Here is a 72,089-nt window from a genome sequence, read left to right as displayed (position 1 = left end):
GGTGAGGACCACTCGACCAGGTTGGCCTGAAACGAGAACTTAGTTATGACGGGCTTAGAATGAGTGATCGGAGGGGAAACAGGAACAGGCTTACTTCGGTGCGGGTCTTTCGAGGCGTGGGTGTGAGATGCCAGGTTCCTGAGAGAGGGTGTGCAGCGGTTCTGAAGGTAAATGCGAGGTGGGAATGGAAGAGAGCTGGAAGCTCGAAGGGTGGAGTGGAGGCAGTGGAATCGGCGGAGCGAGCAGGCAGGTATTCACTGGTGAGTTCTCGAATGAGGCGACAAAACCCCTAGGATCGAACAAACACAGAGACCAGGTGACTTCTAGTAGACACAGAAACGTTCTCAGAAAACTGTTCACAACAGGAGAGGCCAGAGTGACTACCGGTGTATGCAACCATCTAGCAGTCAATCTAGCGTAGACTGAAGATTCTGCTGCTCCTCCACCTGTGCCAAGCTCCACGGGCTCCTCACAAAGATCCTCGCTGAAATAAGATGCGACACTCACATACACACACAGGAACCCTGACACTGATGACTACTCTAGACCAACACAATAGCGGCAGATTGAAATAAACTATGACATAACAAAACGCTTTAAAGTGTCACACAACAATTTAAAAAAGAATTTAAAAATATGAACTACAATGCCTTCATCCTATTTACAAAAAACCTTTTAGGCCCAATATACTGAAACCACATGGGCCCCATATAGTGTTCCCATTTCTGTCCCATGCCCAGTTAGCCCACGTTAATGCTGAATTGGGCCCATACATTTAACCCAATTGAGCCAACAATATGAGTCCCATTTCGGTTAACCTTATGAGCCTCACGCAGTTGGCCCAGATAAAACCCATGCCCTCTTATCATTACCTATATAGCCCAAAGCTAAACGATTCAATGCAGTTTTATTGAAAAAAACGACAATAATAATCTTGCATGGGTCCCAGCCAAACCAGCCTGAATCCATACATGAGACCCACCCATGCATGCTGATGTGACTGTGAGAAAGATTATTAAAAGCCCAAGTACATAGAATGAAAGCACAATAGTTACTCTTTTTAAATCATACAAATGGTTTTATTGTGTCCAGACACTTTGTAACAACCTCTGCTAGCAACATAGATTCTTCAGTGAACCGATTTCATTCTGCCTCGTTGGCGCTCAAATGAACCAATGGCAGCTCAACAAATAGAATGGCGGCGGTATTTGAAAATGGTTTGGCCCACAACGCTGCGTTTGAAATCGGTCTGCACTAAAATCTGCTTATTGTGTGTAGCTGTGTGTGTTAGCAATATCAGAAAAAGTATCACCCTAAAGAAAAGCAAAAATAACAATAACAATTAAGCCTCTTTTGGGATACTGTCGTCCGATTTGTTACGAGCAACAATTTTTTTAACAAGCGATTTAAAATCTCTCCCTAAAATTTGGTACTAGGTAAAACAGAAGAAATGTACTTACAGATTCTTTCGTAGATCAGCCAACAGGCAGACTCCGCGCCAACGGACTGATGAAGAGAACAGGCTTGATTTTGAAACCCCATATCCATCCGCGGGTCATTTTACGTTTTCCAAGAAACACAAGATTAATTTTTGAGAGTGCTACATCGGTTTAACAAATGTAAAACCGATGTAGCAAAAGTTCTCAATGTAAATAAATACATTTCGTTGTCCTCCTTATTCAAATATGTTTTGGAACTATTTTCTTCAGTGGATGTGTAAAGTGCCTACGGTACTTCAATTCACCAACCTTTATTGGCAACGGTGCCTCAGAGCAAACAATGAACAAAAAGGTAATTGGAACCAAATGAATCATTAACAGAAATGTTATGTTTTTTTATTTTTATTTTTATTTATACTGATGACTTGGAAAATGTTTGCAAATATATGAAAAAACAGATGCTCAAAATTTTACTCTTGTCTCTCACTTGCTAATGAGTTTTGTTTATTTTCTAAACATTTTGTGATATTTTTCACAATGGTCTGATCTGAACTATTTGTCCAAATAAAAATTTAAATCTTGCTGCGAACAGGCTGCAGTAAACTCTATGGATGTCTAAACATCCAATTGATAAAAAAATAATAATAAAAATAAAATAAAAAGTTATTATTATTAAAAATAAAACAAGGACTAAAGCTCAACCATGACCACTCTGTGCTTAATTTTGAGTAAGCACCAGAATATGAGTTTACGTATATATTTCAAACAGATTATTTCAAAAAAATGTTTTAAGACATTCAGACTGCAATAATAAAATGAAAAAAAAGTTAGGGGTTCAAAGTGTAGCAAGAGCAATACTGAACTGGTTTTTGCTTTGACATACAGTGAAAAGTTTGAAAGTGACAGGGTAACCACATTGTCGATTAAAATGTTCTACAATTTTGTCCCATTTAGACCATGAAAAAAAGTACTAGGGGCTACATTTTCCTGCCCAGGTCCAACCCATGTATGGTTAGCCCATGCTCATGTCATGTTAGTTTAATGTGGACAGCCCACATTGGGCTTCTCATGTGGGGCCCATGATACTGAAACCACATGGGCCCCAAATAGTGTTGCCCATTTCTGTCCCATTTCCAGTTAGCCCACATTGTTGCTGAATAGGGCCCATACATTTAGCCCAAATGGGCCAGCCCATAGGGGTCCCATTTTAGTTAACCATATGTGTCCCATGAGGTTTGCCCAGATAAAACCCATGACCACTCATTACCCATATGGCCTACTACAAACCCAAGGGGGGCCCACTCATGCGTACTGGCTTGGAGACTGGACTGGACTGTTCTAGCATAAAATAATAACATGAAAAAATGTTAAGGGTTCAAAGTGTGGCTAGAGCAATACTGAACTGGTTTAAAAAAATAAAGCATTGTAGAATTATTTTTAATGTTTTAATATCCTGGTCCTCTGGAAGCCTAGTGTTTGTAAATGAGCCAGGCATAGATATCACACAGTGAACATGTTTTAGGTTCAAACATTAGGAAGACATGGATGTTCTGTTCTATCAGCAAAATATATCCTTGGGTGATCTCCAAGACGAGGTCACCTTCGTCCTGGAGACCTCGACAATGGTCAAGGTCACCAACCTTTACTATCGTCGAGGTTTCCTACAAGGAAAAAATTAAATTCTACAATTTACCTTACATCAACTCCATTAGAGGCCAGCTGAGTAACAATTGCCTTGGCAAAGACTATAAAGCTGACATCTCGCGTAATTCTTTCCAAGTTTTGAGAATCTTGCTCTTGCAGCTTTTGCTTTGACATACAGTCAAAATTTTGAAAGTGACAGGTTAACTACAGGGGTTGGACAATGAAACTGAAACACCTGGTTTTAGACCACAATAACTTATTAGCGTGGTGTAGGGCCTCCTTTTGAGGCCAATACAGCATCAATTCGTCTTGGACAAGTATGGGGCCAAGAGAATGCCATGATATGGCAGCCCACACCATCAATGATCCACCCCCATGCTTCACTCTGGCATACAACACTCTGGCTGGAATGCATCTTTGGGGCTTCTCCACACCGTAACTCTCCCGGATGTGGGGAAAACAGTAAAGGTAGACTCATCAGAGAACAATACATGTTTCACATTGTCCACAGCACAAGATTTTCGCTCCTTGCACCATTGAAACCGACGTTTGGCATTGATACGAGTGACCAAAAGTTTGGCTATAGCAGCCCGGCTGTGTATATTGACCATGTGGAGCTCCCGACGGACAGTTTTGGTGGAAACAGGAGAGTTGAGGTGCACATTTAATTCTACCGTGATTTGGGCACCGTGGTTTTATGTTTTTGGGATACAATCCGGGTTAGCACCCAAACATCTCTTTAAGACAGCTTCGTCTTGCATCCACAGTTAATCCTGTTAGATGTGGTTCGTCATTCTTGGTGGTATGCTGACATTACCCTGGATACTGTGGCTCTTGATAATCACAAAGACTTGCTGTCTTGGTGAACAATTTGCCCTCTTTTGAACTCCAGTATGTCCCAAATAATGTTATGTGCATTGCAATATTTTGAGCAAAACTGTGCTCTTACCTTGCTAATTGGACCTTCACACTCTGCTCTTACTGTTGCAATGTGCAATTCATGAAGATTGGCCACCAGGCTAGTCCAATTCAGGCATGAAACCTCCCACACTAAAATGAGAGGTGTTTCAGTTTCATTGTCCAACCCCTGTACATTGTTCTACAATTTTGTCTCATTTAGCCCACTTAAAAAAGGACTGGGGTCTACATATCCACACCAGGTCCAACCTGGACGTGGATATGGACTGACCACACTGAACCCACAGTGGGTTCAGTGTGGTCAGCCCACATGGTCTCCCCATGTTGGGCCCATGACATGAGCCCATGCTCATGTCATGTGGGTTCAGTGTGGTCAGCCCACATGGTCTCCCCATGTTGGGCCCATGATACTGAAACCACATGGGCCCCACATAGTTTTGCCCAGTTCTATCCCATTCCCAGTTAGCCCACTTAAAAAAGGACTGGGGCCTACATATCCACCCAGGTCTAACCCATATATGGTCAGCCCATGCTGATGTCATGTGGGTTCAATGTGGTCTGCCCACATGGGCTTCCCATGTTGGGCCCATGATACTGAAACCACATGGGCCCCATATACTGTTGCCCAGTACTATCCCATTCCCAGATAGCCCACTTAAAAAAGGACTGGGGCCTACATATCCACACCCAGGTCTAACCCATATATGGTCAGCGCATGCTGATGTCATGTGGGTTCAATGTGGTCTGCCCACATGGGTTTCCCATGCTGGGCCCATGATACTGAAACCACATGGGCCCCATATACTGTTGCCCAGTACTATCCCATTCCCAGATAGCCCACTTAAAAAAGGACTGGGGCCTACATATCCACACCCAGGTCTAACCCATATATGGTCAGCGCATGCTGATGTCATGTGGGTTCAATGTGGTCTGCCCACATGGGCTTCACATGTTGGGCCCATGATACTAGAACCACATGGGCCCCACATACTGTTGCCCAGTACTATCCCATTCCCAGATAGCCCACTTAAAAAAGACTGGGGCCATACACACCCAGGTCTAACCCATATATGGTCAGCGCATGATGTCATGTGGGTTCAATGTGGTCTGCCCACATGGGCTTCCCATGTTGGGCCCATGATACTGAAACCACATGGGCCCCATATACTGTTGCCCAGTACTATCCCATTCCCAGATAGCCCACTTAAAAAAGGACTGGGGCCTACATATCCACACCCAGGTCTAACCCATATATGGTCAGCCCATGCTGATGTCATGTGGGTTCAATGTGGTCTGCCCACATGGGCTTCCCATGTTGGGCCCATGATACTAGAACCACATGGGCCCCACATACTGTTGCCCAGTACTATCCCATTCCCAGATAGCCCACTTAAAAAAGGACTGGGGCCTACATATCCACACCCAGGTCTAACCCATATATGGTCAGCCCATGCTGATGTCATGTGGGTTCAATGTGGTCCCACATGGGCTTCCCATGTTGGGCCCATGATACTGAAACCACATGGGCCCCATATACTGTTGCCCAGTACTATCCCATTCCCAGATAGCCCACTTAAAAAAGGACTGGGGCCCACATATCCACACCCAGGTCTAACCCTATATGGTCAGCCCATGCTGATGTCATGTGGGTTCAATGTGGTCTGCCCACATGGGCTTCCCATGTTGGGCCCATGATACTGAAACCACATGGGCCCCATATACTGTTGCCCAGTACTATCCCATTCCCAGATAGCCCACTTAAAAAAGGACTGGGGCCTACATATCCACACCCAGGTCTAACCCATATATGGTCAGCGCATGCTGATGTCATGTGGGTTCAATGTGGTCTGCCCACATGGGTTTCCCATGCTGGGCCCATGATACTGAAACCACATGGGCCCCATATACTGTTGCCCAGTACTATCCCATTCCCAGATAGCCCACTTAAAAAAGGACTGGGGCCTACATATCCACACCCAGGTCTAACCCATATATGGTCAGCGCATGCTGATGTCATGTGGGTTCAATGTGGTCTGCCCACATGGGCTTCCCATGTTGGGCCCATGATACTAGAACCACATGGGCCCCACATACTGTTGCCCAGTACTATACCATTCCCAGATAGCCCACTTAAAAAAGGACTGGGGCCCACATATCCACACCCAGGTCTAACCCATATATGGTCAGCGCATGCTGATGTCATGTGGGTTCAATGTGGTCTGCCCACATGGGCTTCCCATGTTGGGCCCATGATACTGAAACCACATGGGCCCCATATACTGTTGCCCAGTACTATCCCATTCCCAGATAGCCCACTTAAAAAAGGACTGGGGCCTACATATCCACACCCAGGTCTAACCCATATATGGTCAGCCCATGCTGATGTCATGTGGGTTCAATGTGGTCAGCCCACATGGGCTTCCCATGTTGGGCCCATGATACTAGAACCACATGGGCCCCACATACTGTTGCCCAGTACTATCCCATTCCCAGATAGCCCACTTAAAAAAGGACTGGGGCCCACATATCCACACCCAGGTCTAACCCATATATGGTCAGCCCATGCTGATGTCATGTGGGTTCAATGTGGTCAGCCCACATGGGCTTCCCATGTTGGGCCCATGAAGATAGAACCACATGGGCCCCACATACTGTTGCCCAGTACTATCCCATTCCCACATAGCCCACTTAAAAAAGGACTGGGGCCCACATATCCACACCCAGGTCTAACCCATATATGGTCAGCCCATGCTGATGTCATGTGGGTTCAATGTGGTCAGCCCACATGGGCTTCCCATGTTGGGCCCATGAAACTAGAGCCACATGGGCCCCACATACTGTTGCCCAGTACTATCCCATTCCCAGATAGCCCACTTAAAAAAGGACTGGGGCCCACATATCCACACCCAGGTCTAACCCATATATGGTCAGCCCATGCTGATGTCATGTGGGTTCAATGTGGTCTGCCCACATGGGCTTCCCATGTTGGGCCCATGAAACTAGAACCACATGGGCCCCACATACTGTTGCCCAGTACTATCCCATTCCCAGATAGCCCACTTAAAAAAGGACTGGGGCCCACATATCCACACCCAGGTCTAACCCATATATGGTCAGCCCATGCTGATGTCATGTGGGTTCAATGTGGTCAGCCCACATGGGCTTCCCATGTTGGGCCCATGATACTAGAACCACATGGGCCCCACATACTGTTGCCCAGTACTATCCCATTCCCAGTTAGCCCACTTAAAAAAGGACTGGGGCCTCCATATCCACACCCAGGTCTAACCCATATAAGGTCAGCCCATGCTGATGTCATGTGGGTTCAATGTGGTCTGCCCACATGGGCTTCCCATGTTGGGCCCATAATACTGAAACCACATGGGCCCCATATAGTGTTGCCCGTTTCTGTCCCATTCCCAGATAGCCCACTTAAAAAGGACTGGGGCCTACATATCCACACCCAGGTCTAACCCATATATGGTCAGCCCATGCTGATGTCATGTGGGCTCCATGTGGTCTGCCCACATGGGCTTCCCATGTTGGGCCCATGATACTGAAACCACATGGGCCCCATATAGTGTTGCCTTTCTATCCCATTCCCAGATAGCCCACTTAAAAAAGGACTGGGGCCCACATATCCACACCCAGGTCTAACCCATATATGGTCAGCCCATGCTGATGTCATGTGGGTTCAATGTGGTCAGCCCACATGGGCTTCCCATGTTGGGCCCATGATACTGAAACCACATGGGCCCCATATAGTGTTGCCCAGTACTATCCCATTCCCAGATAGCCCACCTAGTTGCTGAATAGGGCCCATGCATTTAGCCCATATGGGCCAGCCCATATGGGTCTCATTTTAGGTTAACCATATGTGTCCCATGCAGTTCGCCCAGATAAAACCCATGCCCACTCATTACCCATGTAGCCCACATCAAACACAAGTGGGGCCCACTCATGCGTGCTGGCTGGGCTGGTTGTACTTCTCTGTTCCCTATGAAAGAGAAAAAGAAAATGAGAACATGAGAAATCCTCTCATGTTGTCAGAACGTTCTAGGTCATAAACAATTGATTTGCAAACTGCCGGAGATGTTAGTTCCCTTTTCTGATGAGATGATGAAATATTCTTCAACAACTTACTGCACATTGCTCATCTACTTCACTTTGCTGCGCGTCATCCACACAGACAAAAAAAAAAAGAAAACACAAAGAGTGGCAGTATCACAGCTCCAGTTTGCGGGCCGTGGGGATTTTGACTGCAACTGAAAGTGGCCTTGATGATTATTATCGAGTATGATTGCACTTCAAGGATCCTCTAGTTCCGAGCTGACAAGTATTCCCGAGCCGCTGATTAATGGACTATTACGCAGTGTGTTCGGCTCTCCAGCCACTAAGAGGAAGCATTAATGTTTCCGCAGGCGGCGCGGTAATGAGTGCAGTCCTCACATATGAACCCGTGGAAATCCCACAAAAAAAAAAAAAGAAAAAAAAACTTGCTCAGATGCTGCAGTTTAGAGCTCTGGTGGTTCCTCATCAGGATTTCTGCTTCGGCGCCTCGAGTTTAAAGAGGGCGACGCTAAATAAGGAGACTAAACCCCCGGCTCCCTCGTGGCGTGGGCCCCGGGGACAGTTTTGTTTATCGGGGATCTGGGAAGCATCGTAAATTCCTTTGTATCTTCTCTTTCATCTCCGTACCGCACCTTGATCCTCAGTACGTCATTAGCGCTGCAGCAGTAATGAGAGAACCGGGGTGAGGAATTGTAACCCTGCGGTCGCCCCGCTTTGGAAGAGCATGTGAGCGAAGGAGAGAGAGAGCACAAAAAATACTCATTAAAATTTAAAAAAAAAAAAAACCAGGGTAGATCCAAATACTTCTATTGTTTTAAAACTTGTTAAGGAAGCAGTCCTGACTTCTTTTTTTTTATTGTGCTACAAATTAAAACAAAGTCATGGTTATGATAATGGCTGCTACATAGTTATGAGTGAATATATTCTGTAGCGTCTAATGAGCAACCTCACTGTTGCTGCATTGCAAGGTGGATGGTTGAGTAGCAATAAAAACTGGGATATGTTGCGCCTGGTACCAGTCCACGTCATTTAACCCCTTGGTGCCTTCATATATTTACTGTCATTTTAAAAATGAAGTGTGTTTACTTTTGCTTTCGTCCAGCAGACGCTGAATGAAGTACAGCTTATTTGGATTTGAACACATGCAATCACTAAACGATGCAAGTTAGGTAAAATTAGGCAGTTATGCATAACAGCAATCAATTAAGTGTTCATATCTCAGGTATGGAGATTATTTTATTGATGTTGCTATTGGCAACAACATTTGAAACTGAATCATAAGTTCCCGTTACTCGTCCGGTCATCACAATATCACATTCAAGAGAATCTATTATTCTTCCTTTTAAACTAGTCAGGATAGATATAAGAGCTATGAAAATCATGTTCGTAACATTTTTTTTATTCTCATGTAATAAGATTTCACCTGCTTCATTCTGCCTGTATTGAGCTCATTCCAGCATTTTTAAAACAGATGCCAAAAGACATTCAATTCTTGCCAGAAAACAGCTGGATGCTTTTTTATTCATTTATTTGTATTTTAGTGCTTCAAATATTTCTAGAAGCAGGAAAGTCCCAAATTGAAACACAAAAAAGCGGAAAAAGTGAATTTTGCCTAATGGGTACCCTTTCACATTGCAAAATCACAGTTGAACATAGTTCACGTTTTGGTCACTGGACAGAAGTAAAGTACTTCCAATACAATTCTTGGTATGTGTCAGATATTCAACAACAGGCACCGTGGCTACATTAAGGTCAGGAACAAACTTTTTTTTTTCTTAAATTGGAGCAATGACTCAAAGCTCATCCGCTTTACCAAGCAGTACAGTAACACAATACATTTCATCAACATTAACTCAATCTTTGCTTTTTCCAGTATGCTAACACTAGCAGGTTACTTTCTGTTTTAACATGACTCACTGACATATTTCAGTTTGGCTATAGGTAACTGTGCGGACAAACTTACAGCAGTAGTTATTTTTCTGCTTTGTAAACATTGTGATATCTACTACATCCATGTAAATAGTCTGTGCTATTTCAAAGTGCAGCCACATGCCTCACGAACGGTAACAATAATAGGTAGTTGACTTTATCCAGGGAATCATACCAAACATTTAAAGATGCCTTCATCTGGATCAGGGCAACACTAATGATTATGAGGTAGAACCATCATGAGGTGGATGGACAGATAGACAATAGGGCCATCTGTCCATCCACCTCTTTTTATTCTTCCAGTTCTCGAGTGATGCTTTTTCTTTCTATTTTCTGTGAAACTGCAAGAAGTTTGTGGCACCCATCTGCCTCTAAAAGCCCCTTCAACATGTCACGAAGCAGCACAGTAGGGTCAGACTGGGCTTGTTAAGAACAGAGGAGAAAGCCTAGAAATATCTAATGCTTTATTAATAAAGCCAACACCTTTTTGTTGGTGTTTCTCACGGACTGAACAAGAGGACAGAAGTGAGATTTTCAGCATCTGCAATGTTTTAACCATCCCACTGCTCATTGATAGGCTGGACGGTGTGTGCGGTTGTTGAGGGAAACAGAGCTATGAAGCATGCGGAGATAGGTCGGGCAATGCTAATCTCCCCTGCAGCAGCTCTGCATGGCAACGGTGAAAACTGCTGCAAACAATAAAACATTCAGCCTCCCTCAGCTGGAGCGCCGTGAGCCCAGGTCGCTTACGTGAGCAAAAAGTAACCCCGCAGTGCAAAGTTTACAATCCATTCAAATGTTAACTGTTGCAACATTAACAGGACATGCATTTCTGTGGTGTTTTCTGTAGATAACAGTCGAATGAAACACCCGACCCGTCCGATACACATAGCTTGTCAACATGGCAGGAAAGTCTGACAGGGTAGCTCAGTCCGTCAGAACTCTTCACTCTCATAGTGTCTCACTCACAGCAGTTCAAAATCCTCCAGAATTTTGAAATGAAGTTGCATCACAATCAGTCATTTGCGACTATTCTGAATGGTTCCTAACAGAGCTATTCACTGCACTGTGTGGTGAGCATCAGAGAAATCCCTTTTGGCCACTTTTTTGAGCTTTACACCATGTTGTAATGTTATTCCTTCCTCAAAAATATATCTGGAGTGCTGCTCTGATTCTCTGGCAGAAATCCTTGAATCTCCCATGGCAACTATTCAGCCTCACAGAGCACCCCGTGACTCGCCCACACAGCTCCTTCAGACTAGCCAGCTGCAGTTAGCAAACACCTGGTGTAAGTGGAGCTCTTCATAGGAGCTACTTCTCAGGACAACAATGGTAAAAACTTTGCTAAAGTGTGGAAAAGACTCCTTGACTAAAGTTTTTGGAGAATGAAATGACAAATTTTCCAGCATTTATTAAAAGACAAAGTTCCAGGCATCTTACAAAGACAAGGTCATATTTGGTATATATGACCTTTTCATAGCAGCTGATTGCTTCATTGTGCTATAAAATGTTGCTAAATACCTGGAAAATAAATAATATTGCTCCTTTTACACAGAGACACATGAGACAAATGACACCCACACTCATGCCCAAGAGCAGATCACAAAGTCCAGATAACCTAGAATGTGTCCAGAGAAGATTCACCATATCATAGAGGGGAATATGCAAACTCCCCATCACATTAGGACAAGGATTTTCAATGACCCCACCAACACACCAGGAGAAAATCAACTCACTTGTCACCTTGGGAGGTGGTATGCACCCAGAGTGACATCCCCCACAACCACATAACTGACATTCAACATCACTAATAATGCAATGTCAGCCCAGAGACAACCACCCCAAGCCCAGCTGCATTGTCATCAGTCAACCAAATCATCAGAGACCACGCCTCTGAGGACCATCGCTCACAACACATGGTTTACATCATGTGAAAAAATTTAGCCAGCACAGCCGACATTCACCAGATGCAGTGTCGAACAGAGCAGAAAACCACAGAGGCTGCCCAACCTTCCAGTCAATGCCAACAACCCCGGCACACCTGGCCAAGAAACAACAGAAGCACCCATGCCAGCCAGGTAACAGCACCCGAGCCAACCCACTGCCCCACATCAAGCACAACCCATCAGCCACCACAAGATACCCTCCACTGCCCCCACACGTGACCACAAACACATGCCATTTATTCAAGTCAATAGTGCAACAGGTGGAATATCTCAACTCAGAGTTTTCCCCTGAAAATTGAATAAGCCCAGTGGAAGGGGTGCTAGGGCAGTCCAACACATGTTTTTGTGTTGGAAAATGTTAAAAAGACATGCCCAAAAATATGTCATAACTTGGAAATAACAGTGTGTGAGGTCAATGGACAGGTATAGGGACGGCACAAATGATGCTAACCCTGGTAGAGGGACAAGTAAAGCCTGATGGCCCGCCAGGCTTACAATGCACTGGGGGAAATCCTGCCACTTCGGTAGAGCAACTAGACCCACCACATTGGTTTTCTGGGCTCTGAGGACAGGGAACAATAACAAAAATATCTGTATTTGTATTGTTTTCAGTTTCCCAACAGTTGACTGAATTTGGCTTTGTGTTTATCCAAGCAATGCTGTTTGCTTTAGCCGTTTGGTGTTGCTGTAGCATGTTAAGGTGCCCTCAACCCCTCCCGACTGAGGTAAAGACAATTTTATTTAGCACATTTTCAGCCACAAGGTAATACAAAGTGTTGCCACCTTTCACAGATTCTAAACCTTTTTATTTCTGAACTCCAAAAATGGGGCTCAGTTCCTGCCTACTGAGTGGATTTTCCACGCCATCCTTTGTCTCCTCTGACATAAAAACAGTCTTTCACAGATGCAGGACTCAGAAAGTGTAAGAATGAGTAAAAATCCATCAAACTGTGATGCTCAACTGATCTGGGTTGATTACATCGTGGACTAGCTGTGATGCCTTTACTCACTTCCTGGTGTTTGAGATCTAATTTGCTTTTTTGCAAGTGCCATCATACTTTACTTAATAGGTGCCACATCATTTGATGCCTTATCATCATCCCAGTCAACATTAGGCCTCTTATTACTCCTGGCGGGGCCCAGCCCCACCCTTTAATTTTCTAAATTAACAATCCCTTATGCTAATTGAATGGGCTTTTAATAGCTCTCGGCAGACAGCGCCGCAGGCGACCGGATGGAGAAGACGGTTCTGTTCCCAACACCCCGGCCGATTCGCCCGGGGACGAGGGAAAACGAGAAAAAACACTCGTGGATTAGCACAGAAAAAAAAATAAATGCATCTTCACAAAGAAATAAGTGAAAGGGATGGTGAGACGAGACGTGGTGATCAATAACGAGTCCCCGCTCGTGATAATAATAAAAAAAAGGGCAGGGGAGGAATCGACACTTTCCAGTTAGTTTCCCAAGAAGAGCTCCCTGTTGGCCTTTAAAACAAGCTGCCTGAGTTGTTCTTGACATATTGTTAGCTATTATTCCTGATGCCTCCCGCGGGGCCGTCCTCTTCATAAACTCCCTCTACCCTCTTACCCCCGTCACCGGCATGCTTGTTCAACAGAAACACACAGAGCGGTGACTGGCGTCTCCTCGGAGGCCCGGCGTCTCACACACACACACACACACACACACATACACACACACACACACACACACACACACACACACACACACACACACACACACACACACACACACACACACACACACACACACACACAAAACACACACACACACACACACACTCATCGCTCAGTCTCATTCCCCACAAAGACTGCGGAGCGCCCGCCTCCCGGCCCAGACATGACATCTTCTAATTACCCACAAATCCTTCTGCGATCTTGTTTCGAGACTAATTGACTGTGCAAGTGTGGGTTTTGATTTGTGGTTTTAATTTGTTGATCATTTTTATAGATTTTTCTTTTAATGTGCCCATTAAAGCTGATTGGTAGGTTTATTAAAGTCAATTAAAACTGAGTTTGGGGGATCAGCAGATTGTTCTATCCAAGAGCTACGTTCATCTCTGAGCAACCATCGTGTTTAGTGGATTCAGGACGAGAGGAAGAAGAAAAAAAAAAACAGAATGAGAGAATATTTAGCTATATTTAGCTCATAGTTTCCCCTACTAAGCTGATTATCTTCACTTGGCATCAAAGTTTGTTCAATGATTTGAAAAATTGAAGTGTGATTAAAAAGTAAAAGAACAAAACTGTGAGTAAAGGTGTTTTGCAGTATAAGATTAATTAATTAACCAATCAGAAATTCTTGTCTGCAGTCACTAGGCAGACTTTTTCTCATCAGGGTGGATTCTGCCTCTCTCTCTCCAGCCCTAAATTAAAACGATCGAGTTCTACTTTATTTCAGTAACTCGAAACATGTTGTGGAATTATTACACTGGGACTAATATTTTTAAGCCGTCATTTTGGTTAATTATAATTAGCTAATGAAAACATCAAAATATTAGACCGTTACCTTCTTAAAGAATTATTTAAAAGTGCATTTAGTCTGACAAACCAGCATCATGTTTCTCATATTGTACATATGTATATGATGAGGCTGTACTTATGATTTAGCTATTGTCCAATATTTACTAAATACTTTGATAATTAGCTGAATAGTTAAGACATTTAGCCACAAAATACTGTCAACGTTTTAGTCTGTGACTTTATACATGACGCTTTAAAGCGATTTGGTTACATCCAGCTAGCCTACCAATAAGCCGACGCTGAGGTTCTTGACAGACATTTGAACTGAAGGTCTTGGTTGGAAAACACCTGGAATGTGTGTTGAATGATAAAAGAATTGAAGATTGAAGTATTTTATTCTCATCTGGAACTGTTAAAATAAAACAAACAAACAGACAAAAGTATTGTGACTGTTTGAAATGCACTGAAATGTTTTGCGCAGCTCACTTCTGTCTCTTCCTCTGCAGGGTGTTCAGGTTAAACGATTCCCCCCCGGGGGGCCTGAGCACCTTTTAAAGGTTCCGGAAGAGACCGATGCAGACGGAAGAGGGGGAGCAAAGAGCACTTCAGAAGTTTCATGTTGGATTTATGTTTATAGAAATGAAATAGCTGCTTAAAAATGAATAGTATTTGCTCATATTATTCTGAAGATTTGGTAGTTTTTGTCAACTTTGTTTGTGTGTATGTATTTTGTTTTGCCCTGTTTCCTGGTGGGTTTGTTAATTGCTGCAGCCAGAGTCTATAAAAGGCTGCATGTTGGCCACATTGCTGCTGAGGCCGTTGTAAGTAGGGTTGTCTATGTGTTCAATGTTGGTGAATAAACACTCTGTGGTCTGCACCGTTTCTCTGCCTCAGGACTTAATCCAGCCGCTAAGGGCCAATCTAACAACCAAATACATCTTTCTGGTTCTGTTCATAGTTTTCAGGTTAAAAGCTCACAGGCTCAGTGTGGAACTGCTAACCTGTTTAGGTAAAGTTACTAAAAACACTCAAGTTTACGTTTTCAGAAGCTGTGCTTCCATTACAAATGTGCAAAAAACTTTGTGTTTTTGCTAATGTAAAAAAAAACCCAGAACAAACAAAAAAAACGAACATTTCAGCAACTGTGATGTTTCCATTAAATAAAAAAACACATTTAAAATCAAACGTGAGAAAGTTTGTTCACAAAATAAATTATGAAAAGAAATTACATTCCACGTGCGCCACGATCCTCCATCCACTTCCTGTCGTCTTCTTTGTGGTTTGGGTCGGGTTGTTGATCATGTGAAAAAAAGTGTTTCTGTTGCATTTTTGAGAAATAGACCAACTTTGATGCGACCACAAGACCCCGCCTCATCCCAGTGCCGTCCGTTCAGGCAGTGGTTCGTCGGTCCGATGGAGCCACTGCTCACCACTGGATTTCTGCAACCTCCAGTGGTTGCAGAAATCCAGCGTTTCTTTCATACTTTTTTGGCTGGAACCGAACGCCTTTTCATCAAATTCCCAAGGTTTTCTCAACAATATTCCCTGGCCGCGCACGATCCAGCGTTGCAGATGTGTTTTCACAGAACGGCGATGCACTCTTTACACTTCGCAGATGCAGAAAACATCGGCACAAACAGCGAGAAACCAAATTACCCATCACCTCTTACACATCAGGCTGCGTTGTCGAGGCAATCAAAGAGGAATTTCACAGCGCCGAGAGTGGGCGATGTGAAAATCATTCAAATAAAGTTATTTTATTTCAGACTAAATTACGATGTTCTGCTGCCTGAGAGTAATTGCCTGGTATTTTGCGGGGCTTCCAAACGTAATGGGATGTACATCCCTGCCCTTCCACCTGCAGAAACTAAAATGAAATTAAAACTGAAATCTCTTTCACTGTTCAGGTGTTGTGCTGTGGAAAACATAGTTAAAAATGTCTTTAGTTTTTTTTTTTTTTTTTTTTTTTTTTGCTCACCTAAATGTTGTCAAATAATGTTAATATCAAAGACAACCAGAGTAAATACAACAAGCAGTTTGCTAGTGATGATAACTAAATGGAAAAAAAAAAAAAAAAACAGAGATCAGAGCCAGATGAGAAGTAATTTCAGATCACAGTGTTTGTGTGGTGTCAGTGTGTACGTCTCTGTTTTCCCAACGGTGCAGCGTCGGTGTTACAGTCCTCTATACGCTCTGCTTCTTCCAGTTGTTGAACACAGGCAGAATTTAACTGCAGCAATATCTTCCGTTTAACCCTCTAGCTAAATGCTACTTAGCTAGTCTTTGCAAGTAATTTGAGCCTGAGAGGGTTAAAATAAGAACCGATGGGAACGTCCTGAACCTCCAACAGAAGCATAAAGCCCGAACTTCACGTCCGGTTTTAATTCTTCAGTTGCTAAAGACCAAAATAAAAGTTGTTGTGATGAAATCTACAACTAGTGCAGCTCTATGTCAGTAGCTGAGATTCCACTGACCATACTGTAACTTTAGTTAATGGAAACATGCCAATTTTGGGAAAAAATGTCACAGCTTTCTACTGAAACTTTTTGCGCGAGGATGAAATGTTTTTTTTGGCAGTATTGGAATTAGTGATTGCCCTGGGACAGACTGGCGACCTGTCCAGGGTGAACCCCGCCTCTCGCCCGGAACGCAGCTGGAGATAGGCGCCAGCACCTCCCGACCCCGTTAGGGAGAAGGGTGCTCAGAAAATGGATGGATGGATGGATGGAATTAGTGATTTTCACAAAACTGCCATCGAAAGGTTTTTTTTTTGTTTATTGTTTTTACATTACACAAGTTATGTGATCAACAACTAGATGTTACTACTGGTGGAAATGACAAAGATGACAACAGGAAGTGATATGAGGACAATGGCACGGGGTTTTGTTAAAGACTTGAACAAACATATTCAACGAATGATTTTGTTTCCTATTTAAAGAAAACGCCACATTTGTTGTGGAATATCTGAAAAGTTTCATAATAGAAACTCAGCATTTGGCCTCCCTGCCCTCTCTCTCCACAGACACCCAGGATGAAAGCAGATGCGATTTTAAACTTCTTCGCAATTACGCACCAAAAACCCCCCCAAATAAAAAAATAAAAAAATCAACATTTAACATTCTTTTTTTCTCTCTCTTTTTTCTCCAGACTTCCTGAATATAAAACCTGGAGAAAAAACTCTGGGACTAAGTGAAATGATTCATTTGGGCTTTCAGTTAGCACACAAAAGAATCAATTATTACCAAGACATAATTCAATTCATGTTTTGTCTTCGGCTGAGTCGAAATGTGCTTTTACTAGCAGTACCACACCATAATAAAACCATGACAACCCAATAGTTTATTCCAATACCTATACTGTACTGTACAGGCCTCATTGACAGAGAAGACTAGTGTATTCGGAGGTAAACATTCATTTTATTTTCATAATTAAAATAAAATACATGACCCCATTCTATAAGGTCCTGGTATTTTTGTTCTGCCCGTTGTTTATCCAGATAATTAGGCACTTAGATTTTAATGATAACTTAGTTTATGAAGCGTTGTGGAACAAAATGAAGAAACATTACAGGGAGATAAAGACCAAAATAGAACATTACAAAATAACAACAGATAAAACACCAAGAATGGTGATAAATCTTTAAGTATAAAATGAAAGTAAACATCCAGCTTTAACAATCTCAACTGAACACGTCTGTTTGACATGTTCACGCCGCAGCTCTCACTGCTCAGTTCTTGTTTTTTGCTCAGAACTGATTGTTTTTCTTGCTTTTTTTTTGTGTCTACATCATAATTCGAATGCACCTGTCATCAGGCTCCAGTGTAAACAGTCTGAGGTTTTACGCACGCGAGCAGCCACGTTTACCGGAGAAAATACGAACGCTGCACGTCTCGGCACGCGTGTCGGTTCCAGAGAGGTTTTCCGAACCACGACCAGCTCCGTCACACCGTCTGCCGTGTTGTTTACATTTGATCTCGCCACTCCCAGCCCCCTGCGGCGACAGACTGGCCCCGATTTGGTGACAGGAAACGCAGATCGAATGAAATGTTCCTGCTCAGATTATAAAACCCTGTGATTTCAGCATGTTGTCGAACGCACACGGGCTTTTGATCCTTAGTTCCTCTCTCAATAGTGGATTAGAACACTTAATAAGCTTCCAGACTCCACCCACATCATATTAGTGTCAAATATAACTAACAATACTTAAGCACACTCTTGTCCTCCATGCACACACTTTCCATATTTGACATTCCTCAAGCTGAGACTTTGAACTATCAGTAAAATGGTTTGGTTTTGTTTTTTGGCTCAGGTGGCCTTTGTTGCTCGTGAAGTGACAGGAAAGTGGGTTGTGAGAAAGGGGGAAGGCTCTCAGCTCACGGAACATTTCCACTAATCCCACCTGAGGCCTTACAGTGTAATGACTTATCAGACACTGTAGCTGCTCAGCCAAGTAGAGGAGGCTCCTGTGACGACTCTGCAAGCGAAACGACAGATCAAGACCAACCCTGTGTTGTCCAAATGATAAGTAACTGCGAACAATGATGGACATGAAAGAAATGAAGGTACCACACAAGCATCCCGTCTCTTAGAGGATCTTGGAGTGATCATTCCACCAGCACCACAGAAAAGTGCTCTGCAGCCGGAACATGCCCACATAATATCACCGTACCAAAAAATTATGGCAACGTTTTCATGCGGATTTCGCCGACCAGTTTGAAGGCAGGATGTGTTTAGTGATGCACAATGCCAGCAGAAAAAATGGCTACAGGCGTTCATAATATTATCAACCAAAACAGAGAAAACAATGGAAATGCTGGGCGAGGCGTTGAGCCGGTTTGGATGTCCAGCAGCGGCGGTCTGGGCTTGGAGACGATGATTATCTGATTGAACGACCGAACCATCGTCATCAACTCTATTTGCTGTGTAAAAGCAGTCGTTTGTTCAACAATCAAAAACTGTGTGTTTTTATTTGATGACAAAATAAATGAAAATCAGCAAACAGAAAATCTGAACTTTCATCTACATGACAACAAGTAGATGACCTCTAACCTAAGTTCTTTCCTTACTGTTTTGTCTTATCAGTTCAATATTGGTTTTATTGTTATCTCATATATATATTTAGTAATATTTTTGTATAATACTTGTACTAGCTTTTGATTTTTTACCCTCACCAATAACACTTGTGTGCATGTGTATATAGTCACACTTAAGGTTTCAGTTTTTTTTATTACTGTCGTGTCCTTGTGCAGTGACAAACACACAAGACCACAGCAGCTTAGTCAAAACCCGAGGTCTTCTACAGTTGAAAGACAAAAATGACTTCAGACATGTTCTTAAATTTCACCAGACAGATCAAATAAGTAGATTCTACTGATTTCTCACTGATGATGCCATGTCAGTCAGTCTGGGCTGGCACAGGGTGCAACGCAATGTGGAACAAACAAGGTGGGGGAATTCAATAACCAGAGGAAATCTCAACTTATGTTGATTATTTTTATGTTTTTCTACTGGCTCAGAGCCTTAAGAACACAAGGGGGAAAATAAACGGCAAGATTTCTGAGGCCAAAACAACAAATCACTAAACTCTCCAGCTGGCCTCAAAAACGGGGAAGAAATTAGTCAAAAGAAAATGGCAGAGAACCCTCATCAAACTCCCAATTCAACATGCAAAGAACAGAATAGCAAACCCGAGTCTTCAATTCAGAGTCAGCCATGCCACAGAAATTGATCAGCGAAGCTTTTATGCAAGAAGTGGCTCCAGGTGACATCAGGCTGAGAAACAAAGAGGTGGTCCTCCTCTATGAGGAAACCTAGTGGTCAGTGAATGTAACATACTCCTAGCAATCATCTCTGAAATATGAATATATGTCATGTAATTGTTTACAGTGCTAAACACATAAAAACTCCTCCCAGGAGCTAACGCTAATGCTTTTGAGGTTGACCTCAGAAATTTTTCCCCACCAAAAACTTGAGTTTCAAAAGTCAATTTAATTTTTTTTTACTTTACAAGCTCAGAATGTTTTTAAAAATAAATGTGGACATCAATCTCAAAATTTGAAAGTCCCCTTTCCCCATCTACATAGGAACCTGAACATTATTAATTTCAGGTTAAAATGATCAAATTTGATTGAAGTTATACTGGAACCACAGACTCTCAGTTTGTGGCTAAAGTCAAATTTTCACTTCACCTCCTTTTGCTTTTGTTGCTAAATAACACATTCCTAGCATTGTTGCGACTGTCATATGGGCCATCATGACAGAACATGCATTTGTTTTGATCTTTGATTTGAAGTGAGTCACTTCCTGTGTTGCTTGGACTATAATGAGTGAGCCTTGTCGCGACAATGGTCGTCGTTCATAAACTCTCAGTCAGATGAAAGTCCATGTGCTGCTGGTTGTCGTTCTGGGACTGCTGTCATGTCTTTTTGTGTGTTTTTCATTTGTTCAGAAAAGAAATGTCTTACAGCATCAGCTGACAGATAGCAGCAGCCTCCCCCATCTCTGTTTGGCTCTTTTAAGGTTCCAGCCGTTTTGCTGCAGCTGAAGCGAGACGCCGGTAAAAATCTGTTGATTTCTATTTCAAAGGAAAAGAAAACATGCGCTGCCCGGCAAGAAGCATCAACAAATCTTATTTTTGGCAAAGCGGCGCAACGCGTTAAAACAGCTGAGTTTGATAAATAATTTGCTCATCGTGTGGTTTTTGTCGAGAATTTAAGAATTTAAATACACATTTCAGTCTCACTGTCTGAAGAGAAATCAGACTAAACCTCTCTCTACTTTTATCTGAACAATCAACAAATGATCTCGGTTCGCTGAACTTCGTGAGAACATTTTTTTTTAGATTTTTTGTCGTCTTTTTATTGTGTATCATGTTCTGATTTATAAACACACAGTACAGAAAACAATACAAATCTAAAAATGATCAATAAGTAGTCGATGCTCAATGGTGCTTTCATTTAAACAAAACTGAATTATTTATCATTACTTACAACAATGTAAATCAACCGAGTTGTTACTTTAAAAATTCATTTTTGAGTTTCATGAGTTGATAGAAATAAGCAATCACAAGGTTTCTGAATATTTAAGTTCAACTTATTTCTTTTATTAAGAAGTACTGTTAGATTTTAAAGTCACATTTCTTTCTTTTTTTTTTTGACAATTCCTTTCTTAAATGGTCTTTTGCCACTTATTCTACCAGATTTTCTCAGATTTGTTTTCATAAAATGTTTTTTTAATTTGGAGACATTTAATAAGATATAATATTCTCACCACACTGCTGAACGAATAACATTTTGTTGTTGTTTCTTTTCACAGTTAACATTTCTCATAATAATAAAAGTGATTTTCTTTGCACTCATGAATTCAACAGCACACAAGGTCAGCCGGCACATTTGAATATGAGACGGAAGAAATCCGGCCCGGACGTTCATTTTCTTCTTTTACCGAATAAAAAAATAACAACATACTTCTGATGTGTCGTTCTCATCTTTGCATCGACAACTAAGATCAAATGCAGCCTGAAATGATTCATTTTCCACAATTTACGGCGAGAAGTCTTAATGTGAACTCCAGAGGCGTCAAGAGCGTCCAGGAGAAAAGATGACCTCTGGACAACCCACACAGCCCCAGGCAGCTCTGAATGAGGCTCCCTGGAACTGAAAGTCTGTTCGTTGTAAATGTTCGCTATCACAATGGGTGGATGTTTTTCTAACAGCTACATGCAATTTCTGCCTGCTTCAGTTCACTTTAACCTGCAGAGTTAAAGGACTTCCTGCAGAGTCCCATTCAGTCTGCCAACAATTACAAACGGACACAGCCCTGTGAGACTGTAGTCTGTTGTATAGGCTGACTTTATGTGAAAAATCCTCAAGAAGTGGTGAGTAATTGTAAAATGGAAGGTAAATTATACTTTAACGTGTGGCATGCACCTTGACTATTGACGGCAATTTCTGGTCATTTTCTAACCGAAGATTCTAAATGTGATTTATGTGAAAGGTTTAAATGTTGAGGGAGTTTTATATTCATTATCTGTTATATTGTTGTTTTTTTATTAGAGTGACTTTGAAAAACCCATTCAGGGACAACAGATGGGAAAACAGCCTTGGGCTAATCAGCGCACTGACTTTACTTGTTCATTAATGTTCACTAAATAATATAAATAGAAAACAGAGCAAATACACTTTGATCTAAACCACTTTGTCGAAACTGGCTGCACAGTTTATTCACATCAAAAAATGTGGGGAATCCAGACGAATTCTGGATGCGTTGAGTATTTCTGTGAGTTTGTGTGAAATTCTTTTTTTTTTCAGGATGGCCATCATGGTTGTCATGGAAAACACATTTTTGCAGTAAAATCACCATTAGACATGATGTGTTTGATGTCAAATCATAGCCTACATATTTTCAACCATACAAATAACAATAGCAATAATAACTGTAGTTTTAGCAGTGGCAGTGGAGAAAGTGCTGTCGATCTTAAATTGTTGTTCATTAGTCCAGAATTATGTTAATTGAGAATTTTTAATGTAGGCAGAAAAATAAATAATGTTTCAATATCTGAAGGGCAATTAAATGCAGTTTAATTATTCATAGAAAATTGCTGTAGATGATCATATTTGTTAACTGTAAGTATTTCTCAACCAATTGTAGTTGGTGTGATTCTGATGGTTTTGCCATTTACAATTATTTGCTTTGTTTTGGTGACATGCAAATGAGTTTTTTTCTCTTTTGTTTCCCACACATTATTCAACAAATTGATCCTGCAGCAGCTCTCAGTGAACTCATCCTCTTTTTTTGATGCACCTGCCAACTGCAGCGCAATCTGAGTATTTAACATGTGACTGCACTCAGACTTATTTATGTCCTGTGTCAATTTTTAAGATATCTTTAGATGTTTTGTCTTTTTCAAACTATAGCTCGCAAAATAAATACGTGTGATAAAAAGCATTTAGTCTCTGTATTGGCTGTTCAATAAGATTTATTATTTATGGTGCTGTTCAGTTCAGTGTTAGTGTTCATGGTAAAGTATCTTTAACAGTGAATTTTGTTTTTATTGCAGAACCATTGCACAGATCCTGCAGCTTCCAGGATATTGATAAAAGTGATACTGAGGTCTTAACCCTGGAAGAGGTGGGCAAGAAGGAGAGACAGTTGAGCAAAATCTTTGGTGGAGCAAATGGATGCTGTGAATTAAAAAATTAGTGACAGCTGAGATGAAAGTTGAGAGCCTGGAGTTTTCCTCAGCTTTCTATGCTGATGGTAGAAATATTTATAGTATATCATGTTGATCAGAGGTTTTATATCTTAATCTCATTTAACATGTGATGTAATTGTCTCATAAGGTATTTGTAGTGTGTACACAAACTATTTTTTTGTTCTTGGACGATTTATTTTCTTGCTTTTACAAATCAATTGTGATTAAAAAAAAAGAGATTCACTTTTGATTAAAAAAAACAAACAAAAAAAACCTTAAATGTCAAGCAGAAGAATGATCTGTACAAAATAATGACACACTAATTTAGACTTGAAATAACTATTGAAGATTTTTTTTTTACTTTAAAGTTGTATAAATAGAGAACGAACGACCAAAGTCGGAAAAAAAATGCTAAATATGCTAACGTAATAGTTAGCACGCTAACCATTATGCTTGTATCCTCAAATTGAAAGAATTTTACGCTGTTATGCTGCATTGTTTTTTCTGTAACGCCAAGCAATACGAACGGTGAAACCTGTTAAGGCAGATTTCCTGTTTTAACTATTTAATTAGGCAGTTCAAAGCATTTTAAGAGGAAATGTCATCAAGTTTTCAGCCGTGTTCTACACTTTGATTCGTGTAGGAAGTCTGAGCTCTCAGCTATTACATTGACATTTAGGTATTTCAAACTTAAATCTCTTAACGTTTGGCCACGACATATGCAGAGCACCAGTTTGATGCTATGAAGCTTTCCGGAAATCGCTGGCAATGGATGTAAACGACCATCCTGCGCTGACCAAAGAGAGAAGTGGAGGCGTGGCCAGCACAGACTCAACGTCTTCGTCCACTTCCGTCACCATCGTTGCTAAAACGACAGGCAGACGACAATGTCTGATCAACGTCATTTTCCTCCTGTATGCCAGTCTGAGTCATTTTACAGCAGCATATCTGTTCCATAAAGCACAGATCCTTGAAATGCAGGTTGTGCTGTAGAGAGGTTCGCTGCAGATAATTGCCTCTGATCAATCCTCTCCTTGCTTTAGGGGAAGAAATCCTTTTATAACCTAAGTCTCTGCACTTCCTCCCTGACCTCCCTGCTGTTTTCCTTGGTCTCCATGATGCCGTTTGTTGTCTTACAAAATCCTCTGGCCTCTTCAAGGAATGGCCGCGCTCACACTGAGATTAAACCACAACCAGGTGGACAACGTGAGGTAAGAAGGCAGGTACCTGTGTTTTATTAAGGGGTATCAGAGTCTAGTGCTGAGGGTGGATATGAACAAACTTCACATTATTAAAGCCTGTAGATGCAGCATGAGAAAATACGAAACAGTTCAAAGGGCGTTGTACTGTTTTTCATTACTCCTCTATTTTCAGGGAGCACATATGATTATTCCAAAAACTGGTTTCCTTTCAAGCTGACACTCCTGTTCCTTGCCTTTTTATTACCCATAATCCTTTAGGATTTATTTTGAAGCTTTTTAAAAGGTTTATTCAAAAGCTTAGAGGTTAAGCTCTCGGTGGTTAAAGAAAATCCAATACCTTTAAACCTCAGTCCTATCTTTCAGAGCCTCAATGAATGGGGAGAAAAAAATGTACGAAGCAGTGAAATTGCTGTAATCTAATCCGAGGGGAACAGTCAAAGTAAAACTGCTTGTTTTTGCCATTGCTGTTGAAAACATTTTTATATTCTTCAATAAATTCTTTTGTCTTTCTGTAGTAACATTTGTGTTTTTCATTCCATCCTTCTGGAGTGTTTAACACATGAACACTCAGCTCACTTCAGTCAATTAGTCGTTTTTCTTCAGTCCATGTTTCTCATGACTTAAATAACAATTTTCTCATCACTAACATGTCGACTATGAGACTCCTTTATTATAGGTAAGGAAGTGAAGTCCTGTACAGTTGTCTGTAATTCTAAAAAAAATGTTACAATTCAATTGTGACTTTTAACATTTTATCTATAGATATATTTTTTAAAAACTATTACGAGCCGCGTTGGAATATTCTACTGCCCTGTCCAGGGCTTGGAGGCTCGATTAGGGACTATTAGCTGGTTTTCACCCCGGTTACGTGAGAATACGAATCAATGCGTCTGCAAGTTGAATCTCAAATCTTTGTTTTTTTTTGTCATTCGGATGCGACTTGAGTTTGACTCTCAAACATTTGTCCCCCGTCTCCAGCTTCAGACTAGCCTGCTGCTAATAATCGGGAGCGTGTGAACAGAATTTGTCTTTCAATGGCTCTCAGTAACGGCGGGATACTTGTTCAAAAGACGTCTCCCTATTACCATCTGCTCTCTCACTCGCACTTCTGTGTTTCAATCTCAGCACCCAGGAGACGTCTGCACGTTCGCCTTTGAACACTTGATTTCCTCTCGGCTCCGACTGCGGCTGTTTTTAGCTCATGTAATTATTTGTTTGGTCTTGAAACTATTCTTCTTCTTCTTCTTGGATGATTAATTATCATCACAGAACGCCGGGCGAGTGCAACATTGCAAATGAGCTGGTATTTGCAGACTGGACAAACGTCAGCCGAAGCCGTTCTACGCAGGATTAGAAATGTCCGTTCAGAAGGTGGACGAACACAGAGCGTGGCAAAAGACGTTTGTTGACCTCAAGTCAGGCGGACATTCATCTTAGAGCCAAAACACAAAATCTTACCAAATATTTTTGCCTCGTCTCTGAGGTAAATATCTTTGTTCACATGAAATAAGATGCAACTACCTTCCAAAGTAACTTTTCAGCAAGACTCAAGTGCTCGTTTTAGTCAATAATTCTTGAATATCGCTGTAAACAAAGGACTAGTTTCACTGGCAGATCGTTCAACTTTTAACTGTTTTTTTTTCCCCACTTAATGAGTGAAAATCTCTGCCAGTGGCTCTCGTGCTTTTGATCCATATTCAAGAGTTATTGACTTAAAATGAGCTCCTTTATCCTGCTGCAAGGCTACCTGTGAGGTAGCTCTGCCTTTTTTCAAGTGCACTCCGGAAACCAGCTAAACACACTTGATACAACTTTGTGTTTTTGCAGCGTGAACAAATCGTGAAGGCTGAAAAAGTGAACCTTTACCACACAGAGCCTTCTGAAGGCCGTCCCCTACTTCAGCTGGAGGCGAACAGTCGGCGCGCGATTTCTGGACGTGTGTGTGTCCACAAAGTCCTTTCGCAGACCGCCAGGGGGAACCTCTACCAATTTATAACCAAACGGTCAACTCAGGTCAGCTCAACGCCAATTTAAGCTTTGAACTATTTGCAAAAGAACTGTGTGCTGCAACATTAAAACGTGGATTGAACTCCAACTATATCAATCATAACTCTAATTCTCTCCAGTGTTTCTGTGCGTCTCTGGTGGTGCAGCTCCGTGCTGCCTTCAGGAGAACGGGACTTCAGAGTATCAGCCATAAAATGTCTCCCACATGGCAAACCAGAACTTTCAGTGGAAAAACAGATCCTTTTAATGCCAAACAAGTATGAGACAGAAACACAGATGATATTTGTGATATTGACCTGTCTATTGATCTGCAGATGAATAGTTTTACTGGACAGAAATCACAAAGAACAAAGCTGGTTTTTAATCAACTTCCAATGAGTCAAATTGAAAGTGTTACAGAGTCATCAGTTTCATGATATTAACAATGTCATAAAAAATAATATTGAAGAAAGAAATTTCATCAAATCTAATTAAGAACATAAATAAGCAATAAGCTCCTTATTAGTGTCATGGTCTGCATGATATATTCCTTCCCAGCACTAGATATGGCCTCAACAAACCCATTATTTCACTTTTTATCTGAAAACAGTGTCTGTTTATTCTTGCCACATAGTTTTCTGTATTAATTATTGCTCGTAAGGTCTTGCCATACAAGTTTATTCCTCTGCTTTTACTTTAGTTTCTTAGTTTATTCTTGCTTTATTTGTTCTTCATTCACTTCCATTTAGTTTTCTTTGATCAGTTTCATCCTCTCTTGGTTTATTGTTATGTCCTCTTTAGTTTCTTCCCTGTTGCTAGTTTTATTTGATCGTTTTTATTGACGCTCAGCTCTAGTAATTTTCATCATGCCATCGACCTGCTGTGCCCCTTGATCATCAGTCTTCATATGTTTCACCTAATTTGCCACTCATGTTGATTTTCCACTGTTCACCGCCGGATTCACTGTTCCGAAATTATTTAAATGGGTTCATTTTCCTTACAGATACACAGAGAGGGTATCATGATTTTAGTCATTACATGTTTATAAGAGCAATATTCTGTTGTCCTTCGATGGAAGAACAATAAAACATTTTTTTTTAAGAAAAGTTGCTGCTGTGACACGACCACAGCACTGCCAAAACATCTGTCCGCAAATCCTCAATAAAACACTAAATATCTGTAAATCAAACACCGGACAAGTGAATCACAGCAACGTCATCAGCCGGTGTGTCACTGAACCGAAGCGGTGAAGGAGAACGAAGCTGCGCCAAGAAGCTAACAGAGACACTGAAGAGAAGAAGAGCTGCCAATCATCAGACCTTGTCATACGGCGCTGCACTGTCTGATGATTTTCGTCAGCAGAGATCCTTTCTCTTTCACATATTGCTTGAATCCTGTGGCCTGCTCAATAATGTGGAACATCCTTATTAAGTAGATTTCCTTTAATGGAGCTGACCAGACAAACTAGCTCTGAAATTAATTATAATGATTCAAAGACACACAATACTGTCTATTAATTTAATAGCACAACAAAAAATTGAATCTTCATGACACTTTAATCCAATTTGAATAATATCAATCAACTATAACTTGCAACAGCCAGCTTATGTAAGGCAGCTGTGCTGTTGAGGGCTGTGAGGTAGTGGACAGCAGACGGCTGGCCAGCTGGCTGCAGGATCCCACCACACAGGAGCCCCACTGTCAAACATTTGACACGCAGCAGTTCTCACCAGACCCACACATCGGATCGGACCGCACGCTTCAGCACGACGTCCAATGAGTGTTAGTAAAAATAATCCAGATGCCCCTCGTGTGACCTACTCCCTTCCAGCCTGGATTTACTTGGAACTATAGAAAAACATCAATTATTTGCTGTCAAATAGAAACAAACATGTTTTGTTTTTTTTAACACATATGACCAAATTTACGCAGCGAGCTGAAGCAGTTTAAAGCAAATTCGCAGCAATAATCTACAAGGGGCTAAAAGGCACAGAGGCAGAATTCATCTTCTCTGTTTTTTTTTTTGTTTTTTTTTGACATTGCTGATGTGTTTTATGCTTCAGAGCAGCCAGAATCGCAAAACCTCCTGCGGTTCTGCAGCTTCCGAGAGCTTCCATCTGTGTGGGACAGCTCCACTGGTGGCTAATGAACTCAGAGAGGCCTGGCTTTCAGCTGTTTGACAGAAACGTTTGGTGAAAGTGGCTAATGCTTACGACAGGAACGTGAAATTAAAAACAACAAAAAGGGAAACAAATGAAACCTACCTCCATTGTGAAGACGGCATCACTGAACGAAAGTGGGATCAGTTGACGATTCCTCCACCGAGGTGACGGTGCTGGAGTTTGCGTTTGATGCCACTTTCAGTGAAACATGAAAAGAAATGAAGATAACAAGCATATTTTGACGGTCGTGGATGATGCACGGCTGCATGTCAGATGGAGCCACGGCTGCTGACAGTCATTACCTCTGCGGGAATCAGACGGGCAGAATATCATTTTTCTCATTCCGTCAGTTCGGAGGAGGTTTGGCTATTTTTCAGGATAATGTTGCGCATTGTCGTCGCTGCAGGAACGTTAAACGGCTTCTTCACGGAGGGCAGATCAAGTAAAGAACGTAAACCCTTCGCTGGATGTCGCCAAGTTGATGAAAAGACAAAATCGCTTCCACCGAAGTCATTGCGTTTTTTTTTTTTTTTACCATTTTCCTGAAGGCTAAACAAAACAGTCAAGATCAGCGTCTTTTGCCAATTTGTAAAATGTTTTCCATCTAAATATAGCCAACAGATTGATTGGCTTAAACCTGGGTGTCACTGAATTATTACTTCATTTATTTATGAATTAATTATTAATGCAGAGCAAAATTTAAAAACTAAACATTTAGCTCGCCAAATAGTTTGGGAATTATTTCATTATTGTTCATCAACATATTCGGGTTCATATGTAAATATTTAGCAAATATGAAAAGTTTGAGTTCCTGTTTTTGATTTCATTAGAGGAAATTATTTCTATGAAAATGAATTATTTATGTTTTTGGGGTAAAAACTTTCTACTGAAGCAGCGACACTCATATATCTATGATTAACATGGCGAAAATACGACTGAAACATAAACACCCATAGGCTAAAGAAACCAAAATATTGCTGTACAATCATAATTTCTTTTTTCCTGCTATGCAAACTTTACAAACGCCACGCCGTACCGCTCTTCTAAAAATAATTCATCATGTTGGGCTAAGAGGTCATTCAGGGTGGGGGGGTGAAGTTTTAGTCATGCCGTTCGGAACGGGTCATCAACACGTCGTTTCTCGCCGTGTTCTGTGCCGTGACCCTGAAAGCAAATCAGTGAAGGCGGATGCCCGGCGAAGCAGCTCCGACCAATAACAGGCTGAAAGTTTTACAGACTGATTAGCGGGATGAGGTGAGTCTATAAACCCATATTTGCCTTCCAAATGGAAGCAGCGCTACCGCTGCTTCTTATTCCCTTCTTCCCAGCACGGCAGAGCTGCTCTGGAGCATTTCCAACGACTCTGCAGCACATTTTCATGCCCAGATGCAGAATATTTGCTTGTTTAAAAGGTTTAAAAGCACAGCAGATGCTCCCTATTAAACCCAAGGACTTAACCCTTTCCTGGGAACCGGTCCAGATTTTTCTAACGTTATTTTTTTCTCTCTTTTTCCCTGCAGTCCTTTCTGAACATGGTGCAAAACTTTTTAGTTGGTTGAGTACTCCAGCTGCAGCTTTACCAACTTTAACTTAACGAGAACATGAGGGGGGGTGTAAAACACAACTATAAAGGGTGATTATTCAGAGAGAGCACTAAATTAGCCAATACTCGTGTTATGTTTGATAACTCAATAAAAAGGCTCACAGCCTGGAGACAGAGCTGTGTCTGAAAACCGGCCACTGAACACTGAAAAATCAATGCCGAAGCTTGAAAAGCAGCCTGTTGGAAGTGGTGCTAAAACTTGTAATGAAGTCGGTGCCTCGAGCGCAGTTTTAAGCCCCGACAATCGATCGTGTGCCACGTAAACCGATTTCAGATTACCATATCAGGCCGGGCGCATCGTACAGTAACCGTGCGTGTGGGCTGCCTTGGAGCCGCTCGCCTCGCAATCCAAACACCGTCGCCCGGCCCTCGCTCCCGTTCCCTCGGAATGGCGGCATCGGAGAAAATTGTGTCTGCCTTCAATCTCGGGAGACGGACGGCGCGTGCGGCGAATGTTGATGGAGCCGCACGTTTCGCCTCGCGAGCTCACCTAGATGCCAGCCCAATCAAAGCAGCACCACGGCGGCGCCGACGGCCCTCTGGGGGGATTGAAGTTGATTTCCATTTTGGCCAGAACCGCTCTGAAAAGAGAGATATATATAGAGAGAGAGAGAGAGCGCGAGGCCCCGCAATCGCCGAGGCGCTGGGCGAGCGCGAGCGGCTCATATCCTCCCTGTGCTGTTGTTTGATGCCGGGCATGTCTCTGCAGCTGCCCCACTCATCCATCACAGTAACTGTGAATGGCGTACAGGGACGGCGGAGGAACCGAAGAAGGCAACTCCCAGCCCTCCTTCCTCTCACTATATACTTAGTAATCAGTGGCGATGCCGCTCGCTGAATGGAGAATGGGGACCTTGTGTTCGGAGGTTCCAGATGGGCAAGAACAACACAGCACACACACCACTCAGACTCTCAAGTGGGAAGGAGAGGAACGGTGTGTGTGTGAGGGGGAGGAAGAATACAATCTGAACATGATGTGTTTTTGTTGTGATGTGTGAAAAAGAAAAATACACATTTCAGACGCTCAAAGTTTATCCAGAGGAGAGTCTGTAAGTGCTAAAGTACAGAGTTCTTGGAAAAGTTTTCACGGCCCTTGAATGTTTTCATGTGAAGAATTCAAATGTCAGTGCGATCTCTTTGAACCGAACAAACTAACTATTTATTTAATATACAATGTCTGAGACAGTGTATTTCCGTTATAATTGTGATATTTAATTTATAATACAAAGTTGAGTGTTTTGGAAATGCACGAGCTTTAAAATAACATAAGTTTGTGAATATGCAAGGAGGTTTATTGTAAGGTTTAACCCTTATATTAAGGGTTAAACCAGCTGTTACTTAAAAACCGAAGTTTTTAAGTAACAGCTCTGTCCTGGTAAATGACCTCTTGTGAATTATGGAAAATTTCAGTTTTGGATTAACAGAAATGCGAGTAAATGTAACATTAACTCCAGTAAAAATCTCTTTAATGTTGACCGAAATGTTTACACAAAGAGTTCACACAATCTCAGATCTGTCCTGGTAATTTCCTGCCAGTTCAGGTTTTATTTTAATGATTTTTCCCAGAAAATATGATTTTTACGTGGGGAGTGATAAAAGAACTTCGGCGATCTTAACATCACTTTACGTCGTTTTTTACTTGAGAGTGAATGAAAGGTTTGGATTTGGCTTTTTTATGAGCCAAATTAGGATATTTGACAGAAAACGCCGCAGCACTTTCCATCAAGGCACGCATTCAGTGTGTCACACATCTGTCCATACACATATATAGACAGCGTCACACATATATGAATGCATATATGTGGAAAAGCTAGCAAGCAAGGCTATGTTAGCAGTAAGTTACCAGTCACCTCAACCGTCTCATGTCACAGAATGCAATAAAGATGTCTGAGCGCAAACTTATTAGATAGAATAAAGATATCTTTGCATTTAGTCTTAATTGTAGTTAACGGATTGAAAGTCAATTAAATTTTTTCTACAAATTTAAGACATTTTAAGGCCTTAATTTTAGATACATTCATTCAAGACTTTTTAAGGATAAACACTGAATTGTCAGTTTTTTATAGTAAAAAAAATACAGAAAAGGTCCAGATTTCCCATTAAAATATTGAGATAACATGGCAAAATGGGAAGAATTTCAAGGGGTGAATACTTTTCAAAGGCGTCATATATGAAGATGATTTTTTAAAAATATTTTACTTTTTGGTAAAGGAGCTCCAGAAACCTGCAACTGAAAATATATATTAAAAAAACATCAAATTTAATTGCACGTTGTGTATGTACAGCACAGCCGTAAACAACATACCAAACACATGACACAATATGATCCAGCTGCCCAGGGATGCTAGTCTCTTCTGTGCCGAGAAAAGAGTAAAAAAAAGAAAAGCATTGAGTGGCGAGGCCATTAGCTGCACAGCTTATTCGCCTCATATTCTGTGTAGTTTGGATGTTTGGCACTGAAAGCTTGCAGGGCAGTGAGTATCCGCGTCACGTCGGCGCCGGACAGCTTGAGCCTGTGACGGAGCAGGCAGGCGAATAAGTCCACGTGCGGCGCCCCCGGTGGAGACAGGCGGTTGATGCGGTAACGCAGCTCCACCAGCTGCAGCAGAGCCGAATCCTGGGATCCCTGAGTGTACGGGTAGTCTATCTGCAGGATCAGGTCCTGGATGGCTTCGGGGTCAAAGTGCACGCTGTACCCGAACAGCTGCATGCTGTTCACCTTCATGTAGCCGACGTTGCTGGACGGCTCCGGGTCCTCAGGTGGATCGCTGTACAGACTCGCGTTCTTGCTTCCTCCCGCCGAGTCCCTGTTGTAACTCCTCAGGTAGAAGTGGACGGTCTCAAAAAAGCTCTTCCACCTGTTTCCCAGAGTCAGGGTCCAGTTGTAGCAGTCCAACGGGATGTCCAGCCTGGTGCGCTCCCAGTCGGGATATCCGTGCTGACCGATCGGCATGGTCCAGCTCTCGGAATGGCTGCCCCCGAAAGGATTGACGAACAGCGACAGGGTGGGCTCCAGGGTGCTGTTCCTGGTGAGGCAGAACTGCAGGGCGAGTCCCAGGAGCAGGTGGACCCGGTTGGATTTGACCCGGTTGCTCTTGAGCGTCAGCAGCATCCTCTTCCTCCACGAGGGGTCGAACCAGGTGTTGACGCGCACGTCGTTGCTCACAAACACGCCGTGCAGCGCGAGGCGCGGGTCGCGGCGCTGGATCAGGAAGTGCAACTCCAGGTCCTGCAGGTCTCTGTCGCTCTCCATGCCCAGGTAAGGGTCGGTGGGGTCGGGCACGGTGGGGCGGCACGCCCCCTGGGTCAGGGTGAAGCCCGGGTTGCAGCCGGCGCACCGGGTCCGGTTCTCGGCAGAGCAGGAGGCGCAGCGGGGGCCGTCGCCCACGGAGCAGGGCAGCGGCCCCTGGCATGACGGGTGGTCGTAGAGGCAGGAGCAGCTGCGGCTCCTCTCGCTGTAAACGCCCAACTGCTTGTTCTCGCTGCAGTAGAGCGTGGAGAGAGCACGGTTCAACCAGAAGTGCAGGGATCTATGGGGAGAGACGACAAACTGATTGAGGAGGCCCCGGGTCTGGAGACGCCACGCTGCTCGATTGGCTCCATTAAGATAATTAGATCATTTATTAGCCCCATGAAGTGGCGCTTAGTTCGACAAAAAAAAAAAAAAAAAAATTGCAATGTCACAATTTAAAAGCAATTAGTATGGACTTTTGGAGACTTTTGTTTTTAAATCAGAAAAACACGAGTAAGATATAAAAAAAAAAAAAAAACTGATACACTGTATAAAAGGACAAACACATTTTTTCTCCCTGTTTGACGTTAAATCAGACAAACCTTTTCATGTTTTAGCTTAATTAGGATTACCAAATTAATTTCCAAGAAAACTTGGCAAGGAAATTTTTTAGAATTTGTTTTGTAACTTTCCTCAAATTCAAAAGTTGACAAATGTTTGTACTCCAAATGTCTGTTTTATGCAATATACCTTTATGGACAATAAGTAGCTACTCTTAGCTCATTTTCTCAGTGCCTATTTAAATCAGGCAAATTATTTTACTTTTATTAGAAAAAATAATGTGAGAAAACAAACTGTTGATGGACAGTTTGAGTTAAGATGCCATTTTGGCTACAATACAGTCATAAAGGTTGAACATCATGAGTAAAACACAGACTGATTATATTAAGAAAATGTTGACTTTCAGCTGCTTCCATTCACAGTTGCCAAGTTTAACACAAGCACTTTGTGACCTGCTGATATGTAGTCTTCTGTAGTGACTTTTGAGCACTAGAGGAACGTTGCTGGTTGGAACCAGCATGGACCAAAACACAGAGAATTTCTGTGTTTTGAATTACCATTTTTGGTCACAAACAGTCCACTGTGGCCAATTACTGGTAGAGTGGGCTTGCTATTAAATCCCTGGATAGTGTGCAAGTCTGTTAGAGTTCCAAGCTACTGCTCTTGGGCTTATTCCTATTCACTTTGCAAGCTGCCACATACATTTTTCACCATAAAAAGTAACATTCGAGATGGATTCCCTTTAGGTGCTCACCCTACTGTGTAAGTTCAGTAATTCCTATATGAAGCCATCAAAATGTTGGAATTCTTGGCCCGATATCCACAGATTTCACCAAGACTTTGTGATGCAAGTTTGAATAAAATTTAAGACTGAAAACATTATAACTACTAAGAAAGGTTTCTGGCTCGTAAGGGTTGGCAACAGAAATGAGCCTGTGGTAAAAACGAACATCGTCCAGCCAACTGGTGCTACACTTGCTCTCATCCATGATGGATGCAAAAAACAAAAAAACAAAAAGCCGACTGGCTGAATAGCAAAGGTATCTCTAGGCAGGTACTTACCGACTGCCCAGAGATACTGAATGTAATGACTCAAACTTTTGCCTGACAGAAAAGTCCAAATTTAAGACCTGTGATAAGCATATATAAGACCAACTTACATTTTTAAAATGATTTTAAGATATTTTAACGCCTCCATTTTAATGCATGAAATTAGGACTTTTTTTATTTTTATTTTTTTAGAAGAACATCCTCTACACTACAATTGCATCTGTCCCAAACTCACTGTTCTCCTGTTGCGACCAGACCCATCTGTTGGATCGCTAAACGTAAAGGCGTAAAGGCCTCTCTCCAGAGAACATGCTTCCACTGCTCTATAGTCCTCGCGGCAATTCGTTTATCGTTTTGCATTCCACTTGTTCACGCAAGCTGCTCGGGGAAGAAAAGAGGTTCCATGAAAGTTTTCAGAGCTGCTTTGGGTGCCGCAGAAAGCTGGGAGGTCTGTAAAGACCTAAAGAAACTTCAGCTGAATCCCTCGCTCAGTCACTTTGAGTGGCATTCCGCCTTGTCATTCCCAATCACTCCCACTTTGTTATAATTCCACCAACAGTTGACTGTGAAATATTTAGTATGGAGGACATTTGGACTTATTGCATAGACAGTATTCCGATCACGGCGCCGCACTGGAATCCACCGAGCCGCCGAAAGCGACTCATTCTCTCACAAATATTTCTAGCGGCAGTCTGCATGCCGATGCGCTGGCTTTTATACACCTGTGGCCGTGGCAGTGATTGGAACACCTGAATTCAATCATCTGGAGGGCTGAGCGAGCGCTTATGGCAACACTGAATGTCAACAAAAACCCAAAAAGGGGAAGTTATAAAACACATTCAGGCGCCACTGGATTGATAAAAGCTAGCAAAGCCGTCCAAAGGGGGTAGAAAACAATTACAAACAGGCCTGTTGCAATAAGAAATGCATCAATTAATCACACGATGAATTGAAACAAGCTCAATAATTTCCATTTGCATGATTTATTGTTTTTCTCTTTTCTCTCTCTCTTTCTACCAAAATCTAGATGACTGAAGTCTTCTGGTGCTTTAGTCTCAACTAGCTCGTTTTTTTTTAAGGACTCATTTTTGTTTACAGAGGCTTCATAATTGATTTTCTTTATTGTTTCTGTTGTTTTGTTTATTTATTGTGGGAATTTAAAGAATCTTACGGATCCAGTGTTAATTCAAAGTTGATTGGTCTTTGAGAAATGCATTAAAGTGCCGTCACCTCCATGTGACTTAAAAAATGGCCTCCAAACAAACAATATTGTCGCCTATCGCAGTAACTTGTGGGGTAATTCATCGCCCAGCAAGCCCAAGAACGAAAACAACAATTTGTGTGGAAAAAGAACATGTAAACTGTGGATGACAACAAAAAAAAAAAATTAAAAATAGGCCAATCTCCACAAGTAGCAGAAGCTTGAAGCAGAGTTGCTGTCAGAGTGTGATGGTGAGGAGCCAGAAGGACGACATGAGAAGCACATTGATGGGCTCAGCGGTCTTTAACTAATTTTCCTGCCAGAAATAGCTTTGAGTATTGAGTGTTGATAAGAGAGCCATCAAATCTGCGACAGAGAGAACATCCAGGTGAAAGTGAAATGACTAACTTATCTATCCCCCCAGCAGCAGGAACACTCTTATTTTTTAATGAAATGAATCAAGCATTTGACAAGAAAGTTTAATATGACATATTTAGAGTAATTCTGTGCAGATGGTTAGAAATTTGTGGGGTTTTTTGTTTTGTTTTGTTTTTTTCTTGCCAGACGAGTTCCTTTGTCTTCCGCTGGCTGGGGAAGCAGCTTCGCTCCCGTCAGCACTTTCCTCCGCTCTCGCCGGCTTCTTTTCCTCAAGTGCCTTCTAATAAGCGTCGTCTCGCTCTGCTGCTTACTCTCTCTTTCCCTCTCTCTCTCTCTCCTCCTCACGCATAAATCATTCTCGTAATTATGGGTTCCGGGGAGCAGCTCGGGTTAACGCAAGCATCCCTCCCCTCTCGTTCCCTTCTCCCCCAGCCGTCCCGCGTCTTACCTCGGCCTCGGCAGGATAATCCTCGGCGGCTTTCGGCACCTCTTGCTGAGGCTGAAGAGCTTGTTAGTGGTGCGGCGGGCTCTGGCCAGGAGCTGCTTGCTGCTGGTTTCCAGCTGCCTGTGGCGCTGCATCAGGCCGCCGTCCGTGCGCCACAAGTGCTCCACGGCAGATGTGTTCACAGCGTAGTGGACTGGCAGCTTCCCAACGAAGCCTCGGAACTCCTCTGGCAGGAAGAGGGGAAATGAATAAATGAACTCAGCCCGTGGCTACAAACCCACAAATTAACAACATCCAGAAAAAAAAACTAAAAAGGAACTTTATCCTTTGTTGTTTGCCCAGCACAATGGAGTGGCTAATCAGTGGAAGTAGCCACAGCACAGAGGGAGGAAAACGCCTGACATATAATTAGATTTTCCTTGCTGGTCAAGTCAGAAAACAAGCCTCAGCGTCCGGCTAAGAAAGCCGTGTCGACGTTTGCATTGCCTTGTAAAATTATTCATAACCTTTTGACCTTAATTTTTCTGGCTTTTATCTAAATTTCTGGATTTCGGTTCCATTCATATGACGTATTGCATTATTAATAGGGCCACATTGAGAAAAATAAAATACAAAGACAACATGAGGAGAATAAAGTCTTAATATTCTTGCAGTACTACGACTCCATCCTCATTATTTCGACTTTATTCTCGTACAATTATAAGTTCATTATAAGTTTATTCTTGTAATACCCCAGCTATTCTCATAACACCATGACTGCAGCTCCAGTGGAATCTGACTAAAACTGAAGGATTTTGAATCGACTCATTTTCCAGATACCAAAACATGTCAAATTATTGCCACAAAATGTCTAGGTGGTTTTTTTTTTAAGCATGTGGAAACATGCAAGTATGAATTTTGCGTAATAGGTCCTCCTTAATAACCTGTCTGAGCTCCAACTTTCTCCGTCTCCAGAAGAGACAAAAAACGATTTGGACATTTGGGGCTCCCCGGTGGGGACGCTGCTGTTTGTTTGGTATTTATGTTTAAATATTTTAAAGTGTTGTGTGGAGATAATACAAAGGCTGCTAATCATTCCCATGATGCTGCTGTGTGTATAGCACTGACTTAAATATTGAAGGGAAAAAGAATAACAAGGTATTTTGTGCATTTAGTATTTTATCAGTGTGTTAATAGGGGGTCAGGGTAAGTATATAAGCATACATGAGGAGAGAACAGTCGGCTGCTGCACATCTGGGGTCAAAACTTCACGGGTTTGCAGCATAATTTGTGTTCTCTGTAGACCTGCATTGTTCAGCTGTTTAAAGTCATGACCACTAACTTATCACCATATATAGAAAAGTGTCACATTAAATCCAAAGTGGTCCAAAGAGACGCTTTCCATTTAATGAACACAATAGCAGAAAGCACGCCAATAGAAAACAATAAAAATCAGACTACATGTTACTGGGTCCATAACTCCAGGAAGCAATGAACCATTCAAGCATATTCTAGTCTTCAAGCCATTAATCATGCAGTATTACAGATCTGGAGATGGACAAATCTCATCTTTCCTCTCTTTGAACTTGAACAGCAGATCTTAAATGTGAGAATCACTGATTTAGCCTAATTTATTTTTTATTTTTTTATGGTTTTGCTTTTTTCTCTCCACACATAAATGTTTCACATCATCAGAAGAAGAGATCATTTGATGATTTAATTTATTAAGGCGGAAAGAAAGTATCACCCTGGAGGAATATTGGCCCACCAGTTTGTTGCTGAATTACTTTTAATTTAGCAATACTGGAATTTTGGAATGTTTTTTGATGGGCTGTTAAAGGCCCAAAATGATGTGTCAATTAACACTGGAGTTTGACTAGGCCACTTAAAGGCCTTTATTTTGTCCAAAGCTATTGCCCAAGCAACCAAAATTGACAAATTTTAGCTCCTTTTGGGCCACAAAATTCATTAATTACAAATGGAAATTTTTTATTTATTTTTTTTTCTTTCCATTTCTAGTTTTACTTGCGGAACAATAAATAAAATGTTTAGAACATGTATATATCATTAAAGATCCAAAACTCATTTTATATTTTGTGGGCCAAAAAAATTATTTGAAGAGCCACAACGGGCCACACTTTGGACTCTCCTGACCTACTTCATTCAAATTCTACTTTTTTATTCACTCCAGTTATTGTTCTCTTTGAAAGCAAAAGAACAAAAACACAATAAAAAAAAAAACATTTTCATTGAATTTATCACATTTTTCATTAAAAATGGACATAAACATAAAATAAAGCTTCAGGGAACTTTGTGAAAGTCCAGCAACATGCAGATTTTTTTTTTTACACAACACTTTTGGGGGGCTCGTCCGGGATTCTGCACCTAGGCTGAGACAGAAATGTAATTGGTAATAGCAAAACAAAGCCCTATCAGACAAGCCTGTCTCGGTGGGCAGCAAAACCACTACAGAAGTCCTGATCTGGGAAACTGACATGTTAAATGCTTTGCTCTGTGGTTTGTCAAGCAGCAAGTACCAGTTCCCTGGTACACATGAGCTGGAGACTACAGAATTGTGACGGATTTCTGAATCACTGTCTCGCTTCATTAAAAGAAAAAAAAGACAGTTTTTCCTGTTTCGTAATTGTTTTTCCTCAAGATTGTGTAACTCGCTCAAGGCATTCGGGCTGATGCCCCAGCCTCAATACAATTTGCCATATTCTACTATTTTTATGTAGCGTTGCTGCATATGTATGTATCAATCTGATTCTTTCCTTTCTTTGTGCCTTCTCTTGCTGCTTTTTGCCAGTATGCAGATATAATCTTTTCAGTTATGTAGGGAATAAATGATTTATGCCTCCAAACTCTTCATTATGTAAAAAGGATGACTTGAAAAAAATGATGGCGTTCTCACATCTTGTTTCACGAGGCAGAAACAGAAGAAATATGAATAAGCTGTGTCGGAGCTAACAAATGGCACAATTCCGCAAGTCATATTTCTTTTTCTGTGTAAGAATAACTTACACTGCAGTGGGCGGTTCGTTTTTCCCTTTTATGAAGTCAGAACATATTTTTAAGTTCATTATTTTTGCTCAGGAACTCTTTATACACTTTTGGGATAAACAAATGGATCTTTTAGGAACTAACTAAGCACCTAAAACATCAAATCAATCACTGACAGCTAATTGTTTTTTGAATTCAGAGTCTACAGTGCCTCCCATCGCTACGGTCACTGAAGAATCCATTTATGGAAAAAGAATGCAAAAAAAAACATCTTTTGAGCTCATATTTAGAGGTACAAATTAATTTTATTTGTCAGAGAAAGAGACTACCTTCGCTTTAAACTCTAGAGAGGTATGCTTCAAAAGACAAGTTTTTTCCTCCCCCAGCACTAAAAGCACAATTCAAGTTGACATTTTCAGCTTCCATTTGGAAGGGTCAAAATGAACTTGCTGCTCACCAGATTCCTCAAAGTCCTTGTTGGACAGCCTCAGCGCATCTCTGATGTGCAGCAGGCTATTTTCCAGAGTGTCCAGGTCAGAGTGAGGACAGTTGCACTGAGGGAAGTCCACACTGCACTCGCACCAGCAGTCGTTGTTGCGGCAAACAAACTGCCCCTCTGACTTGCAGCCAATGTAGTTGAGGGCGGCCTGAATGAAACGGCCCTGAAGGTAACCAGGAAGAATCACCTGCAGCCCTGAGGCGGGTCCAAGTCAGAAGAAATGGAGAAAAACGCATTTTAGCGCATTTTCATGTCAATGAATTACAATTACATTGAAATGTACTTCAATAAGTCAAAAAGTGCAACTCACATGTATTAATTGTACAAAAGGTGATAAATTCCACTTCATATTTTCAGCCAGAGTAGCACATAAAGCTAATTTAAGAGGTATTTTATACTCAATCAAGGGGAAGACTGACGAGACAACAGGTTTCCTTATAGGGTGTCAGATGAAGCCTGTATCCACTCATATAAATGGAAAGTTGAGTGGAGGAAAAATGTTGAAAAGGTACACAAGGACCAGGCTGTGTGCATGCTTGAGGCGGATGTCCACTTTGATTCTGCTATTCATTTCTGTATAGCAAATCTTTTAAATGGTTTTATGTAGTGCTGTTAACCGACATAAGAAACTTTATCAAATTTATCACACTCTCGCTCTGTGATTAATCCTGATTAGTCACTATGCCCAACTTTGCAAGCTTAAATATAAATGTGCATGCAATTGTTCTAGCAGGAATGGTGCCCTGGATAAGCCTCTCCTTCTGCCGCACCACCACCAATTAAAATCTCAGAAATTATGTCTGTTTTTTTTTTTAAGCAGAAAGCAGCTAATGTAGTCTCCCACTATTCAGCAGCTTACTCCACAACACATACATACAAGTACTGTCAAACCTGTTCATCTTACCGATGAGATCAATTTTATTTTCTAGTTCTTGAGGATCCAACCCTTCCTGATGCTGCCCTGGGCAACTGCCCATACAGCCTTTATGCACATTGTCCAAAAATGTTCAAGAAAATGTTTTATTAACTATCTGAAGATCAGTGGCCGATCGATTGGCACACCTCTAAAAACAGGTAGTTTGATTCATCTGCAGTATGTAATAATAACGAGTTCAAATTTTCGGATTAATCTCATGTGTTAAAGCGTTAACACTGACAGCTTTGGTTTTATGTAATATTCAAACTATCTGAGGAATTGAGTTGTGGATTTCATTAGCTGTCAGCCATAATAAAGAAAATCAGCTGAAAAAAAAAAACTCTCACTTTTTAGACGCAAGTGTAGCGCCTTTCAGTGACTGCTGAACTACAGAGCAGCAAACGATAACTAAACCAAAACTAGATATTTTTCCCCTGAATTTTTGTCAAGTGATGTAACATAACCCTGGTTTTATAGTAGAATACAGATCTTCATGCTGTTATCACATGTATATTAGTCCAATGATGAAATTCATCCAACAAAAGAGGACGCTATGTTCTTTGAGTAATCTCTTCGTGAACATTCGAGTTGCAGCAAGGAAGATGAAAGATGAAAGTTTTAACGTACAGGGTCTCGTGGGGAAGCACAAATTTTCAGGCTGATGTGTTGGAGGTTTGCGTCAATAAGAGAAGCAAAAAGAGCATCACAGGTGTCCTTTAAAGAAGAGCTCTGACATTTTGGAAAATAAGACTATTTGGTCTTTTTTTTGTTGTTTTTTTTTAGAGTTGGGGATTATTCTGCCTGCACCCTTCATGGTGAACAAGATGGCTTGACACAGCACGACTTGTTCCCAGAGAGAGTGGAAAGAGGCATGCAGACAATTACACTCGTCTTTTTTTCCTCCTCCGGCGAATAAAGCAGCAAGTGTTTTGTTAAAATGTGCATTAATGCAACAAAAGAGTGGCATAATGCTGACACTAAATGCTAATTGTGGCGGGCCTTTTACCATTACAGCAATCTCAGGGACTATCAGTGATCATTTCAAAGCTTTTCCAACATGAAGTGTGACATTTAGTCTGTACGACTCAACCAAAAGAGCAAACAACAGTTCAAAATATGTTAGAAAGAGGAAAAAACTACAATACAGATGCAAACAGTTGGTTAAGAAAGTCACAATTTGATTCAATACTGATTTAAATGCTTTGATACTATTTTAGGAAGAAAAAGTATACAAATAATTCATTGGAGCATCCATTATTAATTTTATGTATTACTTATTTTTTTATTGAATAATCCTGGTGGTACTTAAACAATGGAAAACATCTGAATATAAAACAGTAGAACAATATAGAGAACAAAAGTTAAACCGTCATAGTGCTACTTTCATGGCCAAACCTATGGCCACACTCCTCTTTTTATGCCTAATTTACTTTTTCATACAGAGAGAACGAAACTTTAGTGGATTTGGATACATTTGTTCAATTTGTCAGCGCGCACATTTAGTTAACACGTGTATTTAGATCAACTTAAAGTTAATTTTGTTTGCTTCAGATGAATTCTTTGTTTTCCTGCCGGTACTTACCTGCCCTGAAGTTGCCAGACAAAAGATGGGGTTCAGGGCTCAGGAGGCTTAAATGCTCCACTGCACCACTAGTTCCTGTTGGCAGGGGGAATTTGTAGTTTCTTTGTTTAGATAAGTTTTGTATTTAAGTAAATATTAGTATTTAAAGTTTAATATTTTTGATTTTCATTTTTGGGTCTAGTTTGGCCAAACTTAACTGTTCTGTTATTTGTTTTTGTGTTGTTTGCAATTGTGTTCTATTTAGTTGTCCCTATTGTGTCTTAATTGGTCTGATCAGCCAGTATATGTACATATTTTAATGAGGGGAGTGTGACTGTGAACGTCTGCCTCAGCATCTCTTCATATGGGGGAGAAATAAAGATGTAAAGATTTTAACTGGTAAAGGTAAAATAGTTTTTAGCCTTTTGGTTCTGAGACATAGATTAAAGTGATGAGTGATCATATCAGCCAGGGATTGCTGATTATTTCTCTAGTTTGGAGTCTGAATAGATTTATGCAAACTACTTCTGAGTTCGAAGTGATTTTAATTCACTTTCAGGTCTTAGCCACAAGGAAATTGTATGAAATTACCTCTATTGAAAGCCGACTGCCATCCTGATTGGAGCTCTCCTTGCCTCCTTTCTCTCAAAGAGCCAGGTTTGGTGCAGGTCAGCAACTCTACTTTTGGTCAGTGGGTTTAAAAATTATGACTGCTATGACAATAGAATTTCGGATTAATGCTGTGTTTGTATGATTTTATTGTTTTTGTCTTGTGTTGCATGAACCACCTGGGTTCCAGTTCAGGAAACCATTATCATAACCAGCCTTCTTCACAGCATTGTCCTACAGTGTTCGCACCATTACTGTGTGTATTTTTCAGAGACAAAAACCACTGCTTTTCTTCTTTCAAGTCAGGGAAAAGTCTCTAGCAACAAGTGGGGAGGGAGAGGTGCTGCATCAGTCTCTGCTCCAGTCTTTCTGGTTCCTTTTATGGCAGCTTGTAAAGAAAGAACTTCTCAGATGTTGGGTGAGTTCAGGGTCAATTTTCAGCAGTTTGGAGACTCGTTAGGACCGTGGTGGTTTACGAGTAAGAAACAAATAGCTACTTACAATTTGAACCACCACATAGAGAAATACATCATTTTATTATCAGAATTGCATGTTGCCCTCACTTAGACAACATATATGGAGCTAAATGATTGGCCTTAAAGTTAGTTAAAAAATAAATGCATTTGAAAAATAACTGAAAAGAAACATGAAACTGCAAAATTATTTTGAATCTTTTAAAGAATTTTGAAACTGAGAAAAAGTTAAGAACTACACGAAAACACCAGAAGTACCAGAAACGGTGCAGTGTGCATGCCAAGCCAGTAGGAGGCGGTGAAGCTTTTTGAACTTTCTGATCCAGACGTCTGCCTCTGTAACATTTTGCTTCTATTTAGGTGCACATGGAATCTATGAGTCTTCGCTGACGGCATAAATGTTTCACAACGGGCATGTGATTCTCTTACGACGGATATATTATGCATTTTCCACATGTGTTCTGGCAATGTCAGGCAAACGTGCTTTTGCCTCATCTATGGTCTGTGAACGTATTTTCAACCCCTAGTGGCGTTGGCTGTGTGTAAGCTTCTCAAACAATCTCTCATGCTTTACATTTACCTTGCAGCTGAACCTTGTTTTCAGGACTGTGAACCAGAACGGAGCTGACCGTGTCCAGATTGTCATAGTTGCTGCAGCCGAGAGGCCCGGTTCTAGTTTCAGTCACCTGAAACGACATGGAGAAAACCCCGAAAAATCCCATGTGTGTTAGTTTTTATTAATTATAAGATACACTTACTTAACTTTTCATCCTTCTAAAGCAGGTCAAGAGAACATATTAGCACAATGAAACCAAATTCCGCCTCAAAGGCATGAGTAACGGAATAACACTATCAAAGCAGTAATATTAAGGTCTTTTAATTAAAAAGACTTCCTTTCCTAGTCAGAATATTGTTGAGGGAAAGAGGAAGTCATCATCCCAAACTTGAAACTGATTCACAAGTATGAAGAAACTGCTTGTGACATGAAGTAGTGTTGACACACTGAAGATAGAAATTCAGGAATATTGGTTGGTGCGTTTTCTTTATCCTCAGGATCCTTCTCATTTTAAAGCCAATGTGCATAAAAAACAGAAGATTAAAATTCCAAGATTGAAAAGTCAAAACAAAAACAAAAAAACTCAGAAACTCAAAGATTAACTCCAGAAACTTTCTACAAATGTTTATTTTATTTTTGAGTTTAAACTGAAAATTTGCTGTAATAAAACTCAAGAAATTTTAAGATTAATCTCAGAAAAGGCAGAATAAAAATCAAAATCAATATTTTGCTAGAAAAAAAACAGCAACTTAGAAATCTTGAAATTAACCTCAGAATTTTTCTACCAAAAACCTGGAAATTTCTGAGTTTGAAAAGTGGAAAATTTGCGAGACAAAACCTCACACATTTCAAAACCAAAAGGTTTGACTTTTGGAAGTTTACTCAGTGAAAAATCAACAATGTTCAACTTTTGAAACTCAAATTTCTGGGTTTTTTGTAGAAATTTGCTGAGACTAGTCTAAAGGTTTCTAAGCATTCTCTGGCACATTTTTGACTTTTGGAGCGCAAAATTGTTCTAGAAAAAAAAACCAAGTACATTTCTGAGGTTTTTGTTTTCTATCTTTCCATCGTCCTCCTCCCCACGTCTTGATGCGTGGCTTTAACGGAGGTCCACGTGTTGCAGGCACAGCTTTACATCCCTCATAAAACATGGCGTTCGTCTCCCTCCTCTCATTCTCACTGATCTTCAATCTGCCTAAACGCCGGCGCGCGCCTCAAAGTGGCAAATGAATGGAAGTCAGGCTGGCTGGAAATGAACGGAACGGTATCTTCAATCCATCAAACTGATGCATAACCAGGCTAACACGTTCTCATTTTAGGTGGGGGCACTTGTCTTCATCAGTGGCCACTCACTTTAGCATCTAGGTTTTGCCCCCCGGGCTGATTAATGTGTGCGCTCTAATAGCCACTTCGGATGATAAAATGGATGATTGGTGTTTTATACGAGAGGATACACAACCGCCGCGCCGTTCTGCCTCCTCACTCTCCTGATTGCAGTTCACCACAGAACTGGGCAAAGTCTCCAAAAAAGAAGCAGAAGAAGAAGAAAAAAAAAAGCCTTGAATGGTATGTTTATTAATATGCTATGTGGCTGGATGTTAGCTACAGCGGCTCAGAGATGTGATTCATGAGATTCTGCTTAGAATCAATCAATTCTTTATCTTTCTGTGAGATTTTCGGGAGCGTAAACTGCATCAAAGAGGAAAACAGATCTGACAGTCTGCTGCTTGCCTGCAGTCACAGGAGATGCAACTTTCTGGCCAATTCTGTAAATAAGCATTTGCTCTTAATCTAACTGATTAAATAAGCTACGGGTAGAAAGTCCCTGAGCTGGTATTAAAGGATTTGTGAGTCTAAGTTGTCCTCCAGTTAAGTTTCTCAAGTGTCATAAATAAAAACTTTGCTGTAGATGAGTACAGGAAGGAAGCAGCCTTGGAAATGTTGTACTTTATTATTTCCTCAACGGACACGTTTAGAAAAATTTTGTTATTAAATTAGGAAGTAAATTTAGCTTGCATTTAGTTGAAAATGTTAACAAACATACTTGATATCTAGGATTAAGCCCTGAAAGACTATTACATCATTTGCTGTGTTCCCATTCACCGTATAAATGTGCAATTTGACATTTTGAAAATACATTCGCTTAATAGAAACACGGCAATTAAAAAAAAAAAAAAAAAACTCGTTAGTTCCCACTGGAATGAGTTTTTTTTTTTCTACTGGCAAAAATCACAAAGAAGAAGACAACAGGAAGTAGTAGGAGGATTATGGTGGAGCATGTTTATCAATGACTTATCACGTGAACAATTTATTAACGTGAGATTGTAACTGTGTTTCTTATCTGATAGGAACACCGCAATTGCAAAATAGTCTTTTTTTTTTGACAATAGAGTAATTTCGGCAAAGTGTTGCCCAGCTGAAATGGCCCACCAGACACCAGAGGGACACATAAGAAAAACCTTAAAGATGCACAAATATGATCTTATCAGTCAAATAGTTTATATCTGTATGCTACCAATTAACAGTCAGTTCCTCCAGTTTTTCACAGGATTTATGCAAAATTGCTATATCCCCTCAAATATCCATACGTAGTTGTGAGTTTCTAGAAAAATATCCGCAAAACTGATAAAAAACATTGGGTTTAAGTAATGCCAACCCCCACCTGAAGGTGTTGGTATTTTTTACTCGTGCTACACTGCTGTCTCAAGGATCCTTAAAAAGTTATTCAATCAATTTATCAAGTTATTCAATTCAAATAAGAAATGCTTTATTTGATACGTGGTGATCGACAAAAATCCTGTATTTTTTTTTGCTGTGGTATTTTTTCTTGTTACAGTATCGTTAAATCCCACTCAGTGATCCATCACCAACTTTTAGGACCTTTGCTGTGTTGTCTGGCTCCTTGTGAATCTTTTAAGAGGAAACCGATCAGAGCTCGATGTTGCCTCACTCCTCTCGCTGGTGTTTGAACTTGAGTCGTCCTTCGGGGACTCCGATTCTTGTAGAAGTTTAGCAAACATATTTCCTAGAGGAACTCCTGTCTTACAGATTTGACCTCGGTCCACTGAGGTTGAAGAGGTATTTCTCTATAACGCTGGTCAGATTGTTCGGTCTAATTGCAGCGTTCTTCCTGCTAAGCGTCTTCACAGATCTAAAGGAAGGGATTCCTCCTTCGGCTTTGCGCAGAGAGACTTAACTGGAGGTTCATGGACAGGTTAGCTGTCGGTCAGGACTTTCGCAGTTTTGAATCATCGCTCCACAATGACTTCGAGTTGATGAATATTCATTTCCATCCCTGCTATTTTGTGGAGTCGTTTGTCAATGTTCTTCATGGAGAAAGGAGGCATGTTGTTCTGATTTAGAAAATCAGAATCCAGAGAGTCCTTAAATTTAAAGTAATCCACCTGTGAGGTCAGGCAATACAAAAATAAGCATCAAAGCAGGCGAGATAAAAACCAACATGAAGGCAAAAACTATCAAAAGCCAAAACTATCGTGAGAGTTGAGTCAAGAGGCTGGTTCAACACTGAAAGAACGAAGGTGGGGAGACAAGTACTGATCTTTCACAAGCTGTGTTTCCATTAACTGTAAAATTGCACAAATTGAAATTGCAAAAATAAATTTGCTTAATGCAAACAACAATTTCGAAAAACTTGTTTTGTTTTTTTTTATAAACGGGGCCTGTCTGAGGATGTGGTCGTTTTTTGGCCGTAGTGAAATAGATGTTTTTAACAAAACTGCAACGGAAACACATTTTTTTCACATTACACGAGCCACATGATCGAAAGCCGCGTGTTACTACGGGTGGAAACAATGACAAAGACGACAGGAAGTAGTTGGAGAAAGGCGGATCCTGCGCTTCCATCCTCATCGTTTCCAACCGCAAATCATGACAAAAACACATTCTGATTTAAACCCGCTAAACACAAAAGTTATTTTAGCAATGTAAAATAACTTTTGTTATTTTACAAAAGAGCTCTCACAGCATCATCACAGTTAATAAAAAGTTGTGCCATTGGAATGTGTTGAATTCACAGCTCTTCTGGAAAATCCCTCAAAACACCCCTCCCAAATGTAAAGGAATTGTTGCTCTAATACTTGAGTGAGACCCCGGCATCTCCTCTGATGGCTGATAAATGATGAGAATCACACAGAATCAGCCTTTATTGCCATTATACTGAAGCACATGGACATTTGTTTCAGTACCGCCCACACAAAAAACAAAAAACACACATTTGTAATAAAAGCGCAGCTGCCGTTGATCCCAAGTCTCCCGCCAGAGCTACAACTGACTGGACCAAAGTACCGCCATGTGTTACGATGGCCCATTCAAAGTTTAGATTCAAGTCAGAATCTGTGAGAAGACCTGAAAATTGTTTTGCATGGATGCCATTTGTTCATTCTGACTCTGTGTAAACTATTCAGAAAAGAATGGATAAAAATGCGGGTCCATACGCTGCATGTTAGAGACGTATCCTTGCTTGTGGTTCCACAAACTGCTGACTCTGCAATGTCGTGCATAACAAAAGATGCATCCAGATTTCAATATTCATCAGTATTCTCTTACTTCTTGGTCGTGTACCTCTGCACACAACAACCCAGGCATTTTAAACAGGCTATAGTGTTATCAGAAGGCATGCGCCCAACAATATGAGCCACTGAACTTCACCATGACGACTGTAAATCTTTTATCTAAACCAAAGATATTTGTTTTAATAAGCCTCTGTTACATTGCTAAAATAACTTTTTGTGTTTAGCAGGTTTGAATGAGAATGTGGTTTTGTCATGATTTGCGGTTGGAAACGATGAGGATGGACGCGCAGGACCCAGGTTATGGAGAAAATGAATGATTTAATCAAAGTTCTCACAGAAAAACAGAAGTCCAGGCAGCAATGGTGAACTCAGAGGCACGAAACACAACGCAGGTAGCACTGGCTAAGACAATGACAACAACGAGGACCCGACAAGGAAACACAGGCACAGGTGGGATTAACTTCCCAAGGAAGGTAATCAGGGGAAATGAGGGGCACAGAGACTCAACTGAACACAGAAACCTAAATTCATACACAGAAAAACCAAAACCTTACAGTTTTTTTGTTTTTTTATCTCTGCTTCTGCAAAATCAAACTCCAGCCCTCCATATTTACCCTTTGACCTTTGAGTTCCACATAGTAACACTGTGAATGCTCTCTAAAAATCCAAGGCCAGATAACCAATAGGATTTCATGTAACATCCTGAGGCTTGCGTCTTAGGGGTGATTATTAAAGCGCAGAAATAAAGACTTTAGCAGAAGAAGACAATTAGCAGCAGGACTAATCTTTGCCCCGGTTTATGGGATTAATAACTTGTTCTGGTGTTTTACTCCAGAAAATTAATTCCACCCATTTTAATGAGAGGGCTGTACAGGGAGCTTTCTGGTGGTAATTATTATTTTTCCCGTTGTGGTGTCAAAGCAAGAGACTGCAGAAAAATGAGAGCCAATTTATCACAGAAAAATCCTAATCACATTTTTTTCATCTGAGTCTGTGGGGGGGATTCTTGTTTTATGCTTTGTCTCTTATGGTGCGTTTGTGCCAGGTTGCTGTGATTTTGCAAAACAGAGCTCTAATGTTAACCAAAAGGGAGGTAATTTTTTTATTTATCAGTTTATTGTCAAAAAGAGTGTTTGTTTTTTCCCCCTCATAGATCTGAAAATACTGCCAAGAGCAAAAACATTTTTTACATCTAAAATTTAAATGAGGTTTCGAGCTACTCTAAAATATTGATACTGTAATTTCAGAAATATAAATAGAGGAAATGAACATATTACCATTTCTTTTGAAAAATGCCTTGTTATGAATTTGTAGAAAATGGAGCTCTGTGCCTTTGGGCATCATCTGATTGGCTGAACATTTAGGACATTCATAAACATGTCAGTATCTATTGCTGACATATATTTTTTGGTTAGTAACCCGAGTTCTGAATCAAAGGTTAGCCAGTAATTTGTGGTGGTTATATTGACTCACAGACAGTCGGTTTCACTCATCGTACATCTTTATCATACCCACAACTTTCCTAAAGAAGGTTCTGCTTATCACTACATTTGATCTGACTTAAATAGTAAACTCAAAAGAACAATCTGGACAAATCACTACTGCTTCATTACAGGTCAATCTCCGATCTTTCATTCATCAGCAAAATTATTGACCATGACCTATTATTGAAATGAATGGAGAGTTAGGTAGGACTCACTGGTCCGGTACTCAATCCTAGGATTTCTCTTTTTCAATGCCTGTATGCTCCCACTAGCTCAGGTTGTAACAAGAAATAAGATTAGCTCCCATAACTATGCAAATGATGCATAACTCTACATCACTGAACCCATCCAATCACTGAACAGATGCGTATAGAACAGATAAATCTGTGGAGGTGACATAACTTTCTCCAGCCGAATGGAAACAAAACTATAGTTATTATCTTTTACTCTAAAGAGGAACCATCTGGAGTCAAAGCACAGCTTCAAATACTGCCGCTGGAAACTAGAGATCACGCCTGAAACCCAGGTGGAGTGATGGACTCTGATGTGACTTTGGTTACAAAGTCAGTAAGATCTAAAGAACTCATCCATGCGTTTATCTTTAGTCACATCTTTAGCAACAGTGCCTTCACAGATCTGCCTTATCCAGAACCCTGCAGCTGGCATTCTGACTAAAACTAGGATGACAGAACACCTCACCATTTTTGTGTTTTTAGTTCAAAAGTCCTTCCACTGACTCCCTGCAGCTCAGAGAATAATAGACCTTATTAGCTTATAAATCACTGAACGGTTTTGCACCACAATAAATTAAAGATCTGCTGTTGTTATATCAACCTTCCGGACCTCTCAGGTCTTCTGGTTCTGTTCTGCTGTGCATCCACAGAACCAGAACCAAACATAGAGAAGTAGATTTTGATATATATGCACCACAACTCTGGAACCAAATCCCAGAAAACTTTAAAACAGCTGAAACACTGAGCTCCTTCAAATCAAGGGCAAAACCCGACTTGGTTAGAGTTGCTCTGAACCATAATAAATGGAACATCGACCAACATATTTGATATGTAATGATGAGTTTGAGGATGGGACTCAACAAAATGTGATGTCTGTAAGAGGTTTCTCAACTGTTGTCTGTATGACATTTTTATTACTTTTCGTTTTCGTGTTTTTATCAAGCTGAAGCATTTCGATCTGCCTGGTTGCTGAAATGGGCTGTACAAATAAACTTGATTCAATGATGTTACATGTATTTATTTATCAGTTCTGAAGTAATATTTTTTCCTGCCTGAATCACTTTTTTTCTCTTACTCTGAATGTTACAGAACCCCATCTTGAAAATAAAAAGGAGAATCTGGCTCAGTATCAACATTTTATATGCGGCCGTTCCCTGGTGAGAATGCTGGAGGCGAACAAACCGCCAGGCGGGGGGGGAGGGAGGGAGCAACACGGCTGCCTTCAGGCGCCGACTACGCAGCAGTCTCATTTCCCGCATGTGTGCTTCTCGTACCCTCACCTACCCGTATGGCGGTGGAGGCTATTTGCAGGTGGTGGAGCCTGCGCAGGGTGCTCTCCCTGTCCGTGAAGTAGGAAGCGGCCAGCTGGTGGAGGGCTTCCAGAGTCACCGCCCCCGTTGTGTTGGAGCCCCTACCGCTGCCGCCATCGGCCCCGACGGGCGATGACTCCAGGCTCAACTTCCTTTTGTCCACAAATATTGTCAGAGACTCCTCCCCTGGTGACAGTCAGACAGAGCGGTTCATTAGCTCAGACGGAGCAGCGCTAATCACCTTTCATTAGGATCTTTTCAGATAGAAAAGCGCAGTGGTGATTAAGTGTTGTGGAGGAACTGATGGCTTGGATGATTGGAGGAAGAGACACAAACAAGGACTCTGCATCTATTAGACTCCTCATGAATAAATAGAGGTTATTTGAGATCGCTAATGAAGTTACCCTAATGATCGTGATTATCTTAATCATAATGGACAGAAAATAAAATCTAAAGAAAACAACACAGATCTCAGATCAGGGCTGAAACGCTTTGAGACAACAGTTGGAGACTCGAAACCTTTTTCTTCAGTCAGATTTAGTTCTTTTGTTTTTAAAGTTTGCATCCGCATGAATGGATCAGGAAAACAAGACATACTGAAGGAATTTCATGTTCTTCTCAGTCAGTCTCACACCTCAGAACAAAAGCTTGAAGTCCAGCACACTCACTACAGACTGGCTGAGTCTTTCTATCTCTCTTTAATCACTTAGCTGTCCATACTGCAGTATTTGTCAAGTAAATGCATTGATTTTTCTTTAACTTGGATGATCTCTGCTGGATGTGACAGATACTCAATACCAGAAAAAGGAAACTTTTTCCAAACCCTAGTGGTGCACCTGAGGGGTGGACATGAGGGGCGGATACGAGGGGTGGACATGAGGGGCCCATGGCCACCTTGGAAAAATAAAAAAAATAAAAAATAATGCAAGCAACAAAAAAAAAAAAGCGTGAATAAGCAAATTTAGCTTTGAACAGCACCTCATTTTTAACTTTCAACCAAATCACACACAGTTTATTGTTAAAGAAGGACTATAATGTAAAATCAACTTTTTTGAGCTTTACTTCATGTAATAATGTTGTGGCCTAGATTCTTTCATGCATGTTTGAAAAAATCCTCTCATCTCCATGGCAACCATTCAGTCGTGCAAAACGTCTTGGTGGACCTATCAACACCTTCTGATGAAGCTCCTTCAAGGAGCTGCAGTTTCTAAGCTCTGCCTCACAGAGCTCCCCAACCCCTGCGACTCTCCCACTCAGCTCCTTCAGACTAGCCAGCAACAATTAGCAAACACCTGGTGGAACTGAGCTCATTATATCAGCTACTTCTCAGTAAAATACTGTCTGAAAATGTTGTGAAAGGGTTAATAGAGGAGTCATGTTGTCTTTACTTCCTAAAGGCAGTTTCAGAAAAAGCAGGAGTTTCTTAAAGAGACAGAGACTCAATTTCAAGGCGTTAAATTATGATGTCAAATTTTTTAAAGCCATATTTGATACATACAGCGTACAATATATAGCAGCACCTGAATATGACACAGTTACTTCATTGTTCCATAAAATGGCAGTACGTGCCTAGAAAATAAATAATGCTGCCCCTTTAATATTTCTACAGAAAGGGTTGAAACAAAGCGACTTTCTTCAGACATGTTTGGTTGGAGACAATAAAACAATTTTCTTAAACATTTTTTTGAAAACCTGCACATTTATATTTCAAGCTCAATTATGAATCACAGTGGCCATGTGATTAATCTAATATTATTTGTTAATCAGTTGATAGAACTAAAATATGTACATAAAATTCTTGTCGTTGTGTCGTCCTAAATATATTACTTCATATTTTACTAGCCTGGTGTCTGGTCTCCCCAGGAGAGTTTTCTGGGGGCTCCACTACCTAACCCACATTGTATAGATCCAGCATCTGCTTACATCTCCGAGATGAACAAAATACTGCAGGTTGTAGGACTGCACAGAATGACAATACTTGCACAATGAAAACTAGCATTCCAAATCATGAGGATTCCAAATCATGAGGATTTTCAGATTAAAAATAAGTGTTTAAATTAGAGGGAAGATTAGTAGAAGTGGTTCTACTATCAAGGATCCAACTCGTTCACTTGATGATGCGAGTTTTTCTGTTCTCGGATGTGAATTTAAATTTGCGGTTTCCATGAGAACACACGGCGGCAACAACAGTGCAACCATTCCAAACTATGAATAAGTTTGTTAGTGCGTGAGTGAGTCTGCAGCTGCCGTTGACACTCCAGTCTCCTGATTGGTGATTACACCACCGGCTGCACCGTCTCCTCAAAACAGCTTTTTATTTTCTGTCAGGTTTTCAGTATCGAGAGCTCCTGCTCAGGAAACATGCCCGGAAAAAAATAACTGCTAATATAAATTTCTTTTATTCCTGTGGGTGTGGGCTTACCCTTGAAGTTTTTGCTCTGGCAAAACAGTGTTTGATTTTTCTGCAGACTTTGGTTTTTAAAGCAAATAAACTGCCTTTTAAGGTATAAACATAGTTGCCAACTGACCACAGGAGAAAAACAAGCACAAAATAAAACATATATATAGTGTTTGAGTTGAGCAACACTTTGGAATCTAAAACAGTAAAAAGTCCCAATGTGACACAATACGTTAATAAAAAGAAGATTGTTTTGTCTTAGATTAAAGCTGCAGTATGTTACTTCTACTAACAAAAAACATTTTTCATCATTATGGAAAATGATGAATGATGACATCAAAATAAGACAGATAATCTGTGAAATCCCCACTCAGTCAGAAACAACCAATCAGAGCAAGGGGGAGGGTCTTAGTGCTGTCAATCAGTCTGATGTTCACATCATCCCATTTGCTCTTTGCTAAGCTACAGTTGGTTTACCAATAACACAGCCTGCTACAAATGCTAACGGTAGTTAGCATAGCCACTAATGACAGTGGATAAACAATTTTCTGTACCAGGAAGTTGGCCTTCCACCATTAGCTCATTGAGCAGCGTAGAGGAAGTAGATTTACAGCGAAGTTCTGTCGCTCTAGACAATATGACAAAAAATGTACAATACACTAAAAAAATAAATAAATAAACTGACTGTAACCAGGAGAAATAAATATGATTTATTCCAACAGCTGAAAAATAGTTCTCTTTTTGTTTGTTTTGTTTGGTGATTAAAAGTCACAGGAGAATATTGTTAAAAAAATTAGCTATATTGAAAAAGGATCTTCAGACACCTGCATCTGCCTGGATCACTTACCTACCTGCACGTTGTTTAATTACAAATTCTAGGCATTTTTACGCTACCTTACAAAATTTATATCGTTATGATATACCAAATGTTAGTTTTCAGAAATAGTCAAAACTCCTGCCTGGTCATCATTGGTGTTTTCAGTTTCTTAAATCTCCCCCTCAACCTCAAAATGTTCAACTTGATTTGTGTTTATTTTTTTAAATTCCTCTCTATTGTGCTGTTTTAAAATGTAAAATGTTATGATGGGGGGGGAAAGAAGACAGAATTAAGGTCATTATGAGAATGGTGCTTTGAAAGAAAGCATTTCCAAAAAGATTACCACACAAACACTGTTTCCTCTAATGTATTTGTTGTACGTTAAACAAATACAAGTCATTGGATGCTTTTCCCAAACAACATCCTCATGGAGAATAACAAAAAATGATGTGCTTTGTTGCTTGGTGGGCAGCAGATGGTGAAATCAGTGCTGGAGGAGCAGAAGAAAATCCTGTTAGCAGCCGTGGGAATCAGGCCTGCAGTGAAGCGCTCTCAGTACCTCCCAGGGTGGCGGAGAGCAGGAGGTGGGTGCCGTACTTCTTGATCAGAGTCTCTGTAATCGTCTGGAGGGTGGGCCGCCTCCCCAGCTGGCGGATGGTGTGCATCAGGTCGGGGTCGAGGGGCAAAGCCAGACCGCCGCTGCCACCTAAACTGTCCCGCTTCTCCACCGCCAGGCTGTTCACTTTCCATCGACCAAACTCCCTGAGAACACACAGCATTAAGGTATGATGTGTTAGGATGTAAGGCAGCATTATGCTGTTTCATACTTCTGCAACGTTACAACCACTAACAATGGAAAGTGTTAGGGCAACGCTAAGAAAAACAACAAACCAAACCAAAACAAAACAAACTAAATTACAAGAAAAATGACATAAACTAGAAAGAATCAAGTTGTATTATCACGAGAATAAAGATGTAGTGTCATGAGAATAGTAGTCAAAATACTGCAAAATTTCATAAAACATTGAAAAAGTCATAACATTACAAGAATAAAGTGCAATATTACGACTGTTTTCTTGTAATCTGACATTCTCAAATTAATTTAGTTTTGCTATATTACAAGAATAAAGTCTCGATTTTAAAGACTTTAGCAAGAAAGAAAAAAGTTGCACAAGAATTGAAGTCATTGGAGAATTAAGTAAGTCATAAAATTACGAGAAGAATAATGTCCTGATATTACCACTCTATTCGTGTACGACTTTATTCTTGTATCATTATAACTTTACTTTGTTTTTCTTAGTATGGGCCTAATACTCTGCTGTATAAACCTGATGCTATTTTATTGGGGTTTTACATGATAGACCAATAAACAGAAGAAAACAGAAATCTGATGCCATATTCCAGGGGTTATGAAAACCTCTGCAAGGCAGAACACCCAGAATCTAATGTTTTGCTTAGTCACGTCGAGATTCACACGAGCAGCTGAGTTGAAAAGTGGATTTACACACAGAGAAAATAAACCCAGACTGGATTGAGCCTCCTTGCTCGGCTGCTGCCACCATTTGCAGCTATGCCTGCTGGAAACGACTGAAGTCGCTCCTATAAGCAGAGCAAACTCTGCTGAAACTCAAGCAAAGATGAAAGGCAGAGGTTCAGGTCGAGCTGACAGCAAAACTCCATTGCATCCCACTGAACTGGAACGAAAACTGAACTAAAAGCTTCACTATTTACTGTAAGAAACAAACTCTGAGCTTTTTATATATATATATATATATATATATATATATATATATATATATATATATATATATATATATATATATATTTATATATATATAAATATATATAAATATATATATATATTTATATATAATATATATATATATATATATATATATATATATATATATATATATATATATATATATATATATAAATTCATGTGGTGAAAAAAAGAATTTATCTCCTTGAAAGTCTGTGAAAAACGTATTGCCCAGTTTTAGTTTCACTGATTACTACCAGAGCAGGAAGTCACTCAAACAGAATCTAAATATAGGCAAAAAAAAAAAAATGGCTTTGAAGGTTTTACAAAACCATTTCTGAGACTTTGGGATTCCAGTAAGTTGAGACAAAGGATTAATCAGGCGTCATCTGCTTGACTGATGCTTGTCAGAATAATTGCTGTCTCAATACAATTGATACTGGAAAAATGAATTATTCAGACATACTCATTTGCGTCCAAATCGATACAAACAGAGCCACTTATATTTACCCAAATTGTCGCATTTCTTCCAGCAGCATCGCGGCTGTAACGAATCACTCACACCCTCTCCTCCACTGGAATGTGGATTAAATCACTTCTGCAAAGAACTGTGGGTCAAAATTCCTCCACAGAGATGTAAAAGATTTATTTCCAGTTATTACAATTGCTAGATAGAAGTTGTAGGGAAATTATTAAGATACTGCATTTAGGGGGCAGTGCAATTCTTCTTTTGGCATACAGCCATGTTGGTTTGTATTAGTGCTGCATATCAGCCCTGTGCACAGTGTCAATATTGCAAGAATTGCTTTGAATGCCGTAAATATTGGCACTGTCACTTATTCAGGCTCTCTTTGATACTGAAGCTCATCATTTAATGTAACAATGTTCTAGAAGGTAAAGTGATGGTGGGGAGATAAAATCCTTAAGTAATGACATGCTGTAAGAGAGCTTGCTAGTTCTGCTACATCCTAACAGTGGAACTAAATTGACCAAGGCTAAAAACCTTTGACAAAATGTAATGCTTCAGTGGTTGACTGCATCTGCTCCGCTCATTATACAAACTTCTATGATGAATGGCTGTAAATTGATGGCGTAAAGAAGCTGGAGTGTCAGAAAGGGTAGGAGGTTCTTAAAGAGACAGAGGCCAATTTCAAAGGCGTCAGATGCAGCTGTGATGTGAAGTCAAATGTCTTTTGAGTTATTTTTGATACATACATTTTATGACAATTGACAATTACGGAGCACATGAGCCTGGAAAATACATACTATCCCACCTGTAAACAAGATTTCACAAAATGTCACAATTTGCACAGCCTCAACGCTTAGCTTAAAAAAAGTTGATTTAGTTATTCTTTAAAGAATTGCAGACATATCACAGCATGTCATAGAAAATATCACTTGGTTTAAATCTTGGTTCCTTAAATTTCTGCTTTTCCTCTGAATTCACTGTTAATAAAAATAGCTAACTTTGAATTTACTTCCCTCAGTCAAAGCCCCAACACTGAACAGTGTTGTTGGCTAATGCTACCCAACAGAGCTTATGTATGGTGGAAAAATATTGGCATTTTCAGTTTCCAGTTGGCTAATTTGTGGTGGCAAACAACCTTCACTTATGTTTTTATTCACTTATGTACTACCTGACTTATATAAACCTACACGTCTTTACAGAAGTAATTTACAAAGCCAAGTCTGGGCAAAGCCAGGTTTCAAACAGGCTGTTAAAACGTGAATGCTTGAGAAAATCACCAAAGATCTGTAGAGGAAACTGGAATATCTCCACAATTAGATCTGTAGAAACCCTGAAGGAAAAACAGACGTCTGCTTCAGCCATATCAGCCAGAGAGAAAACAGACCAATATGCGTAGGACACTGACGATGAGCTCAGCCAATTTCTAAATATTGTTCATTGGAATCAGTCATCTGCCTTCGTCGCTTCAGTCGGCAATCATCTCACAGTTAACAGAAATGATAGAATTTCATTTCTTCAATTAAAGTCAGATTAAGACTTTAATTGAATGAAATGTGTTTACTGTACTTACGGCCAACAATGGAACTCAGCTACTCTATTAAGGAAGATTACTGAAACCTCTGTAGGTAATACTCTCACTAGGCGTAAATACATAATAAAAATGCTGCTCATTTAATTCAAATGCTTGTTTTTTGTTTTGTTTTTTTCACAAAAATTGGACATTGGCTGCGGGTCATTAATACCTTAATTTTTCAGCATTTTAAGTCATGTTTATGTCATCTTATGTGTTTGTGACATAGCTGCATAATTCTAGTCGTAAAAAGGTAACATAATTAAACTATAAAGATGCAGCCAAATGAAAAGATGTTTTGTAGCAGCTGCCATGTAGTTAATTTGACATGTTTGGTTATTGAACAAGCTGAGCACCGTGGGATGAGCTGACATTCAGAAGATAAATTAAACTCTCCAAATGTTTTAAATGCAGCGCATCGACGTGTTTTATTTTGCTACTGCAGTTCGACTAGTAAAGTCTTCATTTCTGCTTCACTTTGAGATGAATATTTCCTCATATCTTTCATGCGCTGAGAAGAGACTGCAGTCAGCTTAATATTTAGCACAGAGGAGCTCCATTTTAATTTAACTTCTTTTCTTTTTCAGTCACTGTACTTTTTCTCAACAAAAAAAATACTAAAATATTGCAGTATATTATCGACTGAGGCCAGCAAATAACCTCAGCTAAATTCTCCTCATTTTTATTCTCTGCACAAATCTCTGTCGATACTACCTTACCTTATGTATTAAAATAATCTGACAGATGGAAACTGTAGAAACTATATTAATTCACCTCCTAATAAATGTCATATTCATAAATAATTTACCCAATACCCCTAACTCTTTCAAAATATTCAGGTAAGTACATTTTTAATTACTATGCTACTTTTAAAGTTGGTCAGACTTTAAAAGGGGAACTTTTTTAATTAATTTATGTCACATTTGAAAATACTTTTGCCCACAGACTGGGCAACAACCTATAATGAAGCCTAGGTGTAAATTCAAACTGGAAGACTCTTTAGCCCCACCTGCATCTAATCGGCGCATCCCGGTAATCACCAACGACCTATCATTGCTGGACCAAGCCATGCCGCAGCCAATCACCGACCATGCCCCAGTTGATAAGGACATCCATCCAAGGCGTCTTCCGCTTCACTGCTGCGCTCAACCCACCTCCACCCCTTCTCCACCTCCACTGCCCTGGCTCTCCAGGCATACTTCATTCACCGACCTCCACCACCAGTATCGGGTCCCGGGGGATGACATTCCTATCAGCATCGGGAATGCTCATCCAAGCTTATCGCAATCACAGCTCGATGTCCTTAGCCGGGGCCCGAGCGCCAAAGACTTAATTTATGCATGTCAATAAAGTTTTCTAATCGCTTTCTTTCTGTGTCTGAGTCTCTCCAGATTGAATTTATCTTGCTACCATGGACAGTGAGAAGGTAAGAAAACTTCAAACTTTAAGAGTGTCACCAAGTCTCAATAGCAACCGCTAGATGATATCTACAAGCTAAAAGCCAATTTGAGTCTGAAGCTATAAAACAGGCACTTTTGGTCCTACCATCACAAACATTAAAGTAAAGCTGGGTAAACTCAACTGGGACTTTAACTAGAACTGAGTTCAGGTCAAAACATGTTACTGCTGAGGTAATAAGACACAGTAAACCATTTTACACACATTTTCAGTTACTCAGCTTTCAATAACTCAACTTTAAGACTTTTTAGTACCACTACGGGTGGAATGTAAGACCTACAGCTCTACAGAAATATAAAAACTCATCGAGCCAACTACTGATAAACTTGCACTTACCCGTAACAGACGCAAAACAAAAAGCTATATCGCTAGCAAGAGTGTTTTAGTAGCTAGTTAGCAATAGTCTCAACCGTCTTGAGTCAGAGAATGCAATGAAGACAACCCCAAAAATTAAATTATATTATATAAATATATAACATAAGCATATATATTTTGCCATTCACGTGACACAAGTCGATCTAATTGCAATTTGGAACATTCACCTGTGTAGCATGTATGTGGCTGAGCTCTTCATCCAGGCCGTACAAATACATTCAGTGTTTTAAATCCGAGAAATGTTGCTGTGCATTCTCAAAATGTCTTACCATCAGCATCAGATACTGCTGACCAACAGTTTTCTAAGATAAGTCCAGATGAGGATTATCCAATTCCTCCAGTAGAATTTCAGCCAATCAGCGAACAAAAGGAGAAGTTGTGAAGGATGAGGTACATTTTTGGAACTGTATTATAATTGTAGTCTGCCTGTAGTTTTAGCAATGGAACCTAAACTATGACTGCCATTGGATATTGGCTTGGCGAAGACGTTCAGTCCAGGTTGGCAACGCTTCCAAAAATAGCTTCCGGGAAGCAATTTTTCTTTATAGGCAAGAGACCAAACCCTCTGGATGAAGCAAAGACTACAACGAGGGGTCTGTTTCCACCAGGCTAAGTATTGGTGGGTTTTAGGAACCACAGCCACCTGTGAATTGCTAAAATCTGCAAATGCTCATGACCACCTCCAAAGACAGTGTATTTTCAAAGATAAAAACAATGTATGTCCTAACTTGCATTAATTTGCAAAGTAGAAAACGTCTACTGCAGTACCTAATGTCTCTAGAATCTTCCTTGTCTCCACTTTTGGGAATAATGGAAATGATTGACTCTCCTGGATTGGCTGCTTTGCAAATAGAAGTTAATAACGTGTCAAGTGGCATTGAGACTGGATATTTCTTCTTCCCAAGTTGCATTCTCCCGTAAATCCCATAAGTCCTTCAGTTCCCGAAACGACACACACACATACAAAAAAAACTTGTAAAAGAGCATGTGGAGTCAGTGTGACCCTGCCAAACCACACGCAAAGTAAAAAGCTAATGGGGTTCAAATGACCCCATCTCTTATAAGCGCAGGACGGTTAAAGGATATTATTATCAACAATCAACCTGGGATTGTCCTAAAACCAAAAAAATTATTAAAATATGGTAAGCATACTAAAAAAAAGCCGGATTTTATGCAGAATGAATTTATCCAAATGCAATAAAAATCTAAAATTATTTCAGGGCTTTTTACAGGATTGCCGGCTGACTCGTCCATGGTTGTATATCTCAGAAATGGCTGCTGTCTTTAAAAAAGAGCACCAGCAGCCCAGTGGGGAAATATTTCATGTGATTTACTGTGCAGAACTTCAGCTTAAAAAAAAGACATGGAGAAAACAAATCTTACTGCAATGCAAAACTCCCAGCAAAAAAAAAAAAAGCCACAACACCAAAATCTCACAGCGTCTCACATTGTGTTTGTTATCTCGTGGACTTAAGACAAACTCCTTGTTGAACTCCAGATACTCGTTAACCCCTCGCTCGGTTGGTTAGTGTACCTTTCCCAAAGCGCTGCCTGCTCTTCCACAAACACACCCCACCTGCTCCTCCCAGGAGGCCATTCTATCAGTGCCACGAGAAGAACAAGAGATAATTGGTGAACAGGGACGGTGTGGAGTGTGTCATTACTAGCAATCATCATAACAATAGGACAGGATGAGCGTCCATCTCTTTTGGACAGATGGCGGTTGAGCCTGCAGCTATTCCCTCAGCGTGTGGCGAACAGCAGAGGTGACAGGAGGTGGAGCTCTGGGTAAACAAGAAGCCTCTGTGTGTGCACAGAAGGCAATCAGCCATGATACAGAAAACTTTTTGGAATCGGAGGAAAATTGTTTGAAATGCGCCGCTGTGGGGGAGCATACTGACGACTTAATCACATGCTGCCACAAGACTGACAGCTATGATATGTTCACTGTGGAGTTTGGCCTATTACAGAGGTCAGAGGGGTAGAACTGCACTCCAATCCCTTGCGCTGCTTAGGAGGCTGTAGAGAAATCACCTCAGGCGTCACTGCTGCTTTAACTAGCACCTCAATATATGTTCAACTTTTATTACAGATTTGTAATCTCAAAATATTTTGGGAGACAATTTTGAACTTTTAATTTGACTACGTGTATTCAGTTGGAAGGATCCCATATTAAGAAATAATTTATTTTCACAAAGTCACAGCTTGAACAATTATTGGTGGCCCATGTCGACAGTAACGTATTTTTCCAACAGGGCAGCACTTAGGCAAAGGTCGATTTTGTGCCCCGTTAAAATCTTTCCGTGTTGATTTGGATGGACATGCAAACAGCAAGAGAGTGAAATCTGCCAAGTTTCCCTTGATTAGCTCTGATTGAGAAACACTGGAAATGCATCAAATCTAAGAACTCCAGTCATTTACAGTTTGCAAATGCATCAACTAACAGAGCTGAACTTTGATGCACTTTCTGAGGTTTGAGAAAAGGTAGAGTGCACAAAAATAAAGACTGGCACCTATTCATGGTTGAGTATTAACACATTCACCTGTTAGCAGGTTTTTCTGTGGAACATAACTCCAAATTATTCACAGAAAATTGTATTGTTCAGTTATTTAAGTTACATGGGGCAAATCTAAATATTTCAAAGAAAATCCAACTTGGAAGGCTGAAAAACCAACTATTGGTCTATAATTTGCAAAGCAGCCAATCCTAGAGTGCTATATATTTTCTTTGGCACTAATTGGCTCAACTTCCAAGCTCAGAAGACTGTAGACACCAGCTTCTGCAGAAGTACTAAGATGGAATCCATTATGCACAATAAAGCAGACAGTAGTAACACATTATATGTTTCAAAGATTAAAATATGAAGTTGGAAATGGTTTTAGAGGAACTCTCACGTTTCATGGTCTTTAAGGGTCTTTGTTGCCATGGATTCTAACAAGGGTTCAAAAGCTTTTGGAAAAGGAAACAGACCCACAAATCTTTTACAATTTTTTGGGCATGAGATAACCAATCATTTGTTTCACTCCAAACCTGCTTTAGGTGTTTGTTTTTGAAACGTTTGATTTTGTAGTCTCATGTGGTCAATGCCAAAAGTCCCAGTTAAAAGCCTAGTAGAGTTAAGCAACCTCCATAAGTTTAAAATCGTAACAATAGAAGAAGAATCCAGTCAAGTTTTTGGTAGAATGTAACGGTTGTTATGGGAATGTGGTGACCCAAAGATGTTCCTGTTCTCAAACCCTGTCATGGAGATTTTCTTCGCCTTCCTTACTGTAGTGATGTTTATGTGTGTGGCTCAACTTACGAAGCCTAATGACCAGCTAACAGGCTTTTGTGTTTGCATATAATAATGTACATTTATACCTGAGAGAAACAAGACGCCAAATATCATTCTGCATGTCTGCATAAACTGTCATGTGAATTTTAAAAAAGAAAGAAAGGAAATATGAATTAGTGGTATTTTTATCTTCTGGTGCGAAACAAATCAACCAGGATGTGCACAGCATAATTCTGTCAGACGTTGATGCTACATATGGCTGTAATAAAAATGAAAAATGGAGAGTACTCCCCATCACACAGGCATTGATGCATAGATGCATGGGTGAGTTTCCTTACTCAGAAAATGTTTTCAGCTCCACTTTAGCGCATTAACTCTTTTTCAGAAAAGTCCAAATCCGCCTCAAGCTAGCGTAAAAAAATCCTTTTCTTTACAATATTGAGAAAGTCACTTACATCTTTTATGTTTCCATAGACCTGTAATACAATACTTCAAGATGCGCATTGAAAAACCTTGATGAAAACAGGGTCACTGAGAAGTTCTTAGAAACTATCGAATTTAAATTATTATTATTTCAAATGGATTTTGAAATAATAGTTGGTAGCACTGTTGCCTTGCTGCAAGAAGGTCTTGGGTTCGATTCCTGGCCCGGGGTCTTTCTGCACGGAGTTTGCATTGTGGGTTCTCTCCGGGTACTCCGGCTTCCTCCCACAGTCCAAAGACATGACTGTCAGGTTAATTGGTCTCTCTAAATTCTCCCTATGTGTGTGTGTGCATGGTTGTTGGTCCTGTCTGTCTTCGTGTTGCCCTGCGACAGACTGACGACCTTTCCAGGGTGACCCAGCCTCTCGCCCAAAATGTTTGCTGGAGATGGGCACTAGCACCCGTACCAACCCCACTAGGGACAATGGTGTACAGAAAATGGATGGATGGATTTTTAGATGTACTTGTAAATATTCCTCCTGTAATCCTGTTCAAACAATTACTTCTCAAAATGGAATTTGTTTCTCTTTTTGATTAAAGATGCTGAAATGAAAGGTTTTCTAAATGCTCCAACAACCCAAAAAAATAATAAATCATGAATGAATTGTAACGAATTCTGCCCTTCCTCTTCTATGCTGTTCTACGTTTTGTTGTGTTGAGCCTGCAGGACAGACAGATGTGGGAATCTTTTTCCAGTAGGCGACCCATTGATGGATGTTTTGAATGCAGAGCTGTGTAGAAGTTGTATTTTATGTTGCTGTCAGGCTTAAAATGCTTAATCCATAATCCCTCCAAGTGGCCGTCGGGTCAGAAATGTGAGGAAATGGGACTTGAGCTTGGCGTTTAAAAACACCTTTTGGGAAGAACAGTGGCAGCAGGCCATTACCGATGCCGGTCGCCTCCGACGGCTCAGGCAGTCAGCATCTTCTGTAATTATCTCCGATTATTCACTAATTTCGGAAGAGGAGAGGCGTGAAGTCAGGGGACTCCACAGAAAGCTGATGCGGCGGACTCGTCAGGAAAAACAAAATAACAAACAATGCGGGTCTCAATAAATGATTAGCAGCAGAGCCCTAACGAAAAAAAAAGAAAGATCCCTGAGATAGAAAAATGGAGAAATTGATTTATTCGCCTGCAAGAAGCCCGCTAAGTATTTTTTCCGCTTGGTTAAACCCTTGGCAGTGGTCACCCGCAGAAAAGAAGGATTCTATTCTCCAACCGAACCCCACAGGACTGTGAGAGCAGGGAGAATATGTGTGAACATGTTAAATCACGAAGAGGATTCAGACCGGCTTATTTGCCTCTGTGCGCAGCCTAAATGCTGACAGATGGGGGGATATGAGGCGCACGCTTCGACAAGCTCCTAACAGCTGCATACACAGAAATGCTTGTGAGGAACAGTTAGACAAAGGTGGCAGAAGCTTCTGCAAATGCAGCTGCAGGAAGTGGCAGACAGGATGCAGCGCTCCATGCACTGTAAGGGGATTAACTCCTGCTCTCCTGCAGCAGAGGTCATTCACAAGAAGCAGCCCCGAAATATCCCAGAGTCCTAATCTGAGGGAACGAGTCTGGGTGGAGGGGATCGGGGGGGACTGCGGTCGGAATATTTAACGACGGAAGCAAAGGCGCACTTTGAATTGCTCCAGTTGTCCTTCGGCTTTGCTCGTCTGCTAATTTGATGCGGTTGTCAATACCTGCGAGGTTTAACTGCAAACATGATGCTGGTTAGTTTATGCTGATAAAATGTTCTGGCGCTTAGATCAGTGGCGGCGGGAGGGCTAAAGTGTGGCCTGGAGAGGCAATAGTCACTCCTTTAAAGTTGCTAGCACTCCTATTTGCCCCACTTGGCTAGAAAATATGCAGAATCTGAGTTTTTATTTTTGTAGTTAGTTATTTAGTAGTGGATGCTAATGAAATCCTGGTTTGACTTTTGGTGGTTTAGATGTGGCCCCCTGAGATTAAAATCTCCCCCCAAAATAGATCATAAAAATCTGCCTGTCAACTTAAAACTTTCTAAACATATGTGCATTATATGTTTTAACATGAATTCAATGCAATCTACAGTTTTGTTTTTATTTTTTTAAGTCATTAAGAGGTTCAGTTTCAAAACATGAAACTGCTGCTGCGCACGTTACTCAATAGATTGCTAGGCACCCAAATTGAGTGAGTTAGTGGATGCCATACACCTTGCGTACCCAGCATGTGAGGTTAATTGGGTAAAGCCTTTTCTCTGCCTACATCCCCCAGAATGCTGTGCGGTTATGGCTCAATTCTGCAAATACTCAATATTCTGTCGGACATATTATCTATTGATCATGTGTCTATCTTGGAATATATTGTTTTATTGTTCAGCTGTATATAACTAATTGTTGTTGCTTTTTTTTTTTTTTGGACCAGTTTGGTTTTTACCTTCACTGTTTTACTTTAGCAATAAATTAAAAATCAAGATGTTGCACTTTAAGTTTCAGCCATGCTGAGATCACACATTTCATTTAATAGATCAATTAACATCAAACAATGAAGTCTTGACCTGCTTGGTTCATTCTTTTGTTTTATGTTTGTAAGTTTAATCTAGAACCGTCACTGATGAATGTGATATTTATTTACTTAAACATATTGAATAATTCTTATTTATTTAGTGCAGCCATTTTGAATGCTCCTCACTCACCTTATTGCTGGATAGAGTCATTTTCTGGCAATAAGAAGGTCGTGGGGTCGATTACAGTTTACCCCCTGCGCTTAAAAGGCATTTTGACTGGACAGTGTAACTTTAAAAAAAAGGCAATATAAATGTAATCACTTTGGTGAATAAAAAGTGGCCCCCATCTGCTCGCCCTCTTGAAACTTTCTGGAAGTGCCCCTGTTACTCTTAGCAAGAATGCTAACCCAAACCTAAACAGAATGGGGGTCTTCTTACCTATAGATTTTATACCGAGTGCTGAAGCCCTGCTGGTATCTCTCCAGCGCCTCCTGGAACTCCAGCGACCGGTGGAAGGGTCCTTTATCCGACAGCAGCCACTCCAGGGAGCCCGGGGCGCCTTCGCCCTGGCCGGCCGCCCCGGCGGTCCAGCCGCAGCATAGCCACAGGCTGAGGACCGCCAGCCCCTTCCATAGCAGAGACAGCCGCTTATGACTGGTCCTCTGACGGCTCATGCTTCACCCAGCGACACCTCATTCTCTCCGGACTGGAGGGAGGACGGATGGTGGGGGTGAAAAAAAAAAAGTCGCGCGTGGCGCAGGTGTTGGTGGTTGTCAGGAGTCCGAAATGAAATCCAGGGAGAAACGGAGGGGGGGAAAGTGACAAATAAATAACGAATTTCAGCCTTCAGATATCACAGGGTGCGCTCCCGAGAACCTGTTATCCTGGGCGAACCGCCGTCCTGATTCGGAAAATCCGACCGAAACGCCGCGGGTGATCTTGTATTTTCAGGCGACAACTCCAGCGACTTTTCTCAATCTTCGTTAACTTTGATTCACCGGCGGGTCCGCGCGAGCCGTCTGTCGCTCCCCGCTGAGAAGTTGGTGCGCGCGGCGGAGTTCACGCCGGGGCCGTCCTCGTGCTCGGACACCTTCACCGGAGGTGGGCAGCGAGGCGAGGGCTGGGTCCCATCACCCGGACCGGAATCCTTCGGCTCAAAATTGCCCGAGAAACCGAAATGTACGCCCGGGGAAGGCTGCGCGGCTCCTGCTCCTGCTGCTGCTCCTCTTCGCAGAGCGAACTGGTGAGTGAATGATCTCTGGCTTCAACAAAGAGAGCCTTTTATTCCTCAGGATTTTTGTTTTTTTTTTCCTTTAGTGAGAGGCAGCGAGTCAGCGCATCATGATGAGGGCAACACAAACTCCGAGAAAGATCATTGGCTGGAGTCAAGTTTTTAGGAGAGGTGGATGATGATGATGATGATGATGACGGTGATGGTGAGCAGAGCCGGTCCAAGACCGGATGGGGCCAAATGCAGGCTTTAATTTGGGGCCCCTTTTTTTTAAACTGCGTGCATTTCAGTAAATCACAATACCATTAGCTTAATCACTTCAGCAAATCGGATACTGTTTTTCCAATCTAATCAAGCAAAAACATCAATGTGTGAAAATAGTATTTGCGCTTTAGCTGGGCAGAGCGAGAAATGGAAGGACAGTTTCAATCTCACTCCAAAACAGTGAAATTTCAGTTTCGGTTTATCTTTTTTTTTTTTTTTTTGAGGAATTATGGAGATAGATTATAGTAAAAATGTAGTACGCCTTAATTAGGGATGTCAACGCTGCGACTGACACAATTGACATTGCAACTGGTCGTCAAACGAATGCGATAAATCTAGAAAAGTTTAACGCGTTAACATTGACCTGTTTTAACCGAAATAGGGTTAAAAAATGACCTATTTTGACCTAAAGCCAGAGAGTTACCAAGAAGAAGACGCACGTCACACGGTCTTGTACTGCGGTCAACAACGGAGAGTGGCGAACACGAGTGACGGTGGGGAGAGTCAGAGTGATTAATTCAGCAGCATATTTCGCTGTAAAAAACAGAAGTTTGGACCCTTTCACCAAATCACAAGTGGTTTGTGGTTAATATTTCTAAATTTATAGGGGTGCACTGATTTATTGGCCAGCCCATGTAACAGCTGGGTGGTTTATTGGTGCAACAATTCAGAGAAAAAAAAAATGGTATCGACCAAAATCAGAATAGATAGGTCATCTTTTTTTGAAGGTTGTAATTGATAATTGGCCTGAAAACTGCAGTTGGTCCACGCCTCATCTCAAAGCAAGAGGTTGTGTTTTGAACTCAAAAAAGACAAAATTTGGAATTTACCAAAGCCACAAAAGCACAAAATGATGAGGTAAAGTAATATTTCTGGGCAAATTAAATAGTTTGATTAAAGCAGACTAAACATTCTGGTGTGAAAATGTAAGATATAAACTTTTAGAAGAGAAATACACTAAAAGTTAATTACTTTAGTCAGGGCGGACATATTGGATTGCATTTGGGTTATGGTAAGGCATTCCTAAGGGTCAGCATTCCAGTTTCACAAGGTTTTCCTGTATGCTTAAGATCATTTCTTCCAACTTGATGCTGGGAAATTCTGATCACAGAGGAGAGATGGGATATGCATCGTCGTCAATACATTTGACTTTTATTCCCCTCAATGTGTCACAGCCTCATTGCCCGCGGCTGGCATGACTAAACCGCTGGAGCTGTCCTTTGTGAAATGTTCGCTTCCTTATTCTCCGGCACAAAAAAAAAAAAAACGCGGGCCCATTATCAGGGAACAGATTTCTCAGTTTATGCGTTCTGGTTCAGGAGTGCACTCAGCTTGCACTCCCCAAAGTGTGATCATTTGCACGAAAATGCCATTTTCCTTCCAACTAAAAGGAGCTATTAAACTCAAAATTATGCTGAAGAAATCTGCGACCTCTAACTTGTAAATAATGCATTTTCAACCCTGAAAACATTTTCGAGGGATTTCTCATTATTTATGGCATTTCTCTGAGATAGCGCAGGTGCGAGCGACAGATGATGATTTGGATTTCAGGTGCCCCAGCACTCCTTGCGGCAACATCACACCTACTTGAGGCAATCTTTCACAACCAGCAAGCTGAGTGACTTTAGGAAGAAGCACTTACAATCCCTCAAAATGTGTTTCATGGGAAAGCATAGATGTGCTGTGGAAAGGTTTTTGGCCCTTTACAGATTCATTCTGTTTTTGCGGTTTTGTCAGACTTAAATGCGTTCAGATGATGAAACAAATTTTCATCTTTCACAGAGATAACCTGAGGAAATAAAACAAAACAACTCACTCATAATTTCACTTCTTTGTTGGGGGAAAAGAACTATCCAAACATTTTCACACAACTTAATATTGTGTGAAAGGTAATTGTGCAACCACCGTTCATGCATCCCTTGGTGGTAAAAACAACAACAAAGTTGTGATTACAGAGCATCACAACTGTAATTTTGCACAAATGAACCCCTACTGCAGAATTTTAATTGCTTTATTAGTATTGTTAATTCCCAGCACTGATCCAATAGACATTTTTTATTGTCACCCAACAGTATGCAGACACTCCGTCTACGCTGATGAGCATTTAATGACCACAACATGTTTAAAGGAGCAGTAGTATGCGTTTTGTAGGCACATAATGCCGTTTTATGTCACAATCAAGTAACTACGCTACCATTAGTTGTTATAAAGGAACTTAAAGGAAATTTGACTTTGCAATTTAAGGCCTTGAAGTTGTGCCTGTGTCTCTTTAAGAAGCTCCAGCTCTTTCTAAAACTCTGCCTTCAGGAAGTCATAAGGACATGGCTCCTCTATTAGCCCTTTAATAACATTTTTACCAGCGTTTCACTACAAAGTCGTTAGCATAATAAGTAGCTAGTCAAGAGAGGAGGGGTACTTATCTTGGTGGTAAGAACTGCTGTCTTTTATATCCCAGTAGATGTTGTCAACCTTCAACTACTTCCTGCTGTCTTCTTTGTGGTTTGAGCCAGTGGCAACCTCCGGTCGTTGGCCATGTAATTTGTGCGATGCGAAAAAAAAATGTTTCCACTGCAGTTGTGTGAAATAATCCAGTTTTGATATTGGTGGAGTGGGGAGGGATTACCACATACATGCGGGCAAATTTTTTCTTGGAAAAACAAGATTTTTTGTTTGGTTGGGTTTTTTTTTTTCAAATTTGGCGATTCCACTGAGCAAATTTATCTTTGAAATGTGACATTGTGCAACTACACAGCCAATGGAAATTCATCCGGTGACTTGGTTTCTCATTTGTTTGTGGATCTCTTTAGATCAGGACATGATACATTGTCATTAGATTAGAAATAACCTAATGACCTAAGTCATTAGAAGTAAACTAATGACCTAAGAAGTCATTAGAAATAACCTAATGACTCA

General features: G+C 40.8%; 1 protein-coding gene and 1 long non-coding RNA gene across 4 annotated transcripts in view; both read right to left on the bottom strand.

The window, feature by feature from the left end:
• Nucleotides 1-1,706, bottom strand: part of LOC129361602 (uncharacterized) — a 3,502-nt gene extending 1,796 nt beyond the window's left edge. The window contains exons 1-3 of one of the 3 annotated variants that reach the window (XR_008606162.1): nt 1,461-1,706; nt 385-484; nt 95-289 (exon numbers count right to left, since the gene is read on the bottom strand). This is a non-coding gene — a long non-coding RNA (uncharacterized LOC129361602). The other 2 variants (XR_008606161.1, XR_008606160.1) reach the window with 2 other exon arrangements.
• A 31,108-nt stretch (nt 1,707-32,814) lies between these two features.
• Nucleotides 32,815-69,023, bottom strand: LOC129362342 (BMP/retinoic acid-inducible neural-specific protein 3-like). Its single transcript, XM_055033834.1, has 7 exons — nt 68,120-69,023; nt 56,370-56,572; nt 52,570-52,781; nt 45,061-45,166; nt 40,880-41,116; nt 37,444-37,666; nt 32,815-34,103 (listed from the first exon to the last, which is right to left on the bottom strand). The coding sequence occupies exons 1-7, from the start codon at nt 68,353-68,355 to the stop codon at nt 32,978-32,980; spliced, it is 2,343 nt and encodes a 780-aa protein (XP_054889809.1). The 5' UTR covers nt 68,356-69,023; the 3' UTR covers nt 32,815-32,977.
• Nucleotides 69,024-72,089: the final 3,066 nt, after the last annotated feature.

Source organism: Poeciliopsis prolifica, unplaced genomic scaffold (genome assembly GCF_027474105.1).
Source record: "Poeciliopsis prolifica strain line A6 unplaced genomic scaffold, Auburn_PproV2 SCAFFOLD008, whole genome shotgun sequence".
Classification (NCBI taxonomy): domain Eukaryota; kingdom Metazoa; phylum Chordata; class Actinopteri; order Cyprinodontiformes; family Poeciliidae; genus Poeciliopsis; species Poeciliopsis prolifica.
Note: the sequence above shows the minus strand (reverse complement) of the source record. Positions and strands in the feature narration are given on the sequence as shown.

Coding starts and splice junctions, on each gene's coding strand:
- LOC129362342 (XM_055033834.1), bottom strand. CDS start 68,355: ATGAGCCGTCAGAGGACCAGTCATAAGCGGCTGTCTCTGCTATGGAAG. Junction 56,573..68,119: donor ACTCGGTATAAAATCTATAG/GTAAGAAGACCC, acceptor GTGTGTTCTCAG/GGAGTTTGGTCGATGGAAAG. Junction 52,782..56,369: donor GCTCTCCGCCACCCTGGGAG/GTACTGAGAGCG, acceptor GACTGTCACCAG/GGGAGGAGTCTCTGACAATA.